Here is a 62,351-nt window from a genome sequence, read left to right as displayed (position 1 = left end):
AAAAGTTATTGCCCTCGTTCTAGCAGGAGCAGGAGTATAGGAGTAGGAGCAGGAGCAGGAGCAACCGCAGCCGCAGCAAGAGCATACGAGTCATGGGGCTTTCCTCTTCTGTAGCTCCCGCTGCAACGACGAATTTTCGACGTCCATTACATCGCCTTCACTTTTAAAAATAAAGAATAAAATATTATGCATATAATTTTCCTTTAGACGATAATATACTTATACCGTAAATGCGGGCGACATTGTCCCCTGCGAGTGACTTTGCCACGCTCGTGCTTGTAGGCTTTTCTTTACTTCTAGAACTAAAGGATGGTCTTTACCAATCCGATCTACAATGTCTGATTAGTGAGAACCGTTCTTAAATATTAGAATTAAAGAAAAGCTTACGAACAGGAGTGTGTCAAAGTCACCCGCAGGGGACAAAGTCACCCGTACTTTCGGTACCATTATTGCGTTCTTGGTCTTACACGGACCATGTGGGGGTGGGGGATCAATGCATCAAGTTGCAATTTTCACCCGATGTATAACCTTTACTGAAAATAGCAAATCGATATCCTTCTTAGCTCGGTAGCTATGAAGTTCCAAAGAGCGGCCGGCATGGAAAGTTTTTTAATCACCTATATGACCTATCTTATTCGTGACCAGGAAACGACGAAACACATTTTGGCAAATTTTTGACCGGATCGGAGAATATAAAATTTTTGTAGGATTACAGTAGGTAAGTTTGAGTACAGCAAATAATGTGCTAGGTTTTTGTGCAAAAATATCGGGAACTGGTCAAAATAGGTCTCATGACCTAAGACCTGGGTAAGGGGGGTTAGGGAAGGGGGGATACAAAAAAAAAGTAGGTAAATTTGTTAAGAATTTCACCTAAATAATAACCGTCCTTAAAGGGTTAACCCTCTAACGGTGTTTTCTTTAATATGCAAAGAAAAGTTCTAAAACAATGCTTTCTAGGATAATTATGATCCAATAAAGTCGGAAAAACCATCCATTCTTCATTATCTTTTTTAGTTTAGGCGCTAGGTGAGAAAATATAAAAATTTTTTGAAACTCTTTCTGCTTCTAAAATTCACATTTTTAGTTTTTTCAAATTTTTTGAATAAAATATACAAAGTAGATTGACATATCTTTCAGTAAAAAATAAATTTATTTTACTCAGATAACTTTAAATCGGTATTTTTATGGAAATTGGAAATGAGTTTTTTTTACACAAATATTTTTTGTTGCTTTTTCTCTGACCTGTCACACAAAACTGGGAATAGCAACAAAACGAAGAGTCAAAATGAGTTCAATCTTTCAAGAGATGTTTATAAGACTATTACCGAGGACACTATAGCACTTTTAAATAAATAAAACCTTTATTGTCGCAGTAAATGTGATTGTGTGAAGACCGCCTATGGAGGCGGTCTTACCCGTTAGAGGGTTAAGAAATGTGACATATAAAATTGAAGATGTTTATCGAAAATAATATTAATTTTCCGTTAAAGATTTTTCACAAAGTGACAGGTACAGTTTGTTTATTAGGGGAAAGTACTCTCCCTTCGAACGTTCATACCTTCGAATAATGTGAATTTTCTTTGATTTTCCTAAGAGACTTAAACATAATTAGCACATAATTATTAATAATTGATAATAAGCTAACTAATACAGTGCCCGCTTTCTAATCCAGATCGCCGTAATCCGTACGAGTTCTCGACGGATACATTTAAAATACCTTTGAGGTTATGTATCCATGCATGTTCAGCAATCAAAATGAATTATCCTGAGATATTTTTGTTTAATAAATCAAGTATAATAGAATGGACTTCTCTAATTATGTCTTTTTAATCTTCTTTAAAAGTTTTATTCTAATTCTACAAAAAAAATCGTGTATTATATTCTCGAGACGTTGAACAAATTCAAAAAATCCATCCGGATTACGAAGTGGACATCTGTCATATTGTCTCCCAATCATCCGAATTACAAAGCGGGCACTGTATTTAGTAAAAATGTGTAAGTCTTTTCGGAAAAGTAAAAGAAAATTCACATTATTCAAAAGCATGAACGTTCGAAGAGAGAGTACTTTCCCCTACATTTTAAAACCGTGGCCTTCATTAGAGATCTTATTCAATATAAACACTTTTGGTTTATCACTCGCTTTAGTATGGAGAATTTTATTAATTTACTTGTTTAGGCTCTAACTCAACAAGTCAATCAATCAATGTTAAGTCTAAATTTCTATAGCAAACTGCATGGAAAGAATTTATTTGTAGCATTCGAAGTTTTCACTAACTCTGAAGAACTTTCATTTCAACAATTGAAATAAATTGCATTTGAAATTGTCAGTGAATGAGTTTAGATTAGGTGGATTTTGCGAGATTTATGAAAATGCATGCATAAAATTTAAGAATACACGACAAGTAAACTATTTTCTTATATAAAATATATTAATAGAGTATTAAGAATTTACCAATAATATTTCTATGATTTTACTGTCAAAATGTCAAAATAAAAGAATCGACAAGCGAAAGAGTTCTTTTTGTTTAATTAATTAATTTTACAAATTATATGAGTAAATTATGAGTATAGTAAATTATATGAGGTATCATGTATATAATATGTATATGTTTCCCAAAATTTATTAAAGGTTGCATTCTAATTTAGCAGTTAACGAAATCACTGTCACTCAGAATTAAAGTCTCATATCACCTGAAAAAGTAATATAAATTTGTTTAGCGCATCCTTTAAATGGGAAAATCTAATATCTTTTTCACTGACTCTGGTAAACTCTCTACTTGGTAATTGAATTAGGTTGCTGGTGAGTCACAAATTGACTCGTATACTCAACACGGGAAATCCATCAAAGTCTCTCAATTTACACACCCAATGGGCCAGCCTTGGGAAATGATGGGGTTTCCCAGGAGACGAAGACTGGCATGACCATTAATAAATTTGGCAGTGCTTCTAGAAATTTCCAGTCACTTCTTCGAGGAATGGTATATATTTTTCCTGGAACGTCATTATTCACTCTCAGTCTTGCTTTGAATTTTCTTGAGCAGCTAAATTCAATTGTGAGGACCATGGTCGACCACTTGTTCCCGAGTATGCCTTCAAAGGGGTATATCCACGCTTAAATTTACCGAATGATGTGGGTAGTATTTCTGAGGAAGGAGAATCGAGAGAAATTGCGTGCTTGGGCATCTTCTTCCTCATCTTAGCCAATTTAGGACGTCTAGTCTTCAAATGAGTTGCGCTTGAGCTCCCCACAAACTATCACTCATCCAGACGCTAACAATGCATTTCTCATTTCTCAGTTTTGCCCTCCAACATCCAGGAGTTTGTGGTGGACGTCGAGTTCATCAATCATTTTCCCCGCACAACATTGTCCAAGTTCATTTATTGTGTTCAGTCTTTCCCTCAACATTTCATTTCTGACTGGACGACCAAAATCCACGCGGGACATTGCAGAACTTCTTGGATAATCCACTAAGCACACATTTTGGGATAGTGATCTTTAAGGATTTTGCGGTATTTCTCAGTTCTTAAAGTTCTTGAAGATATTCCATCGATAGAAATGAGAGCAGTTTTTAAAGTTTCTCATTCCTTGTGTAACATTGGGAAGGATGAGAGAACATTCAGGAGCCAAGGAAGCGCAAAGTTCAATTTCATCGCGCAATGAGGCTGCAAATTAAAACTATACACTTGGATATTACGATGCAAAATGATGCAAAACTATTCAAAGAACCATCCCTGGATAGTTGGTATAAATAACATATTCAAATTGAGTGTACGTCAGGGGGTGACTTTTACGTAAAATTTATGCACTTATGATAAACTTATATTAATGCTTGATAAAATTTGAGGCTTTTTGGCTTCGCCTCAGTTTCGAATTTCGAATCATCTTTTGAGTCTGGTGGTAAAAATTTCTGAGTTTGCTAAATGTGTTATGTCTTTTTTTACTTTTCTAATCACAATTACCTGTCTTTTAATTGCTATAAATTACATTTACGACAACAAAGAGGTTCTTGAGAACGGCCGACAAGACTGAACTGGTTGCAACCGGTTATGAACGAAATTCAATTTTACGTGTGAAAACTGCTCCCTTGTGGAATTCGAGAACTTAAAAGTCTGGAATAAGTGAAAGAAGAAAACATTTATTAACCAAATTCGGTTTAATTTTTTAATATTCGTTTAATATGAGATTTTCTAACTTTTTATCTTGTCCGAAAAGGAATCCTTCGGGAGCTCTTCAAATTATATCTCAGTTTCAGTTAAAATTTTCCAAATTTTCTCATTTTAATACAATTGCTTATCATCAAGCATATCATTGAAGTATTTCTTCAGGTTTAACAACAGTATCAGTCTGACGAATGCAGTAGTTCAAGGGTCAGTTCAAATCCGGTTTTGTGCAATTTTGCATACGTAATTAATCATGAAAATAAATAAGTCGGGTTTTCTGCGATTTCACTTTTACAACGAGCCAATACTGTTTGATGAATAATACGCGTCAGTTAAGGTTTTACTATTTTCAAGATATCATATGAATCGTGTCGTCCAAACCCGAATGTATAAAACCTGAACATTCAAAATGGTGGAAAAGTCGAAATTCCGAAAAGCAAAATTAAGAATGGGTTGAAATCCCAAAAAGCCAAAATCCCGAAAACCAAAATCCGTACACCAAAATTTCGAAAGTCAAAATCTTGAAAGCCAAAATCTCGAACACTAATATCCTGAAAATCACAATTTATTCCGAATATGTCAAAATCCCGAATGACAAAATCCTGAAAGCCATAGTCCCGAAATTCAAAATCCCGAATGGTCAAAATCCTGAAAGGGAAGAAATTATATGGAGGATAATGTGTAGAATAATTTCCCAAACCACAGAAAATATCCCAAGGAGGAAGTGGGGCTAGTGGGGCACCTTTGAAAGTGAGGCACATTTGAAATTGGCATATTTCACCTATTTTTAATTAAAATTGAGCCTTATCGTGATATAATTTAGCAGCACAAACATATTGAAGAGCTAAATTACATTTTGATATGGCTAAGTTACACGTAAACATAGATGAAATATCTTAATTTCAAAGGTGCCCCACTTTCAAAGGTGCCCCACTTCCACCTATGCCTCTAGAAAGTGAGGATGGTGAGGGTGCAATTGTGGGAGTAGCTATGATACTTTTAAAAATTTGGGATTTTCGCTTTCGATATTTCAACTTTTCGGGTTGGATTTTGAAATTCTGACGTTCGGGATTTTAGCTTTAGAGATTTTGATCGGGTCCCATTTGAACTTAGGTATATATTTACCATGCGCATCCCAAACTTGGGTGAAAACTTTTCTAGCCTAGCGTCTTAACGTCTTTTGAATATCTAGTTAGATCGTGTAGCATCACCGGTGTTGGTACGGCCACAACAAAAGTCAGACACCACCTTTGAATCATCCTAATTGACGATGCTTCGGAGGCTGGATATCTTAATCAGAACCATTTTTGCTGGTGCTTCGTATTAGCATAAAATAAACTTCCTCAACAAATTCTATTAAAACAATAAATTACAAAGATAAATTCTATAAACTTATTATTCTTAATTTAGGTTAAATGTATTTCACATAAATTTCGTTAATTTTTTTTTAAATATTGTTTACATATTTAAGAATTGAGAATTGTCATTTATACCCTCAAAATGATCATATTTGAGAAATTTGGTTGTAGTTAACGAAACGAATAACCGCTGTGATCGTAATTTGGAAGACATAAAAAGAATAACGATTTTCTTTTAAATTACTCGAACTTTAAGTGCTATATACCGCCTAAAATATTTTTATTTACCGCGTCAAAGGAGAATGGTCAAATCCGGTCCCGGAATCGCCACGAACGGGACCTATGTCAATGGATAGATATTAATATAGGTAACAACTTTTGTTCTGGGACCAATGTTCTAAACCATGGAGGAAAATTTCTAGAGCATAAAAACTATTTCTTAGAAGGAATAATGGTCAAATGTATATGTGGGCACCGGTTCATCTTTATCCAGAAATGAAAGTAGGCGCATTTTGCAGATACTGGTACAAGATTAAAAAAAATTGCGGGACCCAGGACTATAAATGCTGGGAGTCCTTGTAAAAAGGCCCCTATCTTGCCGATAAATCACTATTTTGACAACAAATTACGCAAGAACTGCTAAAGCGATCTTGATGAGATTCGGTATAGGGTATAGGGTCTACATTCTGATAGCCCCCATACAAAATGAGAGCATTTTACTTTATAACTCCTTTCTGAGAGGATGTATTTTCAACAATTTTATTCACGAAAAATTTTTTAATCGAGCTTGATTGAATGAAAAAATTGAATAAGTAATAAAGTTAACAATCATTTTCTAGATTTTTTATATTTCATTTTTTGCCTCATTAAGATCTGTTGGTACATGAAAGAAAGAAACATATCCTCATTGTATAATCTAATTGGGATTAGTGGTGATTTTTTTGATATTGTAATTAGGGTTTTGGAGTTGCTTCTCAATTTTTTTTCTACGGAAGTTGTACTAATATGCAATTCAGTGGATTTATAACAATTTATGCGAAAGAATCCTTTTTATATTGGGACTATCAGACAGGTGGGTGTTGGGGTGGTATGCTAGTTAAAGAGTATTTCTTAAGCTTTGTTCCCATGGCGAATTTCAGCTTTCTACCTCCTCTCAGAAAGGAATTATAAGGTAAAATGCTCTCATTTTGTATGGGGTCTACCATAAGGGATGATGGACGAAGGGTTTGGTATGTATGGATAAAAAGTTTTCTTTAAGCCTTGTTCGCATGCCGTATTTCAGCTTTGTACCTCTTCTTAGAAAGAAGTCGTAAGGTAAAATGCTCTCATTTTGTATGGGGGCTACCAGAACAGAGGGTGGGGGCAGGGGGTGGTATGCATGAATAAAAAGTTTAAGTAATACACTGACCCTATACCGAATCTCATCAAGATCGCTTTAATCGTTCTTGAGTAATTCGTTGTCAAAACAGAGATATTTCGGAAAGATAAAGGCTCTTTTACAAGGACTCCCAGTGTTTATCGTCCTGGGTCCCAGCAATTTTTCAATCTTATATCAGTACCTACAAAATGCGCATACTCTCCTTTGTGGCGATTCCGGGACCAGCGCCCATATAGTTTTGATCATTCTCCTTTATTATTTTCCGCATTAATTCCATCTATGCATACCCCTTGAAATTTTTCTTATGCATCGTCCATTGGGGGTTTTTCACCTAAAGCACTACAGTCTCCGATGAATTTTCTTGCACATTCAGTTCCTCTTCACCAACCGGGAGCAATTTGGTGGAAACGACGATGGTGTGAAGTGTTCCCAGGCATCGTAGTGTCTTCTGCAACAGGTTGACGATTGACGCACGGAGTTAATCCTTCCACCCACTCACCAAATGTCGATTTCGATAAACAGAACTGGTTATGCGACACTTTCCATCGATAAAAATTCATGAGCCACCCCAAAAGCCCCCTCTTTTTTCTTGCCTTCGCCTTCCGGTTTTCTCTTCTAACTCTCTTTTGTTATAAAAATATACGAGCAATGCGTGTGCGAGGGGAATCGGGAAAGATGCCTTTAAGGGTTTCGCCGTTCGTTTTACAGACCTGCTTTGCATATAAATCCGATCTAAACAAATGACTTAACTCTCTTTGGGTATTTTGGATGACATTTGGGACAGAGGGGAAGTCCGGATGGGGCAAAAGTTGGTCTCTTTGTGAGCTTGGTGAACAAAATAGCAGCCACGTACATAATTTAGATTTACTATACCGGTGGGAGTAAGGGAATAGAAGAGGAAACTCATACCAAATAGAGTTGACATCAAAATACTTGAAACTTAATAGATAAGATTAAGATGAAAGCACCAATGAATGTCCTAAGCTTAGAAAATTAAGTTTGAAAAATGAGGCTGGCACGAAAACGAGTTTTGATATTTGATGCAATATTCTCTATCACTGACCCGAAAAAACAGACCCATGGAAGATGCATAAGGATTGAAAGGTTGGATTGTCGGAATAGTCCATAAGGCCCATAATAAATTGGCTAATGGTGCTCTTCCAATGAATAATAAAAGAGATAAATTCTTCTCCTGAACTTTGTTTTGCACTTTACAGTTCTCAAATGCTTCTGCATTATCGACTTTTCTTTTTGTTAGTTCCTATCATGACGGTTTGTTGGTTTTGAAACTCAATGAGGACTGGAGAAAACAGTTGAGACAGGAATCAATACAAAGAAAAGTCGATTATGCAGAAGCGCACTTGAGAACAGAAAAGTGCTAAAAAATGTTTAGGTGAAGAATTTTCTTCTTTTATTTTCCATTGGAACAGCATCATAATTATTATTCCAACGCAAGAATTATTTAAAGTGAAGAACTTGAAACAAAAAAGAAAATCCCTCTCGAAGTTATTTAACAATAACTAAAAATTACCAGTCAGATTTTAAATAGATTAGATTAGTCCAAAAGAATCTTTTTATTGGGATTTTTAATGTAACTGGTTACCAAGGTACTTGAGACGTTAAAACATTTACAGAAATTTGGCTCACCTTAAGGAAGATCTCATTTCGCTGCTTGTAGATAATAATATTTCCAAGTACCGTGTCCAACACAACAATTTTTGCAGGATCTGTGTTACACGATGTCAATGATTTTAAGCCCTTCAAGAAATTCTGTGCTCAATTTTTTCAAACATGGATGCGTTAAAATCGTTAAAGAGGTTTTCACAGAGCCCTACATAACGTTCAAATTTTCTAGTGACTCTTGAGCAAAGTTTCACGAAGCAGATTTTCGTGAAACTCATATAACGAATACTGACTAATATAAAATTAGAGAGGTAATGAAATTTTTTTTTAATTAGGAAAATAAACGGAGTAAGGGAATGTGCCATACCTTTGAATGACGCAAACTTCGGACAATAATTAGGGAATATGAATCCTAAAGTACGCACGTTGATTCAAAAAATTTCTGTAATCCATTGAAGAAAAAAAAATAAAATTCAATATTTTTGTATGTTGTCAATGACTTTAAGCCATGTACCTTTTAAGGAAACCTGAGAAACAGTACTAGCTAATAAAATATGTTACTACGGGTCAGATTTATTAGGAAACCTGTGAAAAAGTGAATTGCCCGAAGCTTTAGTCGTCCGAAAGTACCACATTTTCGCTGAAGTCAAAGTGGGAATTTCGGTCTAATCTTTTGTTCTTCAATTTGGCTTTATTTTTCCTAAAAATAATGGCAAAATTAAGTCAAATTGGAGAACAGAAGATTAGATCGAATTTTCCACTTTGACTTTAGCTAATATACATATACGGTTGAAATACAGCACTATCTCATTGGAAGATTGGTTTCTAATATAAATTTCAAATTTGAATGCACTCATTAAAAGCTAATTGAGACCATGGTGTTATAAAAGAACTCAAGAACAGTGTAACTTCTGTGACCTTTTGAACTTACTTGAATGAAACTAGACTATTTAGACTAGTCTATTTCAACTAGTTGAAATTTCAATTTATATTTTATAGTCTAGCATCACTTAGATCGATTCGATAATGTTTGAAATATGAAATATCAAAGTTGTGAATTCCATAAGGATGTAATTTACCAAGGATTAACAGTTCTTTTTGGTTTGGGTCTTGGTAGATCTTAAAATATGTAAAAATAACTACAAAACAGATCCAGTCTCATTATTTAATTTTTAGGAATAACCATTTTTAAACTTATGATATGCACAAATAAATATTGATTAAGGAAAAAATCTGTCTCTAAACATTTTTTTATAATGTAACAAGACTTTAAGCAAAGAAGAAAAAAGAACAGAGTTGGATATAGAGAACGAAACACACTTTGTTTTAGTAATTCATTAACGAATGAATTATTATGTTGTAGGGGGAAGTGGGGGTACTTTGAGCTGTGGGGCTACATTGTTATACGATTTTTTCGCATATTATTAATGGAAACTGGTCTTAAATATGCTGTAATTTGGATAGACAAAGTAATTGTGGATCTAAATAAAATAATTGTAAGAACCAGCTTCATTTAGAAATAGGCGAAAAAGTCGTATAACAATCTAGCCCCACAGCTCAAAGTAGCCCCACTTCCCCCTATATTATTATTATTATTATTATTATTTATTTCAATCAATACCAATAGGGTCCGCCCCTCTTACATGGTTTGAAGAAGAAAGAAATTTAGGGAAAAAAATGACAGAAAAAAAAGAAAAAGAAGGAAAAAGAAAAACTAATTTAGCCTGATCCAGTCTGGTAGAATCTAGCGATGCCGATCAAAGATGATCTGGCATGCAAAGGAAGGGAGTTGAACAAGACAACCCCGTCGACAAAAATAGTTCGCGATAGCTGGTTAGAGTGAGCTCTCGGCACCAAGAGTCCCCGAACCCTGGCAGAGGCCCCAGGAATCAGAAGTGAGGTCAAGTAGCGCGGACGACCCGATGAAATCAGACGAAACAGAAAAGAAACCGCTCTCTGACGGAGGAGTGATGGGAGATCACAACCCACCAGAATGTTGCGGTGCCTAGAAATATGATCCCAAGGGCCGAGACCACAAACGTATCTGATGCAGTTGTTAAAGGTCACCGCTAGACGCCTTAGTGTTTCGCAGTCAGCTGCGAAAATGAGTTCAGCACCGTAAGTAATCACTGGGATGAGAAGAGATCTGACGAGGAGTAGACGAGTGTTAAACGGCGTGATTTCACGGAAGCGTCGGAGTGTGCGAAGAGTGCCATAAATCCTCTGATTAATGTGAGAGACATGATCAGACCATGTAAAAGAGGAGTTAAAAACGACGCCTAGATTGCGTGCCCGATCAACAAATGGGATGGGTTGCCCATAGAACACAAAACTATTTGGAGACAAAGAAAGTTAAATTTTCAAAATTGAATTTTATGTGAAAGGGGCGCTGGGGGGTCCCGGTCAAAATCTCGAACGCCAAAATCCCGAACGCCAAAATCCCGAACGCCAAAATCCCGAACGCCAAAATCCCGAACGCCAAAATCCCGAAAGCCAAAATCCCGAATTCTTAAATGTGTTATAGCTACTCCCCGGATTGTACCCGCGTTTGCTGGAGGCAAAGGGAAATCTTCTGTGTCTTAGGAAATTATTCTAAACATTTTCCTCCATATACCTAATTTCATTCCTTTCAGAATTTTGAAAATTCAGGATTTTAGCTTTCGGGATTTTGGCCTTTTCGGGATTTTGGCGTTCGGGATTTTGGCTTTCGGGATTTTGGCTTTCGGGATTTTGGCTGCCACCGACGACGCTGGGTTGGTTCGACATCCATCCCGGGTGCAAAAATCCCTTGTTACGCTACTGGTTGCATGAACTTTGTCTTTCATCTGTATGGTCTTCAACTTTGACCCTCTTCAGAGACACTCTTGAGCCATGCAAACGGCCAAGAGAAGGACACAAAACATACCCTGTGATGTATTTGAGAGCATTTGAAGCAGAGAATCAGAAGAGGTTGTGGACTTGCTGCACGACTTGTCACGAATAAATTGAATTGGAGCTTAAGCGGAAGGCGTACAGAATGGGTGGTAAGTAGAATTTTCACGTGAAAAGAGATGGAAAACATGGCTTTTGATTGAAGCTTTTCATTTCCGCAAATACTTATTGTATGCATTAGTTCACAGATTTCAAAATAGCAAGCTATATTACGTACTTATTTATTTTAAAAGTCCTATTATAAAAAAAATTATAAAATTATTTTCTTGCAAAATTCGATGTACTTTTTTTTCTTATCGTAATATGAGCCAACTGATATAAAATCAATATTATGGAACCATATCCTTCACCTTGAAGAAGGATTTACTTTCACCTTTTAAGAATCTACTTGGCCCAGGATTTTTTCCCAAAATCCCATGTAAATTTGTATCATACCTTTTTATTGAAGTATAAAATTCTTTCTCAGCTAAAGATATTTTAATTTGACCAAGGATGTTTAGACTTTAAGGTATATCCTTTAAAATACACTGAGAGAAATCCGAAAAAGTTAAAATAACATTCCGGAAATGTTTATTTTACCCTGCAGTTATTGATCCGAAATCTGTGTAAATATTATGCTTTTTAGGTGTATTGGGGAATAAAGTTACCCTTTTTCATGTTAATTTTACCCTTAAAAAGTTGTAAAATTAACATTAAAAAATGTTGATATATTTTTACACCTAAAAAGTGTTAAATTTATGAGGAAAAAAAGTTAATCGCACCCCGTTTTTTTCTCAGTGTACAAGTGGTTTATTTGCATGAAGAAAGAACAAACATATTTCAATTTTAATTTTACTGAATGCTTGAAATTGTTGGCTAAATGAACTAACAGATAATGGATAGACGCGGACAGTCTGATCAACAGCATGATGGCTAATTTCTCATCAATAATGGTTTAATTTGCGAAGGTTTATCAAAAAAAATTGGTTCCTGGGGGTGGAATGTGAAAATTTCGAGGAATCAAAAATGGATGCATCAATATTCTGTCTGGAGAATTCGAGCAATAATAAAAATCGCTCTCTGAAAATGTCATGAATATGTTAGAAAATTCGATCAATAGAGTCAAATGAACAAATTAGTAAGCTTCTCAGGAGAATTCTGTTTTGTTGAGTATTTCACATTTAAAATTTTAATAAATTCTATATGAAAATTCTGCTACAGTGCTTTGTGAACTATCATGAATATGTTGTACTCTGGACCAAGATCTCCTCTCTGTGTACGATATAATTAATTCGACACGTGCGAAAAGGGACACAATAATGGTGTCACCTTTTTTATGCTCTGCGCGTGTTTTCCCGGTTTCTGGTAAATAGTGTATGAGTATAAAAAAATGGTGGGTATATAGACAAGATAGGGGGAGCAAGAGGGACCATTTCCCAACCACCCACACTGTCATAAATTCATGAGGGTGACCTCATTCCCACAGCATCCCCGCAGAAGCTCCAATTTACTCCACACATGCATTATTTTTTGAAACGCAACGGTGAAAATGTGGATATATAGGAAGAATACAATTTTCAAAACCACACAGAATCATGATTTTTCTGCATGCACAAAATTTGCTATGAATGCCCAAGGGGTGATTGCAAAAATCAATTTAGAATATTGCAAAGCTTTTCGGGATTTGCATCCTGATGGAAAACCATTTGTTTTGACATAATATGAGAATCCATGTATATTTTTGGTTTCAAAATTGATAGAGTATTGGTTTCAATCTGTCAAGTTCTTGATTATTATCGACATAGAAAATGCTGAGAAGGTATACCACCTTTGCAAAATGCTCGAACTCGTGACCCTGTGATGACTCCACCTTACCAAATATCAATATTAATGGGAAGGAGGATATGGACGGTTTCGTCGGTATGAGTTGATTAATCAATAAAACCTATAGGGGAGACTGGGGCACATGTAACCATTTTCGATAGATGCGAATTTGAGGTGATTTTCCAAGAACACCGTGATTTTTTGGAAAATTTTTCTTAGCTCATGTTTTACCCTTGGGTATAGGCAATACATCGAGGGTAATGCGGATGCTGGAAAACAATTGAGTTTTCCATAAAAATAAAATTTGTGTCACTGTGCATTTTTCTCTTTTCACAAAATACCTGGGGTAGAAGTAAACACTTTCTGGGGAGGATGTAAACACCCTTTTTTCCACCCTTGAAATTAACTTTGCACCACTTTCGATTATTTTAATTACTTAAGAGATATATAAAGACTGTATACTTTTTCAAAAAATCACGACACTTTTTACAAAGAATAATTAAAATAGCAAAAAAACTAAAAGCATGCAAATCAAAGACATTTTTAATGGATTTTCCTCATATTTTGACATCATGTGACTTCTTATTGAACACAACATCTCCAATATTTTTCGTAGTCAATAAATTAAACATTTCGCATGAAGGTCAATTTCCCGCTCTTTTACCTGCTCATTTTGTGAAATTGAAATTGCCTGTTTACATCTACCCCAAATGCTGTTTTCTGACCAATTATTAATTCTTTTAAAATAATGAAAATCTCAATTTCTCTAGTAAATGCATTAATATAATCATAAAAGGTGTAGGAAAGAACTGATATTGCCTCATTTCGATTATTCTACACAATTTTTAACTTCCATGTGGAAATCCAAATGACCAAAATAATCGAAATATCAACATTTTCAGGAAAAATGATTTTTATTTTTAAAGTATTAGGATTATATTGACCAATTCATCTGTGGACATACATCCCCACGGTATCTATGGGTTTTATTCTCGGGAGTCTTTAAATTAATGAAAAAAATCACAGTGTTTACAACTACCCCTGTTTACTACTACCCCAGTTCCCCCTAGACTGTAGAGCTCTCCAGAGCCAGCGAAGAGATCTTAGTGCAAGCGAGAGACATTTGGAGCAACTAGGAACGATTACTTCAACCTTACAAAATCGTTTTTACGCCCCGAAATGCGTCTGATTTCCTCATTCTTATAAGAAATCTATCATTCCACATTTTTGACAAAAACTATTTTTGATTGATTTTAGGAGCAAGGAAAGAACTTTCACTGGCATTTAGAGACAGTTATTAAAACTAAATTGGTGCTCCTGGACAATCCATTTAGATTGATTAAATCCTTCCACCACCAGTATAGAAAATATAGAGTGTCGAATATTTATACGCAGAAACCACAAATACAAAAAAAGGGAAAACTTGCCCATTTTAGGGCCACTATTGAATGTTATTTCTTGACTCAATTAATAATAATAATAATGATAATAATCGATATTGTGAAGAAAGTTTTCAAAGTAATTCGCTTTATTATGAGTTCTTGTAAATATCTATCTGATAAAATTTTGTCTGTATTTTTTTATTCTAATTTTGTATACCTAATTTTATTGGTTTAGATTAGACTTTAGACAAAACATGATAATTTTTTTCTTGTTGTTTTTTTCAGTTTTTACGTAAAGAGATAGTTTTTTATGTAATAATTTGTAGAGGAAAGGGTAAATGTGCCAAATTTCGACCAGGTTTTAATTTCGGTCACTTGGGTGTAACTCCAGCCATGCAAATAAATTGATTAAAAATAGTCGAATAGTCAATGAATTATTTTTCTTTTTAAATATTTATCCTTTTGAGAATGTATTAACACAAAAATCGTTAAAATTTGGGTACAACTTAAATTAAAATTGTGATATAGAAACATAGGAGTGCGGGAACAGTATTACAAAAATGTGACAGATTGTTCGTGTTGACAATCAGTCTTGTGGTTTGTTGTGAAGTACAAATAAATAATTTTCCTACGAGATGCTTCATTAAAATTTATTAAGGGGAAGTGAGGCACCTTTGAAATTGGGATTTTTCTCCTACGTTTAAGTGGAACCGAGTGGAACTGAGCCATATCATAATGTAATTTACCTTCTCAATCTGTTTGTGCATCTAAAATAATTTCATGATAAGGCTGAATTTTATTTAAAATAGGTGAAAAATCTCAATTTCAAAGTTGCCCCACTTTCAAAGGTGCCTCACTTCCCCCTACTGATCATTCAAGGATTGTTTTTGTTCTTCAGTGAGGTAATGTTTGCTATTTCGGCCATATCTGTATTTCCTCAAAATTGTTATTTATCTTAAATTTTTTCAATTTTTATTGTTGTAAAATGCCTAAAAAAAGAAAAAAAGCCCTGCTTATATAAAAAGATGATGTGGTAAAGTCCTTGGAAGAGTACCAAAAAAGCAAGTCGCTAAGGAATCTGTGAGTAAATTTGGGGAGCCAGGGTCAACTCCTCAAATTTTCAGGATAAATTACACAAAAGGTCTAGGGCTCATGGATAATATAAATGTAGTAAATTTTCTATCCCTTGTTTTACACACTATCTTCTATCCCTTGATCACAAACAAGGCGGCCGGAATTCCACTCAAAATGGCCGGAATATTACTCAAAGCAATGTCTATATTTTTAGTAATTTTTCAATTTTTTTAGGATTTAATTTAAAGAACACTAAGATGATAAAGTGCTTTTAAAGGTTCCATAAAACACCCTTGAAAATAGAAATAACGGGTAATTTCAATATGTATTAAAAATATTACATTTTACACTTAGAACTTTGGTGTTTATTTGCAACCATGTTGAAATTTGGAACAGTTAGCCTACACTTGGTCTTAGTACAATGTAAGTAAAGCTTTTTAAAAGTTTTCAATATACCAAATAGTGTGAGAAATTTCTCTTTTGGTGTCTAGAGACCACTTAGAAATAGTCTTAAAAAATATTGAAATTTTTGGCTTCTCACATTTGACATCAAGTGCCCTTATTTAGTAAATGGGAGAAGTATTCTTAGTAGAAGCTTCTGGGCAACCCGCTGGAATAGCTATTTTTTTTTGAAAAGTACAAATTACAAATGAACAAATCTGAATATGATTAAAAATAGCACAAAAGCTGCACCCACTGCACCAAATTATTGTTAAAATTGGCGAGAGGAAATAAATCTGAATTATGTAGCTGATTATTTTCAGAATGTACAAAGCTCTAAATGCAATGTATTATGGTATAATCAGAGTACAAGTATATTAGTTCGATTTGATTTGAATAACTAACCAGGGATGGATTCGAAACAGAGTGGGATTTGTTATATAAAAAATTTCAATGTAAGATGATTTTAACTATCAAATAAAAAAAATGTTTTATTTCTTTTTTGAGAGATAGCAAAATTATATTATTCTATAAGATTAACATTTTTCTTGAAAACTCAACGATTTTTTTTGCGTGTGTTGTATTCTCTTCCAGGACTATAGAAACAATGCGTATATGAAAGTAGTCAAGTTAATTTATCCTGTTCGATATGTTATTCAAATTGAGAGAAGATTCCTGCAAAATGCAGCCAAATCGCGCCTCTGTATAATTTTAGCCATGGTGGATGGGATGGATGGTACACGCAGGAAAACAGAAAACGTGGCTTGCGGATGACCCGTTCATAAATATAGGGAAACACCAACAGAATGAAAGCAGCCACTGCTGTGACCGTTCAATTCGCTGTCTTTTACGAGAAAATTATGGACCTGAATAACAAAGGGGGACTTCCAGAAGGCTATTCTAATGCAATTCGCGCAATAAGAGTGTTTAAATTTAGTATATTCTGATAATATATTCTGAATTCTGACATAACAAGTTTAGTTTTCATGGAAATATCTTAAAATATTCCTGTTACGTTGATTTCAAACATTTAGATGTAAAAATAATCTTCATCATCATTTTCAACCGCTTATCCCTAATGGGGTCGCGGGCCCACGACATCCAATTTAGCAGCCACGCTTGTCGATCCTCTGTCACTTCAGGAAGATGTTCGGGTTCGATCCCAAGGCGCTCCAAGGTAAGATTCTGAATTTGATTCAGCTACCTGGTCCTAGGTCCGCCTCGAGGTTGATGCCTCCTCACAATGGCTTCCTCAACCCGAAGAAGCAGCTCCTCGACTCTTATGTCCTCACGAACGGCTACATTCTTAACTTGATCTCGACGAGTAATTCCCTTAATCGCCCGGAGGTACCTCATCTCGGTAGTTTGCGCTCACGATCTTATACTTTCGGTCATTACCTAACTCTCATAACCATATTGTGTGTTTAATTCTGAATAGGAATGAACACAGCTTTGAAAACCGATAATTTAGCCAAACGGCTAAGCTCGGCTTTCCTCACCACGATTCCGCCAAGCTCCCTCATTCAAGCAGAAGCTTGACCGATTTACGACTATAGTTCGGTGTGAAACCTACCATCACAAATCGGTCAAGTTCGCGCTGAAGCTCTTCTTTGGAAGATCAAAAAACAACCAAATCATCTGCAAAGAGGAGATGGCTCACCCTGAAATCCCCAATACGAATCGCATTCCGCCCCCGGCTACGTTCCATAATCTTATCCTTGTATAGTACGAACAACAATGGTGATAGAACACACCCCTGGCGGAGTAAAACACCCACCTGAAAACCTTCCGACTTGGATCCGTTTACACGAACACCAAGTATTACGGTCTCTGTACAATGACTGGATGGCTTCCACCAATTCCTCATCCAGTCCGAACTCGTGCAGTACATCCCAAAGTTGTTCTCTCGGTACTCAGTCATATGCTTTTTCCAAATCTGTGAAACAAGCATAGAATGGAATTGCTTCCCAAGCATTTTCGATATTCATCCTCAGGGTAAAAGTGCTTTGACTTTCTTATCTTAACCCTTTGAAGGCAAGACATTAGTCTTGTCCTTAAAGGGTTAAGGATTAATTATTAAAGGGTTAAAGACTAATGTTCTTGGCTATTACTTGTTTGGCTCATTCATATATATACAGTTTCGCAAATATTTATGTTTACCGAACGAAATAAGATTACTCAACCAAATCTTTATATTCATGTACTTTCAGTTCATTTAAAAATCTCCCCTAACACAAGGAAAATACTGTTTCTTAAAGGATACGTTTTCCTCAATTTCAAGCCTATCCTTAGCAAATGGTGGCAATTATTCAGTAAAATTAATGTTGGAAAAATCCCTAGTGGGTAACCTCATTCTAAAGGTTAAATTTTAGGTGCGAGACAGACAATAATTCTGCAGATGGAAGAAATGTGTGTTAACATTTTTTTTCCTCCTGTCCACTGTAAAACCCAACCAAATTGGTGAAATGTCTCGGGGATGTGAATGAGGGACTATATATGGAGGAATTTTTGTCAATGCCTCATGTTAAGCTTTTCTATCTATATCAGTGTGGGTGTGTCGAGGTGAAAGAGACCAGAAGGGACAATGAGACTGTCCATTGTGACCCTCGAGACCTCTCAGATGGACACACTGGAGACTCATCTATCACACGATGAGTAATGAATTTCAGTGTTGGTTTTGATCCTGACGTTTTCCACCTTCTCCTCCCTTCAGTTGAAAAATTTTTGGATAATTCGCTCTTATTTTGTCATAGAGTTTGGGAAAATAAAAAAGACTCCAAAGTGGTCATGACATGACAAGAAATGAGGACAATTTTTGAGGGAGGTCCTTAAGTGACCTGTGCCCCAAAAAAGAAATCCTTATACACAAGCACGTGTTTTTGAGGCAGAAAAACTGATCTGTTTGTGAAAGAAAAAAAAAAAAAAACTATCAATCGATCAACAATTCCCAATCATCCAATAAATGCTTCAGAAGCAAAACTTAATACCGCCAATCTTTTTTTCTCATTCCAAGTACAGCTGAGCTCTTGTTTCAGCAAAAATCAATTTGTCCGATTCGGACATGCTGTATAGCCGCTCCAGAGGATAAGGAAGGGAGATAGCAATGCTAAAGTAATCCATTTGATGAACTCGCGGAATCATATAACAAAAAAAAGTTGCTCACATTTTATTCTTCCAAGTAGAACTCATCAAACAGAATATACTTTGATGGAAATATTTTCAATTATGTTCTGAGTAAATGAGATAATATGTTTTTGATATAATAGAATATTGCAATATACTTTTTTTGCTCACATTTCTTTTCCTTTATTGGATAGACATATTAATTGATGAAGTTTTACCAGACGTTTTGAGATATTCTAGAAAAAAATATTATAGAACTTATACTGAGTATATCAAAAGTTTATTTGCTTACCGAAGTTAACCTATTCGAAAAAATACAAAAGAGAAAAATCCAAGAAGAGGAAGAGAGATAAAATAAGGAATATAGGGGAAAGGCTCATAATTTTGGACAGTTTCTTATTTTGGACACTTTGAGGGTAAAATTGGACACTAAAAATAAATTGATTAAAATTATGGATTTTTATTCCAATATTTGATGAATAATGATTTATATTTTAATATTTGTTCTCTTTGGAAGATTTTAAAACTAAATACGTTAAATTTTGAATATGATTTGAGTTAAAATTGCTTTATTGAAAATTCAGTGTGAGCAATTTCTTACGAGAAATATGACAGAACTTCGTGTTTACTTCAGTCTTATTTAGCTGTGGTGAAGTACTAAAAATTCTTCCTCGCTGTTTTTCAGTGATATTATTGAATAATCATTGAATATTGTGTTGATTCACGTTAGTGGTGATTTGAACATTTGACCTGAAGTGAGATTTGCCTTCTGAATTAGATTTTTCGTGTGAAAAATGGGCAATTTTCTAAAAGGTTCACCAGTGAGGTGATAATCCTTATTTTGGACAGGTGTTTTTCTCTGGAAATTTCGTGAAGTTTTAGCTTTTGTGATGACTAGGTTGTATAAATTCCTGGAGAAACAAAGGAGCATCATCTCTACGAACGAGATGTAGTGAGAAAAGCCTTGAACGGCTCCCGGAAAGGTCAAGGAATGCACTAATCCGCACGTACTTGGAGTACCGAAGTCAACTCACTTTAATGAATGATATGGAAAGTTTCCGGGCTTCTTGTGACATTCTACGGTTCCCTTGGTAAGAGGACTTGGTAAGATTGGTTTATGAAATGAAGAACAATAGGCATCCTGTTGAGGCGGATTAGCTGTCAAAATTTACAGCCAAGTCGCCCAAATTAATAATCAAGTTGTCCAAAATAAGAGTCGAATTCACCTCTACATATCAATTCATTTTTAAACGTATTAAGACTAATTTTAGTAAAAACAAAGACAATACACCCTTGCCAAGTTTCTAAACAACCTTTCGGAAAAGAGAGTAACAAAAAAAAAATCAATTAGTATTGAAAATATCGCACTTCAAACTTGGAACTTCGATGCTTATAAGCAGACTGTCCAAAATTATGAGTCTTTATCCTATGTACTTTTTGGTCAATAGATATGCAATTTGATTTAAAAAAAAATCTAATTTGGTTAATATTCACAAAGTTATCCTACTACTTTCTATTGCTGTTTAATATAATTTTCATGTGTGATTTCAGAACATGTAATGAATATACTTCAATAATATTTTATTAACAGATACTCCTACATTTTATTAAATATTTCCTCTTACCGATGATTTCTCTGTTATTTAATAAGTTATCCCTTTTATCCTTATTTTTTTGTTATAAGAAGGTCTTGAAAATGGAAGAATTTGCCATGATGTTGTTGAGCATAGAGTTTACAGACAAATTATTATTTTTAAGTTAAGTCTTCAAATTTATGGAATATTTTTGTCAAAAAATCATAGTTTTCTTTAATTGAATTATAAAATGAATGCTCTGACTATAACCGAAAAAAACTACGACTATAGGGGAGGACGGGATAGTTTTACACACGCATTAGGGTGGTTGCATTACTTGTGGCTTGTCTTTACTTATGGCCATGTTGCGATTTTCGTCAGAAGATGATTCCGAAAACCAAACAAAATGTGATGTTATCATAGCTCATCAATATTTTTAATTTTGAGGTGTTTCGAAATCATTTTCCGACAGTATTTTTTTTTGCGGGGAGGCCATAAGTAAAGACAAGTAATGTCGTCACCCTACTTTAGAAAATAAAAATCTTAGGACGAAAAATATATATTTAGGAATTGTTCTGTGTATTTTCAAATAGTCAATACCCAATTGAAACTAACGGAACATAGTTTATTTGAACATTGTTCATATTCGTTTAGCAAATGAGTCCTTAAAAAAAGTTCAATAAGCGAAACTGCCCCACCCATCCTTATAGGATTCCGACAGATACAAAAATTAAAAAAAATGTGAATTATTTTCGTGGAAAAAAAAATCAAGAAAATGGGTATTTTTTTGAATTTAATAAAAGCTTTTTAAAGAAAAAAGTGTGGTACTTTTAATAATTGAAGCAAATACGACAGTATAAGAATATAATAGTTTCATTTCGATGTTTTCCAGTGAAATTTTAATCAACCACTGAAGAAGGCTGATATCACTGCAGTCATGTTCGTTTTTAAATGGTTTGCAATTAATAAAAACCTTTTATTTGAGTTCTGCAGAATTTCACAAAATTGACAGAAATCTGTTTCAAAATAATATAACCAAAAATGTTGGTTATGAAGTTTTACTCCGTCAAATGAAATTATATTCACTGCGGAAGTGCTTTTGATATTTTTTGTGGATGAAAAACTCTATATAATACTCGGAATATTCCGAGAAAGGGGTGGCAAAGTGTCCAAGCTTTGCGGAATGCTCGAATTTGGGAATCATAATGTTATTAAGATGTTTAAGGGTTCAAATCATCATAATTCGATATTTATTTTAAGGTTTGCACCTCCACAGCAGATTTGAACCAATTGATAAGTAGATATAAAAGATTATCTCAAATAGTTTATGAGTAATATAATTGAATTTCGTATAATTATTAGTCATTGGTTCATAACCTTTTCATGACCAATTACAAAACGATTTATAACTATCATAGAATTAAAAAAAATCCAGCAAGTCAAAATGACCCCACTTATGGTTGAGAAACGCTCTCTAAAAAGACAGTTAGGGTAAATTAAGCTAATTCATAACCTGCTCCAAATGGAAATTTTTCACTATTCCAAAAGGAAACGTCATTGTTTTCATGATAAATACAGTACTAAATTATTATATTTACATTTTCTATACCACAGTTTTATTATTTAGTTAATTTTGCTCCAAATAAAGCGAAAATACATTCATATACACAAATTTTAATTTGTTAATTTCTCAGAAAAATTTCAAAGTGTACCTTTTCACCATCGAATTTTTCATCGATCGACCATGATTTTTTTTTAAATAAAAAACACAGTTAGGTGACTGTCGTTTTTATCGTTTTGTTTAACATTTCTGCCATATTTCTGGCTAATTTCAGTTAAATTAAATGTTAATCTTTATTGTTAACGGTACGTGGAGTTTTCAATTGAAATAATTACCTGTTTCGTGAACAAAAAGGGTTTCCTGAAGTGTCTGCAAATGCTTCAATAGGAAACCCCGGAAATATGATTTTTTGGAGAGATTTTCTTATTGTTTAAGATGGAAAATGAGAAAAGACCAGGAATAAGAATAAAGCCTACACTCAAGAGCAACTCAACAAGGTTTTGGAAGCCTGTCGTCGCGGTTTCACTTACACTGTTTGTCTCCAATTAGAAACTTTTCCTTGTCTCCATTTAGATTAATTTGCATCCAATAGAAGCATTTTACACTCGCGTATTTTTCTTGTATTTAAGAAGTTTTCAAATTATATCTAAAGAATGTTCACTAAACAGTAACATTCTAGAAGAGTCAAGGAGCAAATTTATGTAATTCTCTTCAGAAAAAATATGAACTTAATGTGTTGAATCTTCTGTCAAAGTTAAAGCGTCTGGAAATGGTTTTGAATTAGGACATTACCCTAAGCCTTTTAGATCTATAACGGCATTATTAGAAGCTATTGAACGTTATTTTTGAATATTTAATTAATGTTCGTATAGAGAACCTCTTGCAAATTTTTGAAAATAATAAGAAAATAGTATAATGTGTTTTCGAGCAATCTAAAAACACAAAGTGATTTTGAGAAGTAGTGTGTGGGAGAAAAACAAAAGTCATGTTAATTGATGGATTGATCAAAGTGAAATTTTTAGGGATTATTACATTTGTCTTGAAGGATACAAGAATATTTTTTTTTAATTTCAATTTTGAATACAAAATGGTGAAGCAGCAATACACGAACTGAAGCAAACCTTTTTGAGACGCTCCATGGGGTAGCAGCAGAATTCTATTAATTTTTTTTATCCGATCGACATAAAATGTTCAGGGTAGGTGCTTAAATAGATTCCGTTAAAAAATGAGAAGTGGAGAAAACGCTTTTCAAAGTTTTAAATATATTACCCCGAGCGCTTGCTAATCTGCTTTGGCGGTCTTTTGCCTTCATCTCTGTATCTTCGAAAATACTTCGAATTGGTTTTTTGAAATTTTGTGGTATGCTCTTTGGTAGTTTATCTATCGATTAAAGCAATGAAAAATAAATCGATTTCTTTTGACATTGTAATTCTGACTCTCCTTTTAATGGTCCTTGTGTCACTTTATAGGGGTTCCTCCGAAAGTCTTAAATCGTATCTCTACCCATTTGGGCTCTAGGTGTGGTACAGTCCGGTCAGATGGACAGACAGAAAGGGCGAAGAGAAAGGTGAACAAACGGCTAAACAACGTGACATTATTTTACAGAAATCGTCTAAGTCACAAAAATTTGTTGTGAAAAGGAATTCCCAAAGGGTGAAAGGTAGATATTTCGATGCGTCAAAAAGTCAAGGGATTACTTTCATAAATATTGCTCTCTCTGTAGAGTTCGAGCAGTAAAAAAAAACCAGTAACATTTTTTACGTGACCATTCATTCCATTTCTCTGACTTCACTTCTAACATGCACAAATTGATATAAATTCAAGCTCCACCAGTGTGTCCTGCAGAATCACCAGCCGAAAAAAAACTGTAATCATTCATCATTTCCTGCAAAATTATTTCTCAGTATATTTTTCTGTATCTCATGGGTGTTTTTTGTAACATAATTTATTAAGCAACTGATGGTATATAAAGGATGAAAGGATTAAAATCATACAGTGGGATGGTGGATTTGGACATTCTTTGATATGCAGGGAAATAGGGAGTTGGTCAAATGAATTCCGACGCATCAATTCCGTTTGTCTTCAAAATTGCTGACATCGATGACAGTGATGAAGCCCTTCGTTCATCCTGCAGCGAAGTCGTTTCTTGTGGTCCCCATTTACGTGATGGCTGGAAAAATTCCTTGAGCGTCTGGAATTGTAATGAAATATTTGTGTGCTTCAGCAAACATGAACAGACTCCATTTCTCCATGCCACCCATCATTTAAGAGACTATCATCCGAATTCTGAGATACTGTTTTGTGGGTGGCATGAGAAGGCAATAAATATCACAGTCAACAATTTTCTATGGTACCATTTGAGGAAGAAAATGTTGGAGGTGGACAAGTTCTTCCTCAAAAAAAAATCATCTCTAAACTCTACTCTCAAGGCTCTGAGGTAATTTATTCCCCATCCTGAATATTACTCTCTGCCGAAATAAGCACATTTTCCCTTGGTACTCGTTCCTAGCACAAATGTTTGTTTCTTCTGGCAAAGAGATTGCATTCTGGAGTAATATAGCACAGATAGGGATTTTGTCATGTGTAAAAACAACTCATCAATATTTCACAGATATTCTTCGTTTTTATTTTCCAGTGCATTTGATAGAGAATATTTGATATTGAGCATCATTTTCACAAAAGCTTGCATAACCATATTTGGTGTTTTCTTTCCCGTTCTGAGAAGTAAAATATCTTCTCTTTTGCTTTTCTCAAGTGTGACCATAAGATTTTGTCCAGTGATTTGAATGAAATGTTTGGGATACAAAATATCAAAATGGAAATAAACACAAATTTGCTGAACAACACAATGGACATAAACACTCATGATGATCAAGATGGAAAGTTTAGTTTGTTATGATGTACACAGTACAATGAATTAACTAAAACCAATGATAGGGCGAAGTAGAGAACTTTGAAATGCAGCAATTTTAAAATTGGGTTTTTCTACTAAATGGGTTTGAGCCTTATCATGATGTCTTTTAGCTTCATAAAATGGTTGGTGGAGCAGCATTATATCGTTGCGAGGCCCAGTTTCAATTTTAAATAAGATGAAGAAGCTCTATTTTAAAACTGCCTTAATTCAAAGGTGCCCCACATCCGCCTAGTTTAAGAATTATGGAATTGCATCATTTACTATCTATTTACTATCATTGACTATTACTATCTGCCACAATCCATCACACTGAAAATTCGTTTAAAACGTTTCAGTTATATTGACGATCATATTCTCATATTCATTTGATTAGTAGTAGTTTTATAAATTTTACAAAAATTATCAAAAAGATGCTTATTGCAGTTTGATGAATAGAAAGTGTTTTTCGTCATTTAAGTGGTACAAAATTATTTTTTTAAATAAAAAAATTGATAGGTCTTGTCTGAACTTGTTTTCTGTCTGAAAAAATAATTTTAAACCACTTAAATGACGAAAAACACTTTCTATTCATCAAACTGCAATAAGCTTCTTTTTGATAATTTTTTATTTCAGTATTCTGAAGACCACCTTAGTTACTTAGAATTCTGGTTTGGGGCAGAATCAACAAGACATGATGAGACTAAGCAGTCAGCATTGTTTTACATCAAATTTCGGTAGAAAACTTATTTTTTTCGACTGTAACACGGAAATTTGCACACTTTTGCCTCTAACAAAAGAAGATTTTTAGCCCTGGGAGAGGTTTAAAATGCATATATGTCGGCTATATGGACAAATTCGGATGAAAGGTGATAGGATCTTGTCATTTTTATGGAAATTTTTTGGTTGTCAATTTTCATCCCTTTCAAGACCTTAATAATCCCTTATTTTTGTTCATTGCACATTTTCCTTACAAAATTTCAGCAAAATTAATGAAAAACTTTATAAAAATGATTCTAATTACGTTAATCTAGTTATTAATTTAATTACTAAAAGATATTTACCTTCACTGATTGAAAATAAATACCCTGGAGCCAAATTTATTGAGTGGAGCTATAATTATTGCCACCCGAAAATCGCCATTTTGATAAAGATTCTATTACAATACTCACAGTTCTAACGGTATGAAATTCGATTGGCAATTTTTCATATCGGTATAAAAATACCTTCAAATGATTTTTTTATTTTTTTTTCTAAAAAAAATTTTTTTCAAAGTTTTTTCAGTATGAAAAAGTGGAGCTATGATTATTGCCAGCAGTGTATTAAGAAAAAATTGCTTCTTGGGTAACTCTTCTTTTGACAGGAAGTATTTGGTTATTTGACTTCAGACAAATCTATTCTATAGAATGACTATTGCAAAGTTTTTTTTTTAAAAAAGGTCTCTCAACATCAGTTTGAAAATTAATATTTAAAATTTCTGAAATAAAAATTTCTAAATTATAGTAAAATTTATTTATATGCTCAAGAGCTTTAATTAATTTTTTTGTTGTTCATGTTGTTTTTCTGTTTTTGTAGTCCACGTAACCCCTTAAGTATAGATAATCTTGTAATTTTTATCTCGATTTTTTTCTCAACATTGAGAGAAAATTTGTCTTACTGTGTTATCACACTTGCACATTAAAATTTTAATATGATTCACATTAATTGTTGCTGGTGAGAGTCCAAATGTGTAATTTGTGTGTTTGAATCATTTTATATTCAAAATTTGATCTATTTGTTGATAAAAAGGTAGACTTGGCCCGCAAAATTTGATATAAATTGATTTATAGCATTAATGCAAAAAATTAATGCGATTTTCTCTTTAATTTTTTAATGTGAAAAATATTTATGCTTTAGGTAAATTTGAACTTATTTTTGCAGGCCAAGTCCACTTCTTTATCAATAAATAGAGAAATCCCAAATATTAAGTGACTCAAAGACACAAATAACATATTTAGACGCTCACAAGCGACAATTAATGTGAAACACATTGAAATTTTAATGTGCAAGTGTGATAACGCCGTTATAATGTTATAAAGGTCCTAATATTAACTTTGAGAATTTTATTTTTGATATTTAAATAAATTTCCAATACAAATCGCTCAAAACTCATAATTTTAGTTTTCGAAATAAATTAGAATTTTAAGTCAAAGTATTTAAAGTTCTAATAAAAAAGACTTAGGGTGGGGTCTACACTTATGGATGTTATACACTTATGGACAGCGTGCAAAAGTTAGTTCTTACCTAAAACAGATTTCGAAAAATTATAAAAATATTAGTTTATGATGTGATTAACAAATTCTGTGGTTTTCGAAATCAGTTTCATGTAACAACTTAAAATTTTTGCAAGATGTCTATAGGCGTATGTATAAACATCCATAAGTGTAGACTCCACTCTAAGCGAACTTAAGAGTATAGAAAAGCATAGCCCTGTTTTACTTCATTCGTAATTTTTTGAGTATTTAGTCTGTGAGTGGTGTACACACTTTACTCCAATGGTGTTGTGCCTTTGGTATGAATTTTCAATCGGCTGACAGATGCCGTTTTGTAGATCAATATCTCCTTATAAATTTCACAAGTTCTCGTTTTTATCAACAGTTTCTTAATAACATTTGTCTTGAGCACAAGTCGGATTAGAATTTGCTTAAAAAAAGTGTTTTTAAGTATTTGAAAGATGACGGAGACTTCATCAACGCAAACGGCTTATTCAGGATTTGGAAACCTGGAAAGCTACAATAAGAATACGGATTTTGAGGAATATTTGGAGAGGATGGAGTTCTTTTTCTTGATAAACAAAATAACGGAAGATCGCAAAAAGTGCGCTGCTTTTGTAACCCTTGCCGGAAGGGATGTGTATCAAGTTTTGAGAAAAAATATATCTCCGAGAAAAGTGTTTGACCTGACTTATTCGGAGATCAAGGATATTCTCAAAACGAAATTAGCTGCGAAAAACACAAAAATTCGCGCACGGTGTGAATTCTACAAGAGGGTGCAGAAGGATGATGAAACTGTGACAACTTTTGCTGAGGAATTGCGAGCTCTAGCTCAAGATTGTACTTTTGGTGATTTTCTCAGCGATATACTGCGAGACAGGTTCATCTGTGGCATTAAAAATTCAATAATCATGAACAAGCTAATTGATGATGGAGATCAGACATTTGAGGAAGCTCTAGAGAAGGCTCGCAATTTTGAAATTGTTGAGCATATTGCAAGGAATTAATTTCTCAATAATGTTTTATTCTCCTCGTTTTTATTCATTTTTCTATTTTTGTTCTTAGATTCTTTAAATTGAATATTTGTAGCTCTTTTAATTCTACCTCTATTACTTTGCAGAAACGATATTGTGGTTGACATATAAATAATAGCAACAATCACGGAAATTTTGATACTTAATATGCTTAATTTTGTATTCTTTTAATAGTAGATTTAATAAAGTTTTCCCTTGAAATGTGTTACAAGATTTTTATTACTTTAGAATAACCTTTATTCTCATTGAACGTTCTTGAAACCCTTTGGAATCTTTTTGTGGAGTTCTATATGTGAAAAATACCAAGATCTTGGGGAATTGGAAGAATTCTCGTTATGGTGAAGGAATGAAGTGCTCAAGCCAATGTCCTGGACGCATAGAAGAAAAGACAAATAACCCCTAGTGTGGCTCTTCTTGACACCCTTGGTATCTACCACCGATCGTGACTGTTAAGACGTGCAGAGGCACTGGGACACGTTTAAGAATATTAATTTGCATACATCTCAGGCAATGAGCCAATTCCTATTCACACCATCGTGTTTAATGTATCTCTTCATATCCACACTCAACGAGCCAGTGGAAAGAGAATTGACTAGGAGTTTCCCATTGTATAGGGGAGGAGTGACACTGATGAAGATGATGAGACTAGGATGGGATTCGCATGAGAATTGCACTCATTCTCAACACGTTCACACCATTGAAGCAGGTGATATTTAAAACTGAGGTCAGGGGGTGGACGTATTTTTCACAATCACCCACACCTACGTGATTTGCAAATTTTCGCGGGTTTTTCGGAAAATTGAAAAATCCAACAAAATTACACTCCCACGAGGTAAAGCATTTCTGAATATAACTCACTGTATGGGGTTTCTTAAGTTTCCTCTTTATATATTCGATATTATTCTTCTGCTTCTGGTGCTTTAAAGCATAAACAACTTATTCAGTGATCTCAAATATGTTTACGTTGGAATGTATATAGGGGGTCAAGGACAAAAAAAAACAAAATAATATGTATATCACTTCCAGTATTTCTACAATTTGTTGAGTATATTTTCGATATTACTTTTCATCAATTCAAAAAACTCTAAAAAATTGTTTGAAGAGCTTTAAATGACAATGCACAATTCCCTTTCTCATCGAATATTATTAAAATTAATAATGCAAAAAAGCAAAAATTATTTGTACGGCGTTTCTTATTATAAAAATCTTCTCTCGTGTAGAGTTGATGACTTTGAATATTATAGACAATTTATATAAAAAGAAATTAATTTCTGAGAGAAAGAGTGCAGAATATAGGTCTTTGGAAATTAAAAGAGACTTTCAAGATTTTTATCAATTTTAAGATTTTGACATACTTAGAAAGAAGATTTATACATTTTTATATAATCTACATATTTAAATTTTGGGATTATAATTTCATAATTTCTATTTTTTGCTGACTTGTGCAAATGATTTGAAGTATGACACTATAATGTTCTATTGCTGTTTTTGTAAAACAAAATGTAGAGTAATTTAGAATCTTATGCCCTAGACACATTTACGACTTAAGCCAAGAGACGACTTAACGTAATTATAATCAACATAATGATTAGAATAAATTGCCATCAGTTTCCCACTAACTAAGCCGTTTCTCGGCTTAAGTCAAGAGACAGATTAGTTACAAACTTATGGAAATGCATTAGTAACTCTGCTTTTTATAGAAAAAAACTTTTATGTGGCAAAAATGTGAAAGAGTCAATCCATAAATATATTCATATTGTACTCTAATAAAGTTTGTTCAAGATAAAATTGTTTACGGAATTGTTTACATATAATTTAAGAGAAACAAAATTTTTTTTATTTGAAATTTAACTTCATTATAAGAGTACATAGATACACTTTTTTAATTTATATTTAATTTAATTTAAATTTTTGATTGGCAAAATTTCGCACATTCTTCTTGGATCCTCTCATCAAGGTCTTCACAAGATCAGCAGACAATTTTATGTACTTTTTTTTGAAAAAAAAACTTACAATTACTAGGTCCAGGACTGCCGTATTAGACGGCAAAGTCTCGTACTGGATGTGACAAAAAGTAAAGTTTAAGAAATTGAGAGATATTAAGTTATTATCAAAGAGGACCTACAGAATAAGGTTAAACCTGTCCAGAATAACGAGAAGATAAATAAAAAGTGGAATAAAATGATTAAAAATCACCGTGATGCTATTGTGAGTTGTGATGGCCTTGATGAAAGTAATCAAGAAGCTGCGAAATTTTGCTAACTAAAAGCCAGTGTATAGGTTATTTTCAATGAGGTAAAGTTTTTTAAAAATATTTTTTCTTTTTTTTTTAATATTATGTAGTTTTTGTTTTTGAAGTATTTTAGCTGAGATTTCTTACAAATAATTTTATGGTGGACACGCCCTAAATACAAAACAAATAAACATGTTTTTTCTAGACCTTAGTTAATGTCGTTCAATGATCTACAACTAAATAAATTCTCGAAAACTGTTCGGATTAAGCTGGTTCTAAGGGGACATTGTTATGGAAAAAATATGTGCACCAAGTAGTAGTTAAGGGCCAATCCATCTCAAGACAACCATAGGGGTACCCGGGGTACCCTTCATGGTCTTAGATGTTTTTGAATTTTACATATCGATCACTCAGAATAAGAAACGAACAACTCGCGAATGGCCAAATTTACAGGAGAGCGATTTAAAGCTGAGATTTGCATTTGCTAATAAATCAATTAATTTAACTTTATTTTCCTAATATTGTACGTCAAACGAAAAGATTCGATAATAGCTATCTTAATTCCATAAAATTTTCACAAAATAATGTGTATTTTAATAACTATTACAATATTTTCCGAGTTGTAACATATTTTTCCTGACCTGTCATATCAAAAGCTCAGGATAATTCAATTTCCACTTTTTAGTTTTTGCTTCATTTTTTTAAATTTTATAGAAGATTTATTAACTATTATTAACTAATTATTACCAAATTGAAGACTATACATATTTGCAGCCAAATAATAGCTTATCCATTAGGGCGTTTCAACTAGGAAAAAAATTTTTTGGCACTATTCTCACGGTGCTGTATTTGATGAGACAAGAAAGTTTTTCTTCTACGACCATATGATCAGACGCTGTTTAGAGGTGGCTGAACGACCCTCTCTGTAGAACAAATTCCTGATTTTACCGGATTTTACACTACAGAGAGGGTCGTTCAGCCACCTTTAAACAGCGTCTGATCATATGGTCGTAGAAGAAAAACTTTCTTGTCTCATCAAATACAGCACCGTGAGAATAGTGCCAAATTTTTTTTTTCCTAGTTGAAACGCCCTATTATCCATTGTCGTGAAATCAGCCGGGATACTTTTGACAATCAAAATGATGACGTCACACGGTCGAGTTATGCAGCTCTTATCCTGACTGAATTGAAAAATGAGTGAGATTTTGCTTTTTTAGAAAAAGCACTATAACTTTGGGAATAATTTATTTTCCGATATAATATTCACAGGGGAAGTAGAGGGTGTCAAGGAGTACCCGAAAAGCGAAAAAAACGAATTTTGCAAAAAATCGAGTTGTTCTTTTCTTATTCTGAGGTATCGATATGTTAAAGTACACGATAAAATAATATACCCCTATTTTTTTTTCGCCCAAAAAAATTCCTGGCCGGGAACACATGGCGTCTCGCGCTTCATTCGTCAATTGAGATTTTTGGCAAATATTTCAAAATGCTCTATCTCGCGAACGGGTTGAGATTTTTTCTTACTATTTTTTTTATTTGAAAGATAATTTTATACTCTTTAAAACGATATACTAGTTTTCGTATTATCTGCTCAAGTTTTTTTTGTAATCGTCTTTTAATTTTTTTTTTGAAAAAATTTAAAAATTAATTTTTCTCAAAAACCCCATTCTCAAAAATTTTCATTTTTTTACCGTTGATCAGTAACATTGAGTACTACATTCCCTGAAAAGACGAGCTTCCACTTTTGCGCTTATTTTTTTTTTTAAATATTTAAATTTTAACAACATTTTCAAAAAAGGAAAAATACCAGTTAAACTCAAAATTTTGAGTTCAATTTTTCAATTTATGTTCGATCTATATCAAACTTCACCCCCTCCGACTCACCTGACCCGAGCTAGAGGGGGTCAAAAATTGAATTTTCGAATGGCGATATCTCCGATTCTAATTATCGAAATTCGAAAATTTTGATGTTTTGGAAAGCTCTCGTTGAGTACTACAACCCTCATGACACGCCAAAGACCTATCGCCAAAGACCTACTCGGGGTGCTTGCAACTCGGAATGAAAATTCGATTGTGAATTGAATTTTTGAGGGTAAAGAATCGCGTCTAGCTAATTTTAACCATTTCGGTGGCCGATAACCGTTTGCTAGACGCGATTCTTTACCCTCAAAATTCAATTCACAATCGAATTTTCACGCATTCCGAGTTGGCAACACTCCGAGTTGCACACTTTTCGAGGTCACCTGTAAAGAATCTCAGCTACCATAAGCTTATCTGGGCTTATCACTGGTTTGTTACAAACATTGTTCGTATGATCATTTGAAGAGCATTTTTTGTAATTTTACAAACATTTGTTCATATGTTTTTGCTTGACTGGCAAAAATTTACGATAAATTACAAAATTTTACGAAATTTTTTTTGTGTGTTTCCGAAAATTTGAGGTATTTTACCACATTTTAAAGATTAGAGTTAATTGATATACATGGAGAATATTTTTCAGAAATCTTTATCTAGAAACTATACAACATTCAACTCATTTAAGTTCCATGCATTTAGAGTACATTTTTGTCGTCTCAACTGCTAACTGATTTGTTTGGCCAATAAATTGTCTAAACAAAAGAATAAAAACAAACGAATATCATCAATATAATATTTGATATGACATTCTATTTCACGCTTACTCGACTTGCTCTTGTCCAAGGCGAGATTAATAAATTAACGTGACAGGACATAAAATGCCTTTGCGTCGGGCGAGTGTTTGGGCCATATTCAAATTAATTGCATGTCAGGATGAGTATTGTGCACTGGGATAGGTCTTTGAGACAGACATCTGTAATGTGATATGGAGTCATCTGTGGCATTGCTCACTCTCATATCTAATGTGCAACAAATGTCAACACAGAGAATTACCACTTGCTGGCTTGAGGGTGAGCACATTTCCTTAAGGGTATCATCTCTCTGCGGTTAATGTGTGAGATGATCCAATGGGATATATTTGGAAGGAAACTCCATCAGTGCCAATGGTGGTTTTGGGACATAGGTTGAGGCCGCAGTAGAACACAGGGGAGAGGAATCTCATGATTTGTTGACGATCTTCTAATATTGTGTAGGTGTCATGTATTACACCAGAAGCCACTTAGAATATTAAACAGTTGGAGATTAGAGTGGTAGAATGAGTAGTAGAGAAGGTAGAAATACAACAAAAGGATAAAATAAAGGGTGACTAGTAGGAAAAGTAACTTTAATTTGATTAGGTTAATTTTTTATTGTTGCAAAACTATAGAAAAAAAATATAGTAAAATATTAAAAGAATTTATAGAGCAATCTGTAAATTTTCTTTATGTTTTTTTTTTGTAAGGAAGATAGGACCGTGGCTATATTTGGAAACTAATGAAATTTTTTATTGTGTGTAATTTGATATATTTGTCTTTAAGAATATGATTCCAAAATATGCACACTCTATCTCTAATATTTCCAGTACATTGTCTAAATGGATCTAAATAACCGTAATTACGACATATCTTTCCGCTAAAAAATAAATTTATACAAGTCGAATTCATGTCTTTGAATTCTAATCTTTTATCTATAAGTGTATCACGTTCATAAGTGATGACTCCATATAGGGGAGACTGGGGCACATGTAATCATTTTCGATACATGCGAATTTGAGGTGATTTTCCAAGGACACCGTGATTTTTTGGAAAATATTTCTTAGCTCATGTTTTACCCTTGGGTATAGGCAATTCGTCGAGGGTAATGCGGATGCTGGAAAACAATTGAGTTTTCCATAAAAATAAAATTTGTGTCCCTGTGCATTTTTCTCTTTTCACAAAATACCTGGGGTAGAAGTAACCACTTTCTGGGGAGGAAGTAAACACCTTTTTTCCCACCCTTGAAATTAACTTTGCACCACTTTCGATTATTTTAATTACTTAAGAGATATATAAAGACTGTATATTTTTCAAAAAATCACGACACTTTTTACAAAGAATAATTAAAATAGCAAAAAAACTAAAAGCATGCATATTAAAGACATTTTTCAATGGATTTTCCCCATATTTTGACATCATGTGACTTTTTATTGAACACAGCGCCACCAATTTTTTTCGTAATCTATGAATTATAGATATTTCGCATGAAGGTCAATTTCCCGCTCTTTTACCTACTCATTTTGTGAAATTGAAATTGCCGGATTACATCTACCCCAAATGCTGTTTTCTGACCAATTATTAATTCTTTTGAAATAATGAGAATCTCAATTTCTCTAGTAAATGCATTAATATAATCCTAAAAGATGTAGGAAAGAACTGGTATTGCTACATTTCGATTATTTTACACAATTTTTAATTTCCAGGTGGAAATCCAAATGATCAAAATAATCGAAATATCAACATTTTCAGGAAAATGATTTTTATTTTTAAAGCATATTAGGATTTTATTGACCAATTTATCTGTGGACATACATCCCCATGGTATCTATGAATGCTTATGGGTTTTATCCTCTGGAGTCTTAAAATTAATGAAAAAAATCACAGTGTTTACAACTACCCCAGATTACTACTGCCCCAGTTCCCCCTAGACATGCGAAAAGCGTTTGAGATGAAATGAATGTGAATTTTCATTTATTTTATTTAAATTGGTTTTTAATTTACTTGTAAGAGATAATTATAAATTAGGCTTTTTTCTACTGGACAATTTTAGTTTTTAACTGACCGAATTTTATTATTGTTTGTTCATATTTTAAATGTCAATTTTTCAAATATCAGCATCTTAATCTTACCCTTTTTAACCCCTTTAGACTTAATGTAGGCATGTGGATTGAAAGGTACACAGTCAGTGTACTCTCAGTCAGTGATCTCAGTGGCGCAATAAGCTAGACCGTTAGCTCTTGGGCGGTGAGATCTCTGACTCGACTCTCACAGCTGGGAGTTCGAGTCCCGCCCGGTGCAATCAAATGCATGTCGAGAAAAAAAAAACATTTTTCACTGTGATAACACGTAATAAAATGCACCGCCTCTGACCACAAAATTTCGGGAGCACGGAAGAAGAATTCACTACGGGGAAGTCGTTCCTGGGCGATCTACGATCAGCAGATTCTTCCAACTTTGTAATGATTACATTGTAATACCAAATAAAGTGTCTCGATACGATTAGTAATATTTAATTGACCACATAATAATGTCCATTTCAAGGAAAAATCCATCTTGTCCCAAACTACCTCTGTCCCAACCAACCCCTGTCGCGCTTAATACTCTATATTAATTTATACACCATGATTACTGACACTATCTCTGATGATTGTATATTGTCATGCATATGCTTATGTAATATTAATACACTGAGAGAAATCCGAAAAAGTTAAAATAACATTCTGGAAATGTTAATTTTATCCTGCAGTATTGATCCAAAATCTGTGTAAATATTGCACTCTTTAGGTGTATTAGGGGTTAAAGTAACCCTTTTTCATGTTAATTTTAGCCTTAAAAGGGTATAAAATTAACATTAAAAAATGTTGATATATTTTTACACCTAAAAAGTGTTAAATTTATGAGGAAAAAATGTTAATCGCACCCTCTTTTTTTCTCAGTGTATATTGTTACTAAATATGACTTTGTTAAGTTATGTTGTGTATTTTCAGGTGTTGTCTGCAGCCTCAATGGGGCACATAAATACGACATACGACCAGTGTTTCGAACAATTTTTTCAGATGAATTCAGCAGCACAACCAATGCGGAAAATGGAGATTGGCAATAAAAATTTCTAATAATAATAGTTATAACAAATTACGTATTATCGGATTTAGGAAATATTTGGTTTTTTAAAAATCGAGTTATTACAAATATTTGAAATTTTGAACTTCATTTTAGAGTCTTTTTCTAAATATAAATGCGTAAACTAACGAGCTTTTTCCTGAAAAACTTTCAGTATATAATAATTGGAAGGCCTCTTTAATCAAGCCATAATGCTTCTCTAAAAAATCTAAAAAATACATTACTAAAACATTAAAACTTTGAAAAAAAGAGGCCATTTTAAAAATTTTCCTTTGTCTTAAATATATTGTGCAAATTTTATTAAATTGAGATCTCAAACGTTAATACAAATAAATCCAATTTATAGTTTTCAATTTCCAAATATAAAGCGAAACAAACAATAAGAGTAAACAAAAGAATTTCCAACGAAAAAAAAGGACGTCATGTTTGTGCAAACAATGTAATTTTTGGATGTGCGACAGATAACAATAAATCTTCTCATTATTTTTCCCCAAAGGGGTAAAACAAAATTTTTTATATTGCCTTCACGTGGGAGAGTGCACAACATATAGGCACCATTTAATTGCAATTTACGGAAGATTAGTCAATTGATTTACGCAATTTTTCCCCATTGAAGATGTCAATATATTGTGTGGCCCCGCTTTTTGGGAGTGAAATCAAATATGTTATCATGGTGCTTTTATGAATAATAAATGAATATTTTCTATAAAGCATTTTCTCTTGTGTACCATCAACTGTGGAACCAAAAAAAAATTGTACTTTTCTATGCATATCGCGGGATGATGTAGAGAATGATTTATTAGCAGTGCTGTATCATTTCCTCACTGTGAAATAAATGTCGTTTATCATTTTTGATGGATTATAGAGCTTCAAATAAAATATTTTTTAATAGTGAAAATCTCCCTTTTCACTCATTTTCACTATGATGAAAAATTTGATTAAATTCACTTTATTGCTTTTTTTGGCAATCATTTTCCAATGTTTATAATACATTTGATCCTATTCATTTGCTGTGAACGCAAATTCGAGCCTTTGTGGACTAAAATGCCTTTTTGAACACGTTTTAATGCTTTTCGATAAATTTTTCGTTGCTTTAACAAACCATGAATTGAGCTCAAAATTATAATCATATATATTAATCCGCTGAAATGTTCTATGGGGTTTTTTGAAGAAGTAGTATTTGTAAACAGCTTTCAGAGGCTTAAAAATATCCCACAAATTGATTGTTAAAATTTAAATTAGTTCGGTTTTTTTCTTTTAATACCTACTGCAAAATTTATTTTTTTTTACCAAGTTATAAAATTATCCAGTGATTGAGTAACAATTATTAAAAAGCATTTCGTGTTATTGAAGAGATGTCTTCAAGATTTCCAAAGTTTATTTAAAAGCAAATACAGTAAAAGTGTGTAAATATATCTTGCAGAAACATATTTTTGTCTCAAGAGTTCTTAGAAATGCTGTACCATTTTGTTCAGCTTTAAAAACAAGCTTTAATCTTTCTTGCTTGTAATTACCCAATTATTATCAATTAAGTAAAATTCGAATATTTTGATTTTAGGGCCTATTACAGATTGTCATATGTCTAGCTAGGCAAAGGCGTGAGAAGTCTTGGATTTGTTCATTTCAATTTTAAAAATTGGTTGCAAAACAAATCCGAATTTTCTAAGTGAAACTGCCCCATCGTCTAATAACATTTGGTAGAAGAACATGGTTCAGCGTATGAAACATCAAAAGTTAATTTGGTATCAAATCAGTTTCTGCCATGTGGCATTGGGTACTATTTTATGATTTGCATAGGTATCCAATACCTATTAACAATAAGATCTTCATTTGAATAATTTAATCAAGAAATGTCATATCCATTGATATAGAAATGTCTTCGATTGTATCATCTTTCTGTCCTACTTTGGTAATTTTTCGGGAGCATAACTAGTTATGCAATTTAGAGATCAATTTTGTCAGATAAATTGAATTGAATATTATTTTAATCCCATGTCCTGTAAAATCATTTGCAGTTAATCTCACTAGATGCAATTCCAAAAGCTAGGAAATAATTTCTGGTGACATAAAGAAGATTCAATCGAGCGACACTTACATCACAGAGCGAGTACTACTATATATATTTGTCCCTTTAAGTACAATAAAAGAAAATAATTGTGAAAGAAAATTTTCGGAATGTTCAAAGCCAGAAGTTTGAGTATTCCGAAAATTATGAAATTTTCACATGAGGGGAAAGTGGGGCAGTTTTTGGCATGTTTAATTTTCGAAAATACAAAATTTGTGATAAATTAATAATAATGTAATTTTGTTATATATTTCCAAATAGCCAAGAGAAATTAGCTAGGCCTAGTTAGTTTAAATATGGTTAAGTAATTAACCGAGCACTCAATGGGTCAAGTGGTAGAGCACTCGCTCTATGATGCAATAAGTGTTACGGGTTCGAATCCCCTTTAGGTCACCAGGAATTATCCTGGAGTTAAAGGTGTTCGGATTGCATCCAGTGAGCTTCACTGCACTTGATTCCACGGGCATGGGACTGACAACCTCATCCCGTACAAGAAAAAATAATAATGCATGTCTAGAAATCCCCTTGCGGGAAGGCCTTGTTCCTTCATGGAATGTTGTGCCAGCTAAGTAATTAACGTTTGACGAATGAGTATACAGGGTTTCGGGATTATACACACACATTTGAGCATTTTCAGACAGCTAAAATTTTCTTTTTACGAGATTCCGGGATTATGAACATTTTCGAAACCGGAAAAATCGCGTGAAATGGCTTTATACACCCAGAAAATTTTCATACACGCAGAAGATATTTCTAGAATAAGTTACGAGAACGTTGTAATATTGTATTATATTTATTTGCCAACATGTGTCTTTACAATGACCCTCCATACCATGCGTCCGCCGCCGACTCAGCGCTTATGGCGTTAACTGTTCTAACTACAGAACATTTTCGGCGCTAACTGTTCATAAGAAATGATTTTAAATTTACCGTGTAAAAATATATGTGAACACTTAGGGGTATATCAAAAAATATTTCGCTACTTAGCTAATTTCGCGATTTCGCGAGATTTTTCCAGTCCTGAAAATGTGCATAATCCCGGGACCTCATGTAAAAAGAAAATTTTAGCTGCCTGAAAGTGCCTCACAAATCTTGATCTCTCTTACTATAAAACTTACAAAATTTCTTGTTCTTTAATCGGACACAAACTTTGCCAAAACATTTGTCGTATAATTTCTTGATCACCAATTGACGCCTAAAAAAAACTTCTTCGCTCGTTTGCCTGGCTACTCGCATGACGTTCTTCAAGCGCCCTTATTTTTTTCACAAAAAAAAAATAGAAAATATGTTGAGGCATTTAAAGTGAATTATCATTTTTTAGTTGATTTCTAAATAAATAAATTGATAATATTAATTGAATAATATTCAACGAAATGTTCAAATTAAGAAAAGATCATTGTAAAATTCAACATTCGGCTTAGAAATTATATTTTTGCTACAATATTCTTTGGAAATAATTAGTGCAGTACAATAATAGTGCTACTTCCATGAGAAATAATAATAGTAGTAGGGAGATGTGGGGCACCTTTGAAAGCGGGGCACCTTTGAAATTGGGATTTTTCAACTATTTTAAAACAAATTTGAGCCTTCTCGCGATATAATTTAATTGCACAAACAGATTGCGAAGCTAAATTACATTATGATATGGCTCATTTCCACGTAAACAGAGATAAAAATCCCAATTTTCAAAGGTGCCCCACTTTTAAATGTGCCCCACTTCCCCCTAGTAGGGAGATGTGGGGCACCTTTGAATTAGGGAACGTTTAAAATTGATTTTTTTCTATTTTTAAGTGGAACTGAACCTTACAATATTAAAATTTAGTTCCATAATCTAATTATAATCCATAATCCAACTTAAAAAAAAAACTTTATTGAAAGTAAAACACCAATTCAAAGGTGCCCCACTTCCCTCTATTTTATTTCACACTAGATGGTCACTTAGGGGGAAGTGGGGCACCTTTAAAAGTGGGGTACCTTTGAAATTGGGATTTTTCACCTAGTTTTAAATAGAATTGAGCCTTATCGTGGTATCATTTAGCTGCACAAACAGATTGAGAAACTGAATTATATCATGATATGGCTCAGTTCTATTTAAACATAGGAGTAAAATCCCAATTTCAAAGGTGCCCCACTTTTAAAAGTGCCCCACTTCCCCCTACATTTTCATTAATTTTTTCAGAATTCAACAAAGGAAATTTACATTTTTGTACAGCCACTTTTTAATTTTTTTAACATATTTTTTTATTTCCCCAACAAGCTCTTTTGGATGAATCTGGTTCAAATTTTATTATATATCATAGTTATGCTTTAAAATGTTTAAAGTGACTGATAAAATTTCCTGTTGAAAGTTTTAAATTTTTATTAGTTCTTAAACGTCCAAATTATAGAGAGTAAGGGGTTTTTATAAATTAAAAAAAAGAAATAAATTTTTTATCTCCTTTCTAAAATACTCATTGCAATTCTTTTACGTCTTCTGTGAGTCTGAAAAAACATTCCTATTACTAAATTTTTCACTAGACAGTTCTATATGCTTTGGTGCTTCTTATTAAGTCTTCCAACTTGAAGCACCAAGAATATGCAGAATCCGCCAGATTTTTAATGAAAGGTTACATATAATTGAGTGCTGCACTTATTTTACTGAGTTACTCTTCAACAGGCAATGTGTGAAACATATTAGATAAGATTAGATATTACTGGTAATTGTAAATGCAATTACATAATTTACCGGAGTGTTCAATTTATGGAATTTGACACATCAAAACAATATTGTATATTATGTATATTGATTAAAGTGGTGGAAACGCTAAGAGATTGATTAAATAAATGGGATGGCGTAAAACCCGTAAAACTACCCACCCTTTAAACGTATACCATTTAATTAATTTAATGATAAATAGGGAACCTCTAGGACAAATTCTATTAAGTGCATGTGTGTACCTCCAATGAATTAAATATGATAATTATGAGCATCATGTCGGCGTGACCGAGAAATTGTTGAGTTTACCCATGATTCGCGCTTAATTTAATTTCATTGAAATAAATCTTGTGCGCAGAAGCGTTCCGTGGAATAATCATAATCATTTTTAATTGTCTGACCACTTACCAATTTATCTTTTATACAGCGGAAGACGATGAAAAGCGGAAAAGGTGCGAGAGTCGAAGCACCAATAATCCATCCCATGGTATCAGCCCAGACAGGAAACTTGTAGCCCCGGTGCTCTGTACCCTTTATGTCTGTCATTGTGAAGATGAAAATGCCCTGAAAATGTGTTCTTGAAAGTTATACGAATTCCACACCAACTTAGAATATATTTGACACTCACGAGGGATCCAATAGGTGTTATTATTATCCAGACAAATGACCAGTAGGTTTTCAAGATTCTGTTAAATTTCATGCCCATGTCAGCAAGATTTCTGAAAGCTCTGTCTAGACCGTAAACCCAGGAAATTATAACGATCTGTTGGACAATATACAATGGGTCAGGTTTACACACAAAACACACCTATCAATTCTTTGCCATATTCACCTCGGCAAATCCCAGAAGGAGAATGGCCCAACTAGCTGTATGCCATTCCATCAGCGTGAACATGTATACACCCCCATTGCAGACCATCGGTAGAGCTGCCACGAAGCAAAAGAGACAAGTTCCTGCCGTTACCTGTTGAAATGTACCTGTCAATGTTAGATAGTCATAGCACCGCAGAATTTCATTCGTTAGCTTTGATGGAATGCTTTTACGTCCAAACAGAGATGGTCATTATACTAACACTGTTTGACGAATATCTGATAACAAAGCCAGAAATAATACCAGAATGCTTTCAATGCCTATAGTAATATATTAACAAAATTTCCATTTGAAATGTGATTTGGCATAATGTCAAATGAAATGCAAAGAACAATGAAGACATTCCTAAAATTGATCGTTTCATAAATTCTTTTGCAAACAAAAAAAAAAAGGAAAATGAAATTATGAAATTAAAAGAAAGAGGGTGGTTAGGTCTCAAGCCTTGTGATGCTTGTGATATGTTCGAATTCTGTATTTCGATCATAAAAGTAATTTCACTTTTGAAAAATAAAGTCATTTATTAATAAAAATGATCCAGTTTATAGAGGAAAGCGTCAAGCCTATGAGTTCGAATATTTTGCAAAATATCTTATCCACACATCCGTTTGACTGTTCGAATACCGGTCACCTCCCTTCTTTCAAAATTATGTGTTATTTCGTCTATTTCGTGTTTTTTTTAATTTTTAAATTAGTTTTGGAGATATTCTTTGCGGACATTTCGACCATAGGCATCTGTAATCTAAAATAATTTCGAGAACAAGTTTTATGAGATCAATGTTAAATCGCTCCAGAGTGCTTATTATCTCAACCGATTTGATCAAATATGAATTTTCTGAAAGGTCTTGAGATTTTCAATCCGTCTGCATCAGTAAAACGGTAAAATACTTGTATAATTGATTTATTTTGTTGAAATAATTTTATTTATTGGTCGGATTTATTCAATCTGCAGGCCAAACGGTAGGAGATATCGATTTCTGATATTCGGCGACCCTCATAGGTTGATATTACCTTTTCAAGGTTCCCAACAGTACTCCTGAAAAAGTTTTAGCTTAAGGCTTCAATTTGTAGAGAAAGCATTATAACATCAAATTAAAGATAATTCTTTTATATTTGCTTATGTATATCTCTATATGCTTTATTTAATGTTTATTTAATTGAATTGAATTAATGGTTCTTGACTCCAGGTGTGCCTATGCAGAACACTCTACGGTACTACCTCTAACCGTTTGGCTTCTAGGTGACAGCCAAATGGATCAGAGGACGGATAAACGAATGGACAAAGGAAAGTTTATAGACGATGTATGATAAGAGAGCAGAGGCAAAAGCTCTTAATCTTTTCATATAACCAGAGTTGAGAAAAAATAGTATAAAATATAACACAAAAGTTCTGCACTCGAATTAACAGACTATGGGTCACGAAGTTTTTATCTGTAGCCGTTTAGCGTATAGACCTGTCGACGGCCGGACATAAAATTCGTTGAAAACGATTTTTTCGTATAAAATTCTCCAAAAAAGACAAATTTTATTTTTTTTAAATCCTTCCTTTAAGTCAGTTTAACCCTTTAAGGACGATTGGAACACCGGTGTCCCATAACAAAAATAATTTTTCCTGACTACCTAAAATTATTTTTCTCATGTTTGTACGTTTTTGCAAAGTAAAGGGTTGAAGGAATCTAGGATATTTTTTGCAACTCCAGCTATTGCTATATAGTAAATTTTTAAGCACAAAAATGGCGAATTTTTAAATTCTCATAATGAAAATTAATTTTGATTATTTTTTATACTTCCAATTTTTTTAAGCATGACCGTTTTGGAAAAAGAACTACAATACTCAAGAATAATATTTTTCATTAGAGTGAAAATTATCATTCATTGGTATTGTCAGAAAAATGACTTAAAATTTTAGGCTGTTTTTGTCCCAATCGCTCCTAGGAGAAAAAAATACACCGAATCGGTCTCTGTTGGATTTTCCAAGGTTAGATGTAAGACCTTTTACCGATTTTGTTTATCCATTTCATTTTTATTACTGATTTTCGGGCCGCGAAAACTGTCTCGTCTTTAAAGGGTTAACTCAACTAATCAGATTTATCAATAGTGAGTTACCTTATACACCAAAAAGTAAGTTATTTTTTATAAATAGGTCTCCGAAAATCAGGTTTCAATAGCTCAAAAACTTTTTAAATGTTGTACATATGCTCAAAAGTTTGAGTTACTTTTTTTTATTGTTAAGGAAATTTAGGAAAATATTATGGATTTTATAGTCTTCGTGATCCACGTAACCCCTTAAATCAGTCGATGTATGGGGAAGAGATGCACATTTTTGGAAGTTGTTTTTCTCCAATTTTTTAATGAAAGTTTCATGTTATAATTTAGTTTTACAAATCTATTGTAAAGATCAAATTACAATACAAATGCTCAGTTTCATTTAAGAAGAAAGAGCCCAATTCTAAATATGTTTTAATTCAAAGGTTCCCGACTTTTCCCTATCTAGCTCTATTCATTTGGTGATATTATTATATATATATTCTTTCAAATTTCCACATTGCAGTTGCTATATAGTTAATCGATAACAGCCCGAAAATTTATTCAATTACTTATCTATCTACTACAAAATCCTATTATGCAGCTTATTTATTGAAACAGAAATTAATAACTTCATTATTTAGACGCCCAAACCATTTGAATCAATGGTTTTATTATTCATTCTATATGTGTACTTCAGTGTTGACTAATGAGCTACTAATGGGTCAATCTAATTCCATTTTAGGCTATTGAGCTACACCAAATGCTACCCAAAAATTTTCGCTTGCAATTACAAGCTATTGGAGCTATACAGGCAGATGAAATGGGGATTTGGAGGGGATGATGTTTAACTTACTCGCCATTTGTGTTTTCGCAAATGTGGCCAATGGTCGATGATAGCTGAAGAAGAAAGAGAAAGTTTCTGGTGAATTTGTGAAAAAGTTTCTCACCATTTGTGCCTTTTTTTTTTGGGGGGAGTTTTTGGGATGTTCTTGGGGTAGGGGCCAGGTAGACATGAGGGGTTGGCAACAAACCTGTATTAATGGCTTCAATTCCACCAAATTGACTCCCCATTCCGAGGATGAACATCATGAAGAAGAAGCAGACGGCCCATAGCTGAGGCAGTGGCATCAAGAGGACAGCCTGAGTGGTATGAGAAGGTGTTTCATGTGGTGAATAAATGGAAACCGTAAAAAAAGGAAGTGAGTACCAGGGCAATAAATCACGAGAGACTGTGATCCGATATCTCAGAGTGTTCCCTATGGCGCGTGTGGATGCTTTTTTCTTACCTCCGGATAGGCTATGAAGGCAAGGCCAGGACCTTCCGCGGCTACTGTTGAAACGGACACATCCATGTTATGGGCCATAAATCCGAGAATGGAGAATATCGCAAATCCAGCAAAAACAGCCGTCGATACATTCGTCACTGACACGAGTATCGCATCAGTGTGGCAATTATTCTTAAACTGTTTTTTTTGCCGTTCCGAGGAGTTTACAGACCACAGCAATGATGATGGTAAAAACAAGAAAAAAAAGGAAATAGAAATAAGACTATTATCTTCACAAGTAATTTTTAAGGAGCACAGGCTTTAGGAAAAAATCTTCTGACTTAGTCACTGGATTGGACTTAATTCTGTTGCAAAATATTGTATTTTAGTTTTGGCTAATACTTACCTGGTTGTAAGAAGCAAAGGTTACCAATGAATTACAAGCTATACCAAAGCTATAGAACGTCTGTGAAGCGGCATCTGCCCATACTGCTGGTGAAAGGAGTCTCTCCCAGTCAGGTTTAATGTAGAAAATGATACCATCTATAGCGCCCTCTAGGGTAGCTCCTCGTATCAGAAGCGCAGTAAGGGTCACGTAGGGGAAAAGTGCTGTAAAGTATACCACTTTACCTGCGGACTGAATACCCTTAATGACACAGAAGAAGGCAATGATCCAGGCAAGTAGAAGGCATAGAACTAACTGCCACCTTGGATAACCCCAGTTAGTCCAAGTAGCATTGCCAATACCCAAGACATATTCACTGAAAAGAAGTCAATCCCTACAGAACTAAGAATCTACATTTTAATTATAGTGACACTAACTAGTAATACTCCTCCGATGCAAGAACTCTGTGAATGACATTTCGGATTGGAATGTCTTCCTGAGTTTCTGAGTTCCGACAAAAACTGGCATTTACACCCAAATATCCACTTTCTGAGCAAATTGTTCCGATTTCTACGCAAGTTTGATTCCAGTATATAAGATCTGTTGGGGCATTACTGTTGTTCAGCTTGCAAGTAGCATCTTCGAGACCACTGAAGCACTCTGCAACAAAATTCTGTGTAAGTGGTTGTCAGTAAGATTTTAAGCCTTTGGTCTTACTGTAAGTGTTGTATTCTTGATTGCAGCGTCCCCAGCCAAGATTTGGTGTAAAGGAAGCAAACAGGTAAAAGAGAATCCAGGCCACAATAACCATGTAATAGATTGTGACGAAAGTTATCACTAAGGTTGTACATGCTCCAAGTCCTTCAAAAAACGGTGACATTCGTGCATAAGCTTTATTAGGACCCAACCCACTGTACTGGCCGATGTAGAGCTCAGCAAAGAAGATGGGAAGTCCAATAATAAAAACCATAAGGACGAATGGTATCAAAAAAGCTCCTGTAGAATAATTTAATAAAAAAAAGATTTAATAAACTTGTAAAATAGTCTTTATTATCGGATTTTAGATCTTTAAGATTTTGGTACTTTTGAGATTTTGGTATTTTTGGGATTTTGGCTTTCGAGATTTCGACCCATTCCGAATTTCGATAAATTTGGAATTTTGACCCATACGGGATTTTGATCAATTATGGGTTATGGTTTTGGTTTTTGACATGTATTCAGGATTTTTGCTTTCAGGATTTTGACTTATTTGGGATTTAGAATAATTCGACATTATGGCCTATTCGGGATTTTGGCGTTCGAGGTCTTAGCTCTTTCGGGATTTTAGTTTTTTGAGATTTTTTATCTTGGATTTTTAGCTTATTGAAATATTGGCCTAGGGTAAAGTGGTACAAGTTGGACAATAATGGTACAATTTGGACATGGATTTTTTTCTTGATAAATTTAGTACTTCATTTTTATTTGTATATTTTTAATGCTTTAGTTTTATAATTTGGTTCCTTGTGCTTAAAAACACATATTGTACCGTATTTATCAAGAATTAAGCCATGTCCAACTTGTAACGGCGCATTGTTCAACTTGTATCACTTTACCCTATATTAAGAATTCTGGCAATCAGTATTTCGGCCCATTTGGAATTTCGATTAATTCATGATTTTGACCTATTTCGGATTTTCGCCTTTTCCATATTTTGGCGTTCGAGATTTTGACTTGAATCCTTGTAATACATTATCGTTGGTTGCGTTGACTTTAGAGGGTGAAAGGAATACCGATTGACCATCTTAAGAACTCGTGTCAGGAGCTATTGGTCTACTCTGTACCATTTGAAATATGAAATTTGAACGTCTCTCTTAATACGAAAAGGTATGTTACAGAAAAAAATGTCAATAGATCATTACCGAATTTTATTAGATTTTGGCTGATTTAAACTTCAGACCAGACAGAAAAGGCGACATGAAGACGAAGTGGGATGTAGTGATAGTTGCATAGCATTCAGTACTTGGAAATGTAATTCCAGGCTAATCGTATTGCCATTGGCCTCATGAAAGCTTAGTAAAAGCATAAAAAAAGCATTTTACGTTACACTAAATAATTATTTTCAATACGAGAATTATTCTAAACAAACAAAGTAATATCTCTATACGATTAATGAAAATAACTCTGAAATTTTACCACTTTTTATACCGAGTCTATTTAATAAAATAATTTCTGAAGGGAGATCCTTTTAGAAAATCTTAAACAGATGTAGAATACCACATTCACCGAAGCTTAAATAAAAAATAAGTTGTTGAAAATTGCTATTTCATTTCAGAAATATATGTATTTAAAAAAAAGTTCTCAAATTTAAATATTTTTATTCTTATAATTTTTTATAACTTGTTTGAAAACTCTTAAAACTTTTCATATTTAACGAGGTGTAAGAAGGTAGTCTGTTGTAAAAATGTGATAGCTCGGGTTCATATTAAAACAATAAGTATTTTTTGTGTTCTTGGCAATAAAGGGTAGATAGCAATAAGTGGTTCCTTGACTCTAGTTCACTGAGAATCAATATTTGCTAATTAACCGCAAAGGAGTAGATAATACTGATATCACTTCTGCAAGTGAAAGTGGTTATAAATTATAGGGTATTATCTGGCATGCAAAATAGAATATGGCTTTGCAATATGCAAGGGATTATTGGGAAAATTGCTGAATAGTTTTTGAGGAAAATCACAATCAATGCACGCTGAAAAGGGTTTTATCTCTCATTTCAATTTCCATTGAAAATCTATTGGACTTTATGTGAACATAAAGAAATTTTCTATGTGATACTTGTATGGGAAAATTTGATGTAGGGTGAACACACATTTTCCAATGCATTGACTATGTGTTAGTGATTTTTGAAATCCCTCCCTTATTTGGCAAGCAGAATCCAATTTAGCCTCAATAAAATCAAGCTTCGGACTGTTCTTGAATTCACGAACATGCACCATCATCGTCCATAGTTCAGAGTTTGCCGTCTGCATATTGATTTCTGTGACTGTCATGATTTTGGCTGCCTTTTAGTTCAGCAATAATTCTGACAGATTTTTTTAAGGTGTTGCCAAGGATAATAGTTTAAAATTAACTAATAATTAAATGATTGTTTCAGTGGAAATTTATAAGAATGAATGTGGCTTTAAAAATTATTCAAATATTTTATAGCACTCGATTTCTGTTTTTTCCGAAACTATAAAGTAAGATATTGGAAATTAGAGGTCCAAGTTTTCTGATGATTTCTAAGAAATGACGATACGGCTGTTTGTCCTCCTGTCCAATTGTTCATCCGGCCGTTACCAGACCTAGAGGCGAAACGGTTGGGGATAGCGATATAGGACTTCCGGGACTTTCTTTTCTTCTTCAAAATCTTGTTTTCACCCTATCGCTTAACTATGTATGTAAGTACATTTGAATCATTTCTATAATAACGGTTTTTCAAGATCGGGAGTTAAAAAGGATCTAGAGAACGTACTTTTCGATTCAATTCGATCATGTAGGTTCGTTGGAAAAATTTAGAATTTTTGGCGGGATGAATCGCTTCGAATCGGTTATAGAACGATAATGAACTGGTTATGTAACGATAACTCGTATTTGTCCGAAATTGGGGATCTCACAGTTGTAAGTTCACATCCCACCCGGTACAAGTCTGATTTTGACAATTTTCAGATGTAAATGTAATTTAATGCGCCGACCTTAATAATAATCTGAAATTCAATTTTATAACTCCTCAGCTAAACTATACTTTTTAGATAATAGTATCTAAGTCACGAGTTCGAGAATTTCACAAAGCATGGGACGTTCGGCCACTACATTTTATCCTAAATTCAGTTATATATCTATTGCATTATTTATAAAATTTTGTTTATAAAATTGTGGCAAAAAAGCAAACGAAAAGTAAAAAATTCAAAGTGGGCGGTAAAAAATTAAGGGCAGAATCACATTGACAGTAAAATGCTCACCGTCACCGTCAAAGCCCTCACCGTATTTCGTTGATTTACGCATTTTCATTTTAATTTTTACGCAAATTCTCAATTATCGTGTTACATTATCTCATACTCGGTGGCACTAGGTGAAAATAATAGAAGAAAATTGAAGAAAAAAAAACGAAAATTCGATAAACGGTGAGCAAAAAACTGTAGCAAAAATATCCTACAGTTTTTTTTGCTTACCGTTTATCGCATTTTCGCTTTATTTATTCAATTTTCGTATACTATTTTCACCTAGTGCCACCGAGTATGAGACAAGGTAATATCATAATGGAAAATTTGCGTAAGAATTGCAATAAAAATGCGTAAATCAACGAAATACGGAGAGAGCTTTGACGGTGAGCAATGTCACTGTCAATGTGATTCTGCCCTAAAAATGAGCAGTAATGGTGCTATTCCAATGAATAAGTAACCATGTTTTTTTTTAGCACATTACTGTTCTCAAGTACTAAAAAAGAATATGTCTGTTCCTATACGTCATTTCAAGGAAAATAATGAGTAGAGAATATTAATGCTGCTAGCTTACTTTTCACCACTGAGAACTCATGGGAAAACTAATGGAAAACCTGGAAGAATCCGCGGTTGAGGCTAAAGTTGTCAACTCCCGGCCATCCAACTGCATCACGCCACAAGCTGACATGACAGGTTACTCCACACTGACTGAATGTCAGATGGCATTGTGATTGGGTGAAAGTTTTCTCGGAGAGAATATTCGATTCAGATTTTGGTTGAACTTTTCTTTTGTGTCGGTTCCTGTCATGACTATTTGGTGATTTTGAAACACGACGAGGACTGGGGAAAATATTAGGTTTTTGTGTAGAGAGAAGAACCTTACATCTTGTAAATCATGATAAAGAAAATGTAGAAAATACTATGAAAGTGAAAACATTAAATTAAACTTATAGATTTCCCAACCGAAATCCGAATTCGAATATTCCCGCCAAACAAGCTTTCACCCGATCATAATGCCATCTGACATTAATTGAAATAACGTCTGAACAGTTATAGTCTTTGCAATACTTGAGAACAGTAATGTGCTAAACAAACATGCTCATTATTTCATTGGAATAGCCCCATAAAATATCTAATTGTGATTAGTAAAAACTTAAATCTTTACAAACATGGGTTTAATAATTTATATATGTAACATTTAAAATTGGACAAACAAAACTAACGAGCAGTAAATTAAAAGGCATACGAAGTCATCCTGATGATTAAAAACAATATCGTAAAGCCAAAGCTATGAACTCTTCCTAAAAAAATATCCATTACATTGTAAAACTTTAGTGTGTTGAATATTAAATTTAATTCTGAAGTGACACAGAGAATATTGCACAAAAGTCCACTGTAATGAGCTTCGAAAGTTGGGTGTTGAAAATCTCTGGAATGTATTCTAAATCTTCCTCTAAAAGTTAATATTACATTTTGCGATGAAACAATACCAGTCTATTCTTTTATGGTTCTCTTATATACCAAAATACACTTTTCATTTGGGGATGAGTCAAAGTTGAACTTTCGGATTACATTTCTGTGGTTATTGTTACGATTTTTAAATCCCATTGCGTGTTTAAAATTTCCCCCAAAACTTTGGTCAATGAACTGTAAGTCAACATTACAGTGTATCCAATAAGCTCCATTCTCCCATTTTGAAGGATATATTGAGTGTCTAAAGAGCTCCCATGTTGAAAAAGTAATTTGCAGAAAAAGCATTTTGGGTGTTGAAGTGAAATCGTAATTAACCGCTAAAAATGAATAAAGAATATTAGTAGGGAAATTTATGACGGAGATTTCCCTTATATGACATTCTCACTCCACCAGTTGTTGTGCTGGAAAATTTGCGGCGTTGAAAAAGTGTTTTTTTTTTTCATTTGGAGCGAGAAAAGTCTTGCAATTAATTAAAACGCATGTTGCGAAATTATCTAGGGTGGAATTTATTCAAATTAGTACGAATTACTTTCACCATTAATTCTAATTTTTAATAATGGGACTGTTATGAATAGTTTCTCGCTATCTCATTTGACAGGATATATGCGCAAATTGGGAAAATTTACTAATTGTCATATAGCAAGAGCTTTTAGGTGGATGAGAAAGAAAAACCATTAAAGTAGATGCAATAAAGATCTCATTAAAGCATCTGCCTGAATTTCAAATGTTAAAAAGAGGCTAATTTATCTCAATTGCTTTGGTATTTATACGCGAAACTTTTGAAATTTAGAAAAGTTAAACACAGATGTTCACGATAATGCATTGCATTGTTAAAAAAATGAAGATTAAGGGCTACAAAAATCTTGAAAAGCCGTCTTTTTGAAAAGCTCCAGGAGCTTTTCCTCATAATAGATAGATATATATTAATTACACAAACAGTGACTTATTTTCTCTCTATTGCGTCCACCGCCGTCTTAGCGTTTGTGACAAACCTCCAGAGGCAAACGGTGGAAATCCTCCTTCACAGGTTGTATAAGCCGTTGCAGAAAATTTGCATTTTATGCTTAGACCTTCCTTATAAAATTACATGAGGCAAAGTGCCCTCAAGTCGACCGGTTCCTCAATTCGACCGGTAGAGTTATTTACTCAATTTATTTATATTTGCACTAATATTTGGAGTATGATCTAACATTAATATGTCAATTATTGCACGAATTACGAATTAGTGACAATTTTATAGAAATTCACCGTCAAACATTCAAATATTTACCACCAGTCGAGTCGAGGAACCGGTTGACTCGAGGGCACTTTACCTTACTTTAAAAATTTAAAAACTTAAAAAAGTATTTCATATTAAAACAATTAAAAAAATCGCACAACTAGTTTCCGAGTAATTCCAAAAAATATATTTTTTGAGGGTAGAGGATGTGTGGGGGAAAATGAAGTACATATTAATAGTCCCAGGGTTGATTTATATAGGGGTCCCCCAGTCTCTATCCCTTGCCATTTGGCCTCCAGCCAACGTTTTAGGGCAGGAAGACTCCTTCCTCACCTTTCAAAGGAGCCCAAACATGACACTATTCAGTTGAGAAATACGCTGCCTAAGTACTTTTAGATTACTTTTAGCTTTTGACCTTGAAAACCTGTTATTAGGAACACTGAGAGAAATCCGAAAAAGTTAAAATAACATTCCGAAAATGTTAATTTTACCCTGCAGTATTGATCCAAAATCGGTGTAAATATTACCCTTTTTAGGTGTATTAGGGGTTAAAGGCACCCTTTTCATGTTAATTTTACCCTTAATAAGGTGTAAAATTAACTTAAAAAAATGTTGATATATATTTACATCTAAAAATTGTTAAATTTCTGAGGAAAAAATGTTAATCGCACCCTCTTTTTCTCAGTGAATGATTCAAAGGTATTTTTGTATATGAGCGAAATGTACGTTTTCTAGAACTTATTTTTAGTTAAGAGAAGGCACAGTTTTGTGGTACCCTTACTAAGTAGTTTTACGGTGCTATCACACTAGGATTTTCACAATTTAATGTTAAATTCAATTGAGCCTTTGAGTAGTATAAAATTTCTAGAATTTACTTGAAAATTCTCACAGCCAGGACACATTTTACAAGAAATTTGCTCAATTTTAAATAGTGCCGCGAGATTTTTGTTTGTGAATGACTCCGGAAAATGTGTGAGAGTACTTAAAATATCTTATAAGTCACTTATCTGTTATGAAAAAAAATCCCCAAAGCCAGAAGAAAGGGTTGTAAGCAAGAAGGCTCATGAAAAGACTTTCATACAGTCTTGTTGAAAATCTGTGTGAAGTTATCCCAACTGCAATTTCTTGACACAACAATTTCCTTCGAATTGCATTGGAGGAACTTAGCAAATTACTCCCGATACTGAAGCTTCACTCGCGTACAAGTTTATCACTAATCACTTTACTTATCATATTTTTTTGGCCACAAATAATAATTAATTACGAGTGAATAAATTTAATAAGAACAATTTGATTCAAAAGGCTACTTGTTTAACTGCAATAAAATTGAAATTAATGAGCAATTTTAACATTTTAATTTGCTGAATTCAAATTTAATTGAGCAACTACATTTATGCTATTCTAGCATGTTTGAACATGTTTTGGTGGGCCAAGTATTAGTTTATATCAATAAATAAGCGAAAATCTATCAATCCAAATGATTTTTAATACAAAATAACGCATAAGAACAATTCATCTGAAAATTAAATTGAATTTGCAAATTGAAAAAATCCTAGTGTGATAGCAAGGTTAAAAGAGTATTTCTTAATTTTAATGATTTTTAAAGCTCTAAATTTTGGAAAACATCAAAAACTGTTTATAAAAGGAAAATCCAAACGTGACAACGACGAACGGATATCAAATTTGAGATCCTGGAAACATCCTGTAACAAGTTTTATCAGTCTTATCATAGACACTGGTAAAAAGGTTAATTTTGTTGCACAGTATAATTAAAAATAGGAGGGAGCGTTAAAAAAAAGTTTCATAAAGAACCAACTCAAATGACATGGATGTGGAAGAACTTGAAAGAGTGTATAATTAAAAATAAATTCCAATGGAAAAGCTCACTAGTGAATACGTGTATAAGGGTATGGATGGAGAATAGTCTACAAAGCTTCAAGTATCAGAAGCTCCAATGAAACATTACATATATAGTGAAATGACGTTAGAAACACAAATAGCATGAGCTGAAAAATCCATTCACATGCTGCAATTTCCGGTGGAAATGACTGAAAATGGCAGACAGAGGGTGAAATCTGGGTATGGGGAAGAATCAGAGACAACACATATATTTGATCTCTGGGCAAGGGAGTAAATTGTTGAGCAAGAGACGATAGTATATCGAAGTTGTCTATTTTTGTTGCTGATTGTATTCCCTTTTTTCTCTCAAACCCCAAACACCATCCAAATCACCGGGACAATCCCTGATTTTCACGGAAAAATTCATGGTGCATATTTCATGCATTGCAAGCTTGTCTCCTCATTCCATCTCATGGAAAGGACACAGATGGAAGAGTAGTGTTGGAATCTTGTGACCAATTTCTGTAACATGAATAATGTGCAGAAAGAACTTTTGTGGGTGGAAAAATGTACTTTTAGCAACATTGTTTTTTTTCTTGCATTCATCCCTGTCTCTTAGCAATTTTCATCTTGCTGTTGGGGTAAAAAGTGCAACTTTTGATACAAGAATGTGGCATTGCATTTCTGCAATCGAAAAGAAAATCTCATGGTGAACTCACAAACCATCGCGTCTTATGATGAGAAACTTCTCTGGAAAACTCCAAATTGAGTTACAAAAGAGTTAAATCTTTGAATTATCGATAGAGTTTCCTATACTCGGAGTGAAATCAAAAAAGTCTACCAATAAGTCTTTCAATTTCTTTCTTGAAATATTCACCAAGTGTGGTGGATTCTATATATATGTAATCACAGGAAAAAGTAAGTATCATATACTACGATGTTCTTTTTCGACATATCAAACTTTCGGATACTTTACTTAATTTTTAAAAAATCCAAACGGTTTTGGTTGACAATAGTCTTATTAGGAAACTTGTTAATTTCTTAAGCTTAAAAATATATAACATTAAGCCATCGAGCCAGAGTTAGATATTATAATCGTAAAGACTCTTTATCCTGAAAATGGATCATATTTTCATAGAGAGATGTTATAGTTTTAAGATAAATTGCTTTCGAATGTTTTTCCATTTGACCTTTGTTCTATGTGTTTGCTAATGGTTTAGAAAACAAATGGGAACAGGTGTCAATTTTTAGTCTTTAATCACCCAACATGTCGCTAAACATTATTAGGCTGCCAAAATTCATTTTTGATGAAACCTATAGTCAGGCAATTAATTGACTAGATTAGAAAACTGATAAAAATTGATCGTCAAAGAAACATCAGATCCACGACATGGCTAATTAATCTGTCCTTTAGTCAAGTTTTGTATCTTTCTGTAACGTTTTTTTTTCTTTTAAATTTCAGTCGAGTGTTGTAAATCTGAATTTGTCAAATTTGAACGCCGCCGACAGTTGAATTCAAAATGTCAAATTCGAATGTGTGTTCTGAGTGATTGAGAACCATATTTCTCTGTTGCTTCTTGATAATTTACACACAGGATGATCATATAAAATTAATTGCGCCATCACAAAATTTGTGAGAAAGTATGGGCATTTGATTTAAAGTACAATTTAATTACACATAAAATGCCATTATTTTTGAAAATATCGTTCGAATTTGGGACACCAGAATATTATTCATACCTCCCAAATATTCGAATTTAGAAGACTCTACTGTATTGACATTTACTGAGCTATGAAAAGTCAGGTGATTAAATATGCAAATTGCATAAAATTTTAAGCGACATGAAATGAAATTTTGTCTAGTTTCTATAAATACAATAATTTACTACTCTGAACTGAATTTAGTGCATTTAATTTTATTTCGGTTTATTTTTTAGTATCAAAATCTATGATATGCTGAATCTTGAATAATTAATTTGTAAGAGAGGATGGGGCAGTATCACGCAACTGAATTTTTTTTTCAAGACTCATTTGTTAAGCGAATATGAATTATATTCAAAATAACTATATTCTGCTAGTCTCTCTTGAAAATGTACAGAAAAATTCCCGAAGAAATATTTTTCGTCCTAAAAATCTTTTTTTCTTTTTTTTTAAGTAATGCTTTTGTGAAACTACCCCACCATCCCACATATGGAAATGGGACAAAATCTTATATATCTTGCAATATCGTCCACTTTCAGAGAAGTATCAGACATTGCAATAAAGTTGTTTAAAGTTGATTCAAATATTTAAAGTTTTTTTTTTAATTTTTAATATTTGTTCTTTTTCTAAAGTATGTTTCACTTGTTTTATTGAAAATTAAATGACAAAAAAATGTGTAAGTGATTTGTGTAGTTTGTAAAACTGTTTGGCGTAAGTAATGCATAAATAATTTTCCTTCGACATTTTTAAATAAATTTGCTAAATTGTCATTAAAGATTGTTCAAGTTTGTGGTTCACGCATGGGTTTAAGTTTGCAACGCTTAGTTCTATAGATCTACAGTGAAAATCAAAGTTGGATTACGTTTTTCGTATAAAATACATTTCGATAGATGGTTAATCAGTAAGGCTATGCTTCTAATATCGTCCAATTGTTCTATTTGTTACAAAAGCTCTATTTTTTAAATTTCTTTCTAAAACAATACCTCAATACATGAAAAAGCCGCTTTTCTATGAGAAAAATACTTCAATACAAATTTAGGAAGAGTTCTGAAAGGTTGAACACTTGCTGTACGATTTTTCAGAATAGATGGACGATATTATATTTTATCTACAACAAGGTACTCAATACATCTTACTGGAAGAAATATCTATACTTTTATCAATATTTGATAAAACACTTAGAAATTAGAAGATTTGTGCTTAAAGTCAAACCGTTCAGAATATTGCCCTTATCAAAATTTAAGTTTGAAAATAAAATTAAAGAAAAATTTTAATTGTTTTTCAAACCATTCCATAACCAGAAGATTTATTAATTAAATAATTTTTGAAACATTTGGGAATTGAGTATTCTACTCGCGAATGGTTCGTTATTAATTAAAATTTTAAAGGTCTAAAATTTAAACAGCCGGGCAATTAAAAAAATTTACAACCTTTTATCTAACCTACAAGTGATTAAAAATGAAGAAAGGACCATGTTCCTTTTTTATTGCAATTTTGCCTCCTACCCATCGGTAGATTTACGTGATTACAATGAATTATGGTGTTTCATTCTTGGTGTACCATTTAGCACCATGAAAAATTTTTCTTGTGAATGCACGACGTTATAAATTTTATCACAAAAATGAAAGATGTGAAATAATCTCATTAAAATGTGAATTTCATTAGGCTCTAATATTTAATAACTTGTTTCTTCCCTCATTTAGCCAACGGAGAAAATTGTACTTTAGCTCTTTTTTCTTGCATAACCACACCCTAATCTTTGGTCGTGTTACGTGGGGACTGGAGATTACTCAGAGATTTCCGTGGTGGAAAGGAAAATGAAGGGTTTGGGTTGCAATTTCAAGTTAATTTTCAGGACTTACCGCCTCCATTGCGAAAAACCAAGTGAGGAAACCGCCAAACTGAAAATGAGCACATAAATTAATCAGTACCGGTGATGCCAAGTAAATTAAATGCTCAATTCATATACCATTTCCTAAGCCCACGGCGTATCCAACGCATGCCAGAATGAACTCTAGGGGTCTGCCCCAATTTCCTCGTTTTAAGTTTTGGCCAGAAGTTTCTGGAGTCTTTGAATTTGATCTCTCAGCATTTCCATCTGATTGTGCTTTTCCATCGATTTTCTTTTAGTGTTAAAAGAAGTGCTTATTAAATCGGGTTATTCGTTTACTCGTTGATGATTATGCACCTCAATACTTCTGTTTAGAAAATATTTATGTAGGGGAAAGTGCCCATGCTTTGTTCGATCCCAAGCTTCGTAATGACTAAATTTTTCCTATGTTTCTGAGTAAATGTTACTCCGCGATATATTTTTAAAACCGGACACTTTCCCTTAGTCTTTAAAATATGGGTGCGATTAGTCACATTTTATTTAAAAACTTTGTTAATGCGAAGCTTGGAATCATATGAAGCATGTGCACTGTGCACCTTCCCCTACACTTCACTTTAAAATGCAACAGTCAAAATTTTATCAACTTTTTAATAAACCGTGATACATATTTTTTGATAAACAAGAAGATATGAAGCATTTTATTTTTCATTGCTCGAACTCCACGGAGAGAGAGAGCACTATAATCCTTCGATTTTTAGTTATATACATTTCGACCCCTTACCCTCTAAGAGGTCATATTTTGTTAGAAATTTAGAAATCGGAAGTTTTAACTTTTTTTTATCGAAAGTTCATCTGATCCATCTGTTCATTCAGCCGTAGTCAGTTTAAGAGGTTAAAATGTTAGAGATAGCGATTTAGGATCTTCGAGAGACTCCCCCATAAATTGAGCCAAGGACAATTCACATGCCACTTATTTTTCTTAGTTCTCCTCTTTCCCTCCAAAACCGTGTTTTTTTTTGGAATTCTTAACAATATGTTAAGATATGTTAAAATATTCTATGTTATAGAATAGTTAAAATCGGTCATACGCCCAGACATGCGTAAGGAAGCTAAGATTCTTTTAAAGCAACCTTGGAGTGCTTACCACTCAAAGAATATTTTGTATAGAGTATTGATACCGGTGGCAGCCAAAATCCAGAAAGCCAAAATCCCGAAAGCCAAAATCCGGAACGCCAAAATCTCGAAAAGGCCAAAATTCCGAAAGCCAAAATCTCGAAAGCCAAAATCCCGAAAGCCAAAATCCCGAATTTTTAAAATCCTGAAATATGGAGGAAAATGTTTAGAATAATTTCCCAAGACACAGAAGATTTCCCTTTGCCTCCAGCAAGCGCGAGTGCAATCGTGGGAGTAGCTATGATACTTTTAAGAATTCGGGATTTTGGCTTTCGGGATTTTGGCGTTCGGGATTTTGGCTTTCGGAATTTTGGCTTTCGGGATTTTGACCGGGACCCATTGATACATAACATGCATATATCAAATAAAAAAAAAACATATTCCCAAAATTTAGTTAGTAAACGTAAATGTAATAAAATAGCGGATTCGATATGATCTCTACAGTAGTCGACATTCCAAAATGAGCTCCTCTAGCAGCTCTCGCGTAATGTTGCGATAATCGGAATAATTGTTGCCTATGTGTTTGAATTCTGCCAATTAAAATCGTATTTAATTTCTAATGAAACGCGTAAGTTCTTCTCTCTTTCCGTTTTATTCCCGGATAGGATTCGTCGATTTTTTCAGGTTCAGGCTGAATGAATCTTAAAGAAACATCTTTTCATCTTTTTCTTTCTTTTTTGTGCCTCTTGTTTTTTTCTTTTTAACTCTTTATTTTCTTTTGTTATTTTTCTTTTTGTTTTTTTTCTCTTCATCACAATTGTAAATAGGACTGAACCACATTTTTTGATATAAATTTTCTTTTCTACAGTAGAGTCTCTCAAATCTGAATCTCTCAAATTCGAACGCCGTTTGGATTCAAAATGTCAATTGTGAGGTTATATTAGAAAGTTCGTATTCTCTTGGTGAATGAAAATCACATTTATGTGCTTCTTCCTGTATGTTTACATACATTATAATCGTATAAAATGAAAAGGACGTATGTTACCACTAAAACTTGCGAGAAAGTACGAGAATTTCATTCAAAGTACAATTTAATCTCACACAAATTTCGTTAGTTTTGAAAAAATCGTTCGAATTTGGGAGGTGAGAAATGTCAAAAATACCCCCCGAGCGTTCGAATTTGGGAGACTCTACTGTATATTCTATTCTAGAAGCGTTAGGGGAATGTTGGCATGATTCGCACAGAGTGAACCTTCAAACAACGCAAATTTTTCCTTTATTTGCAAACAGGTAGTTCGGAATTTCTTAGCCATAAGATAGATAATTATTAAGCTCATGAGACGATATGAGAAATGGTAAGTCAGCTCTTTGCAAACAAAGAGAAAATTTGCGTTGTTTGACGGTTCACTCTATGCGAACCATGCCAACATTTCTCTATATACGATGGAGTAACAGACGACTGTTACGAAATGGAATTGCTACAAAGTCTGTGTTTGATCAGTGTAGATCGGATTTATCACCTCGAAGTTTTCAAATTGTGAATATAAAGGGTTTTAGCTTAAACATAAGACAATAAGAGTAAACCACGATGTATATGAAATAAATTATTCCAATTCAATGAAGAATATCATGAAATGTATAAACAATAATTTATATGTTTACCTCATTTTAAGTATATTTGCGAATTATTGACCTTAAATAAGAAGGTATTTATCTGTAAAATGTTTGTTGATCGAATTAACACTTGGATAAGCTCAAAAATTTGCAATGAATGGCAATTCGGAGAGTGTGAAGCGGTAAAAATTATCTTCAATTAGCACAATCATAAATGGATTTATAATTCTTAAGTGTGTCTCTCCATTAAGTCTATTTCCTCACAGTCGTCAGTGCAATAACTCTTCAGTGGAAAAAAAATTAATACTTGACTCTACTAAGAATGTCCTCAAGAACAAAGACAATTTGCGAAGATACTTATTCAATCTCGAGGTGATTTTCAATCAAAGCCATTCACTTACACTGTTCACTTCATATGATTTGGTCATGATGTCGATTCAGGTGCTGCAACATGTGATAAATTCGTTTTATATCAGAGCATTAAAGTCACTTGACAATATCACTGATACTCACATGCTCAAAGAATTCGGAACTGGTAAGAAAGGCTCTGAGGTGTTTAACAATGTGCCCTTTGGCCAATTTATCCATGCAAAAGAATCCCGTCCGACGCCACATAAACGCGATTGGAGATACGGGCGGTAGAGGTGCAAAACAGCTCAGCAAGACCTGTCACATCCACATCAAATCGACAACTGATGTCAGGTGCTTCTAGGTGGGATGGTGGGCAATTAATTGTGTGCCCCAGCAATTCCAAAGCAGCTCTCCGGAGTCTCTTATCGCGACAGATTGCTTTGCGATAGAGACCCGACACATTGTAATGATGTCAATACCGCAAAATGATTTTTTTTTCAGCCATTTAGCAGGTGCTATTGACTATACAAAAGCACACACATGGCGGCAGGGGCGTCTAAAAGTGAACGATCAGAAGTCGACAACGATGCACCTCATATTTTCTAAATTGTATTGGGGAAGTTGTTGAAAGTGTCGGATGCACCTGGTGAAATATTGTTGTTAACAGCCTCTTTCCAAATCTATTGGATCCTCAAGTGCACAATCAAGTCTCAAAATGCTATCAATATCAACTTATTGTTCGAAGTTATTGATTTGGATAGGGTAAGGTAGGGTTGTTTCAAAAACTTTGTTTTGTCTGCATGTATCATTTATCTGCATATCAAAAGGACCACTTTAGTGTAAGATCTTTACTTTGGAATTAGCCTAGTTTTATTGTTTTTTAGAACGATGATATGGATTTTAACCGGATTCGTTTGATGGAGTCTTTTGCAGTGGTGATCAGACATTATAAGTTTTTATTCTCAAAATGTTACATGTCACATTTTGATATAACTTTTATTAAAATTCTCCTTTCTGTTAAGGTCGATAAAGTCTATAAAGACTATTAGAGTGAATGTCTGTATAGACCGGTACAGACTATTAGAGAGCTCTAGAATTTTTTGTTCTTGGTTTCAGGATATGTGGGAAATTAAGGTGATGAAATTGGTCAGAAAGGTGATTCATATAAAAGTTCCATTTGACCTATTTGAAATCATCATTTAGTTATAGATTTTAGAACCTTCACTAAAAGAAGATGAAAAAGCATTATGATGAAATGAATCTTTTTAACATTTTCGTATTTGACTCCCCAAAAGGATGACGAAATACTTATAAACCAACCCGGCTGTTAAATTATGCTTTATAGAAGACTGATCCATT

The 62,351-nt window shown here is 33.5% G+C and overlaps 1 protein-coding gene across 1 annotated transcript; it reads right to left on the bottom strand.

Annotated features, from left to right (window-relative positions):
• Nucleotides 1–24,290: 24,290 nt before the first annotated feature.
• LOC129801940 (sodium- and chloride-dependent glycine transporter 1-like) lies at nucleotides 24,291–61,538 on the bottom strand. The gene is made up of 14 exons (XM_055847432.1): nucleotides 61,155–61,538; nucleotides 61,043–61,085; nucleotides 58,053–58,206; nucleotides 57,946–57,984; nucleotides 46,613–46,891; nucleotides 46,333–46,555; nucleotides 45,917–46,271; nucleotides 45,532–45,708; nucleotides 45,277–45,385; nucleotides 45,099–45,142; nucleotides 42,182–42,313; nucleotides 41,978–42,112; nucleotides 41,758–41,913; nucleotides 24,291–24,600 (listed from the first exon to the last, which is right to left on the bottom strand). The coding sequence occupies exons 2-14, from the start codon at nucleotides 61,067–61,069 to the stop codon at nucleotides 24,457–24,459; spliced, it is 1,974 nt and encodes a 657-aa protein (XP_055703407.1). The 5' UTR covers nucleotides 61,070–61,085; nucleotides 61,155–61,538; the 3' UTR covers nucleotides 24,291–24,456.
• Nucleotides 61,539–62,351: the final 813 nt, after the last annotated feature.

This window comes from Phlebotomus papatasi, chromosome 2 (genome assembly GCF_024763615.1).
Source record: "Phlebotomus papatasi isolate M1 chromosome 2, Ppap_2.1, whole genome shotgun sequence".
Taxonomy (NCBI): Eukaryota; Metazoa; Arthropoda; class Insecta; order Diptera; family Psychodidae; genus Phlebotomus; species Phlebotomus papatasi.
The sequence above is the reverse complement of the archived record's forward strand: the minus strand, read 5'-3'. Positions and strand labels throughout refer to the sequence as shown.

What these genes read in the sequence shown, in the direction of transcription:
- LOC129801940 (XM_055847432.1), bottom strand. Translation starts at nt 61,069, where the DNA reads ATGACCAAATCATATGAAGTGAACAGT. An exon ending in GGTTTTTCGCAATGGAGGCG is followed by an intron (nt 46,892 to 57,945) that starts GTAAGTCCTGAA and finishes ATTATTCTACAG; the next exon opens with GAGCTTTTTTGATACCATTC. An exon ending in TAACACCTATTGGATCCCTC is followed by an intron (nt 41,914 to 41,977) that starts GTGAGTGTCAAA and finishes ACACATTTTCAG; the next exon opens with GGCATTTTCATCTTCACAAT.